General features: G+C 42.9%; 1 protein-coding gene and 1 pseudogene across 4 annotated transcripts in view; both read right to left on the bottom strand.

The window, feature by feature from the left end:
* Positions 1-17,102, bottom strand: part of sema3fb (sema domain, immunoglobulin domain (Ig), short basic domain, secreted, (semaphorin) 3Fb) — an 84,266-nt gene extending 67,164 nt beyond the window's left edge. For all 4 annotated transcript variants that reach the window (XM_072665385.1, XM_072665384.1, XM_072665383.1 and 1 more), the window contains exons 1-2: positions 16,784-17,102; positions 8,615-8,778 (exon numbers count right to left, since the gene is read on the bottom strand). In XM_072665385.1, coding sequence (XP_072521486.1) covers positions 8,615-8,726 — 112 coding nt within the window. In that variant the 5' untranslated portion in view covers positions 8,727-8,778; positions 16,784-17,102. The remainder of the gene's footprint in view (positions 1-8,614; positions 8,779-16,783) is intronic.
* Positions 17,103-24,462: 7,360 nt separating this feature from the next.
* LOC140543417 (uncharacterized) lies at positions 24,463-54,977 on the bottom strand (annotated as a pseudogene).
* Between the last annotated feature and the right edge of the window lie 17,112 nt (positions 54,978-72,089).

Raw genomic sequence — 72,089 nt, forward strand, 5'->3', positions numbered from 1 at the left:
AGGTCAGGTAGTGGAGTTATAACACTGGGGAAAAAAGGCCCATTCATGGCCTTTTCTGAAGGTCACAAAGTTCAGCTGGTCAATCAGTCCCTGTGGTCTCATCCAAAGGTGGCCAAACCGGCTCTTGGAGATCTGCTAGCCTTCATGGTGGAGATCTACTAGCCAACACAAGAGGATTAGCTCAGTTCTTAGGGAGCAACATTAGCGAGTTTGAAAGCTGACAGTTAAGAACTAGGACTGGGACACAGGATGTGTGAATACAACACGCTGTATGGAATTCTATGGAACTATAAATGTTGTACCTGACTAGCATGTTAACTTGTGACTAGTAAGTAAGTCTAGGGCCAGAAAATGTAGCTTCTATCTACAGCAAGCGAGCTGGGCTCCATAAAGCGCAGCTTGTGCTTGAAATATTGTACTTTTTATTAACTGAAATGAGAGATGTTAACACATTTGGACACATTTTTGCTTTCGTTGTATTAAAAATATGCATTAAATTGAGATACTACTGTTTCATTGTGAATAGAATGTAATAGAATTTTTTACAGTGGGTATATAATAATTGAATATTTTCTCAAAGTATTGTTATATTTTTGTGCTGTAAAACAATCTGAGAGGTTCCTTAAAGGCTCTACCAATTTATGGCTATGCTGAAAGTTTCAATGCTTGCTTTTAGTGCTTTTCAGGCTTTTCAGGCATTTCTAGTATATTATAGCAATGCAATAACAGCAAATACTCATAAAGTCCCATCCGTCACCTTAGATAGAGGTACCCAGGCATAAGAAGCAGGCTAGGACTAACAGGCCAAAATCAGTCATCGCTACTCCTGCACACACACAGATAAAACGTGTGGACAAGTGTTGACAGTGTTATTCCACTCCGACTGCTCCTGGAATTCCAGGATTTTTAAGATTTCAGCCAAACACCCATGGACACCACCACACATCTCATATCAAGAGTTCGCAATTGCGTGCTAACATGCAGCTCTGCACGTAAACCAGTCCACGTAAAACCGCGGCAGGATTACTGTGGCTATATTTGGGCTGGTAATCTCACACAGTTTTATCACTAATACAAAAAGTTAATGTGTCCCATGTGAGACAACCGGCCACAGGTGGGTTATTTAATGTCGTGATTCACAGACAAACGCAGGACTCGTTGGTATAAAAGCTGCCATCCCCTGCTGATCCCAAAGCGGTCTTAATGTTTTCTTCTTATGGTGGCTTATAGTGGGGTTTTGAGCAGATTAAACTGATCCGAGATCAGCGCGCGCAGAACGACTCGGCCCGATTAAAACATCACCGGCGAGGCGCTCCTGGGAAGCTGCGAGTGCAGCTTAACAATCCAATAAAACACTCCTTTTCTTTCATCCCTTTCTGTTTTAATCAGCGTTATGAAGTGCAATATGAAAAGCCATAATCTGCGAGCGGAGGGAGGAAATCCATTGTCATTTCTAAATGGGTTTTACACCCTTGGGCAGCTTGAAAGCCGGGTGTGTGGCAGGGGGTCACGTTGAATGGCTTAAGGGGCATTCTGGTGGACTGCCAGACTGTTTCATTCGGCCACCTCCAACATTTCGGGGTGAAAAAAAAAAAAAGTAGTGACTGCCCCCAGAAGCACAAACACATCCACGCTAGCCTGAAATCCTCTGAGAAAAAAATAAGGGTTGACATTATCCCTAATTATCCCGAAACTCGAGCACATAGTTTACGTTTTTATAGAGTGCATTTAGTCTTTTTTTTACCTCCTGCAGTTTTAAAGTGCCCAGAGGGGACTAAGGAAAGACTGCAGTTAACTTTAAAAAAAATAATAAAAAATAAAAACAACTGCAAAAATCAGCGGGATCACCACCCCACCTCATCCCCAACTCTGTAACTCCCAATCCCAAAAGCATTGAAGAGAGCACCAACCATCACTCCAGAGAACTCTGTTCTCCACTGCTCCACAGCTCAGTGCTGGACCTTTATACCCCATCTAACCCACGCCTGGCATTAAGCATGATGCCAATAGGCTAATGTTTGCCTGCTCCAGAGAGTCCTATTCTATTGGCAGTACTTCTCTACGGGGACTAGACCAGCTGTGTGCGCACGCGTGTGCATTTGCACATCTGTGTCAGCAATAGGTGCAACTTAAAGTAGCTGAATGCATTCATTAGAAGGGGTGTCCACAAACATTTGACCCATATATTACACATACATGTCTGGTAATATATGCCCAACATAAATATGCCTATATATCAGATCTCTATACGGGCAGACCAGAACCAGCCTGCCTTACTGAAGTTTAACGTTAAAGGAATACTCCAGTGTTTCTCAAGCTAATCTCTATCTGCTGTATCTGTCACATAAAGTCAACTTGTCACAAGTTATTGTAATTTCCACTCATTTCAAAACTGCAAAATCGTTGATTTCTGTCAGTAAACATTTGGGCAAGTCACACATCTGTGTAGAACACTTCAGCGTCTGTTTACGAAGCTGTAAATCTGTGTAATTTACAGCACATGGAAGCAGTTCACTCTAAAAAAAGACACTTTCAGAGCTTTTCTGATCACATATGCAATGCAGTATACTGGAATATTCTGTGAAATATATAGATATATATATATATATGTAAATTATATATATGTAAAGTGATGCATTTTCTATATTGTGTTTATACGGGACCATAAACACATCCAATCTGAACAGATAACAGCGTAGATTATTATCAGCAGCAGTGGCGTAACCGATACCCCATGTGTCTGATCTGGTAGTGGAGCGGCTGTGCTGGAGGAGACGTAAAGTGAGGCAGCGTGGAGAATTGGTTATGGCTTTTCAGAACGAGGAGCACATACACACTCACACACTCTCACAGTTACATACACACAGACACACACTCTCACTCACATGACTAGCCCCTAACTTGTCGCCAGCAACTCTCCAGGGGGGGGTTCTGACCCTCTTATTTAGGGGGAGGAGACTGAAGGTGGCAGCCTAAGTTGATCACGGGCCAACTTTTTCATTTTCTTCTTGTAGTAATTAAACCAAAACTCCTCAAAACTTCTAAACCCACTGTTTAGCTGATGCATCTGTAGCAAGTGATCATCCTCCACACTTATACTCTTGAATGATACATATTTTATACGCCGCTATCATGCAAAAAACTTGTAACTCCAGAACGGCAACTTTACAGAAGAAAGAGAAAGCTTTGAGCAACTTTCAATGGAAGTCAATGTAAAAGGGTTTCATTTCAAGTCCTTTTGGAGCATTTCTACTGATCCATTCATTAGGAAATTTGGACACAACATAAACAACATCGGCCAGATTCACATTATGTCAAAAAGTCAAAAAAAAAACTTTTATTCTTTAGAATTCTTTGATTAAGTATTTGAAATATGTGGCTACAAATGATCATTCAAATCTACAACCATTAAAATAATGATTAATCAGCAGATTAATCAGTAATAGATTTTGCTACAAATAAATATTTATCTAGACAATCAGCTTTAAATGATTTCATTTATTATTTAAATGATTTATATATTTTATTTATATTTAAAAGGGAGATATTTTTCATTTAATTTCATTAATAAAGTATTGTTGAATTATTTAAATATTTACATATAGTAAAGTGTTTGTTGAATAAAAAGAAACTTTATGGGCCAATGTAAAATAATAATAATAATAATAATAATAGGAACAAGAAGTAGAAATATTGTGAAACACTATGAACTGTGACATAACGTAAAACCATGATATTTTCTGAGACGGTTATCATACTGTACAAATCTCATGCCGTTGCACCCCTACTGGAATTCAAGTCCAATCCACTGTTTGGGTTTAACCGTAAGATTTTTTTTTCCATAAATACAAATTGCTCAATAACTACTATAAATAATTCAGTAACTGCTAGTGTGAACTTGTGTAATTTAAGAGGGAGAAATTGAAGTACGAGCCCACATACTGGACTTGGGACTTATGTCAAAAATATGTGAAGTTCCCCTTAATGACTTTAATAAAAGAGCAAGAAATTCAAGCTGTTTTCTCTGCACTGAATCGTTGGTCATCTAATCAAGAAACCCTGTCCTGGTCTTAGTTCTAGAGCTTATCAACTAACAAATAGAGATATAAGAACACAGTGTCTCAGGAGACCACAGCAAATCTCTCGAAAACACCATTTTTCTCTCTGGTCCGATTGGCAATTAAGGCTGATCGTTCCCAAATTATCCCAGCTTTGCAATCAGAATGGCTTCTGGATGGTCTGAAAGCTGGAATCTGGATACAATCAAACAGCTACAGTGGTGATCCTTATCAGCCCTGATTTTAGCAGAGATAAAATGTCAGATCATTCCGCCTCCAGACTAAATAATATTCCACTCTTCCTTAAGTCAGACACGCAGCACCAGCTCCACAGCTGCCTTTGATTTGGAGCCTCATTCAGGACCCTCACCCCTCAGCATCATGGGAGGCGATCCCGGGGGGAACGGTTTTGACGAAGCCCAACAGGAGGGGAAGGAAGTCGCAAAGCTCAAAGAACAATTAAGGTGTTCCTGATTAACTCTCATAGTGGGGCGGCTCTCTTTTGGCGGGGGACGCCAGGACTCCAGTGTGAGGGGTCGCGCCCCTGAACCTGAAGGTGGGGCGACAGAGCAAATCGATTTGTGCAGGCGTCTTGTCTGGTGTACCTTGTGGAAGCTATCAACTTAAGGTCTCTCAGGAGAATATGAAGTTTAGAATTACTGTCTAGAACCTTGTCTGGTTACAGATAATGTATTAAAATGGTTTGAAAATGACTCTAGAACTTAATGACTTTATAGATTTTAGGCAGTTTGGGCAATATAAGAAAATGTAAGTCATTTTGTCTAGAATGATGACCAGAGCTGCAGATCATCCTACAAAATGAGAATAACAATAAAATCCACATATTTTAAACCTGTAGAGTCAAAACACACCTATCGTCCCGCTCACACAACAACCTTACATCTCCAAAATGCCGTTTTGGAGCATTCTTGCGGTTCATCATAAAATTCTAACACAATGAAAAAAACAACTGCTGGAGTGAAAAGTCCAAAAATGAAGATACGGATTAGAATAGAAGCCAAAAGTGCTAATTTTAGGTAAAAGGTCAAATTAAGAAAGTTGTAAATCAAGAATTAAGAAGTTCTGATAACATTACCATCCACGATGATCCTAAAATGACTGAGAAAGCTGTAGCTCAATAAGTTCTAATTACATTAAAATCCACACCTTTCAAACCTGATGACTCAAAACCCACCTATCAACACCCTCACACAACAACCTTACATCTCTAAAATTTCAATTTTATAGGAGGAGGGAAAGAAATCATAACTTTCAATGGACCTCAATGTAAAAAGATTGTATTACAAGATTATAAGTATTATAAGAAGTAATTTTGGAGCATTTCTATTGGTCCATTCATTATGAAATTCTGACACAATGGAAAGAACAACTGCTGGACTCATCATGTCATCATGTCAAATGTAATCTCTGGATTATGTCAAAATATAAAAAATGGAGTATTCATTTTAGGTAATATAAAAAAATATAGGTCAGTTTACATGTGCTTCATATTTTAAAAGTAGTGAGATCATTTAAGAAGAAATGATGACAAATACATAGAGTACATTACAGCTAAAAAACAGATACAGGTAATCAATCAACCGTACGCAACATCTCTTGGGCAGAGAAGCTAAGGTTTCAGAGGGGAAACCTCCACAGCTGTGGCTGAATTCTGGGCGAATTGACAATAGTGAGAAATTATGTAAGAGGCCTCTGATTATAGCTCATCAAAATGTCAATAGACCTACGCTTCCTTGATTAATGATTCATTAATTAGCGCTGATGTGCTTTGAAGTGGGCTAGCGTGATGAGAAAAGGCCACGTGAGGCTCGCAGGTGGCGTCTGGGTGATGAGCTTTGCATTCACACTTGAAACGCAATTAAAACAGCTCGTTCTGAGGCCGAACTAAAATCACTAGAGCTGCAGAAAACCAAATGCCAAATGCTCCTGCGTCTACCCTAAGAGTGCCAGTGAACAAACAGGCTGCCAACACATCAGCTTTTTGTTGTTCCACCAGAATGAAATCACAACAGACCAAAAAGTGGAGTCCATATGACCACACTGTGATTCCCACAGTCCCGCCCATAAGCCTAACTAGCCATCGTTCTTTTGTGGCCCTCTGCAGTGAACTGCAGGGTAAAATTTCCTATATGCAAGACGAGTATAAACATCTTGCAATATGACGATATTGTATCGTATTGTGATACATTTTGTTATCATGATAACTATAAGCTTTTCTAAGCGATCGAGGATACTGTTAGTGCTTAGTAAACACTGATCAGCTGCAGGTTTCATTACTAACAGTGTAATTAGACTGGTTTAGATGAAGAGCAGCAAATGTTGAATAAAAATCACTATATTCAGTACGGGAGAGTATCTGAATAGTAGTTTTTTTTAAGAATCTGTCGCTACTAATGTTTATAGTCTGTAATTAGCTGTATTGTAATGCTAAAAATATCGTGATCTAGTATTTTTACCATATTGTCCGGCCCTATGTCTGATATTTGTGTGACATTTCTACCTGTTATATTGCACTGCTTGCCAGCTCTGGCTATATGCTGCCTAAAACGGCCTAACATCTGTGTGTAGCTAGCAACTGTAGCACTTTTAGCAATTTCATATCCCCTGTTACAAAGCGATGCATGAAATCATTCTCAGGCCTAATAGATTCATGCCCAGATGACTGTCTGAGTCCACATATTAGTAATGGAATATTGCTGTTCTAGAGTCAGCTGTTTAAAATTACACGGACATGGCCGAGGTCATTTGAGATCATTTATCCCCCCTGAGATATAAAAAGGTCCCAATTTCAGATATCTGCTTGAAAGAGCAAAATTTCAGGTATGTATTGATTGGGAGAGAAGAACAATGCCTGTCCAGCACAGAGCTAATCCAGAGCAGAGAAAATGAGCTCAAAAAAATTTAGCATCTGAAATCACTGGATGGGAAACAAGCAGCATACACACTCAGTGGTGTGTTAAATCCAAGTTGATTAAAGAAAAAAAAAAAAAAGGAAAAGCTTTAATAACGAACCATGCCGGCCCAAGTAATTAAGTCAACTGGCGCTCCCCGGGCTGCTTTGGGAAAGGGCTAGCGAAAACTGGGGAATAGCCGCTTGCTCCAGCTAATCACAGGCTTGATCTGCTCCAGCGCTGCGATCTGCTTGGCTGCTCTAGACAATTTGAGTCTACAAAATACCTTTAATTCCCCAGGCACGGCCATGCCTAATCAAGGGGAAAGGCTTGTGGTAAGGGGCTTTAAGATCCGTATGGATCTCTGTATAGTGTTGAGCTGGCATAATAGCAATAATCACCGCAATGCAAAGGGATGTCACTGATACGCGCTCGGCATTGATTATTCCGGAAAAGGTGATCTTAAACAGAAGAAAACAACTGAAACCAGAGCCGAGTAAACTCGTCTCAGAGTGGGTGTTGACTCGGGTTTTCGATTTGGTGGTAGTTTTTCCTTCCTCGGCCTTTGTTTGTGTTTTTAATTACGCTAACACGGTGCGCAAGTAGAAGCAGCTGTTTGGTAAAGTGCAAGCATGATGCTGGATGAAGGAGCAAACCCATTAGAAATGCCTGATTTTTTATTTCTTCCACTGTATCCTGAAGCACTTCTCACAAAGCTTGGATCTGCCAATTAGCCAATCATCAGCCTAGTCACAATATCAGGTGTGGCATGGATGGTGAACACTACACAGGTATTACAGGTGTGTGGTGGTGCTGAGGTCAACCACTGACGTCAGTATTCACCGTAGTGGTCTGCAGGGATGCATGTGAGCATTGGGTCAGATTTTTGTTTACGACATGCTCCCTTTACAAAGTCCATGAGAGACCCAAGGCTAAAGCCTTAGCTGGAAAACAAGTCAATACGTTAGCCTAGTTAGGGGTCCAAGCACTTTTTGTTATTTTCACAATTATTTTTCTCCACTGAAACGATCTGTGCAGACCAAACCGTGAGTAGTACAGACATGAAACTTGGTCAGTAGATAGTAGTCCCTTCCACAACTCAGACGAATTAGCTAAGCCCAACCGGCCTGATGGTGGCGCTCCAGCAAATCGGGTAAAAGTTATGGGGCATCTTGTATTCAAATTTCCCCAGACTACATATGTTATACTTCACAGAAAAATCTATTAATGAAAAAAAAACACGAAAAGCCTGTCATATTATGGAAGTAATCAAGTAATTCTAATGTAGAATTGTAAATTAACAGCCACCCTCACCCTGCCCAATACTTCAATCTTAAGTTTGATTGCCACTTGTTGATATACTAAGCTAAAGTAAATGAAACCAGTAGATCATACAACAAGCCAACAGTCCAGCTACAACAGGCATGTCTTACATAAAAAACTATCATTAGGTGAGTACTCAGGTAAGAGTCTGCCCTCAAAATAACAATGCATTTTAAACCAAAATGGCAACAACAGCACATGGCCCCCACAGCAAAACATCACAGAGGTCACAGATTGCACATATAGTCAGAACCATTGGAAACCCCAAAAAATGAAAGCTAGAAGCAGGTGAGGGAGGGAACAGCGGACGTGCTTTCTTACCCTTAAAGGAGAGAAAGACGCGAGGGGCAGAAAGTGGCTCGCTGGCCGCATTCGGGACCAGCACACACAGCAGCAGAAGAGTCCGGACCGCCCAGAGACCGTCCGAAAACATGGTGAATGAGCTTCAGCTTCACGAAGGTCCGGAAAACGGGCTCCTGGGAATGCTGTGAAAATATTGGGAAGAGTCAATATGAGACAATGAGAATATTTTTTATTTTAATTCACAAAATTCTTTATGTCGCCGGTCCTGGAGGACATATGCTGCTGCGCACATTTTAGTGTTCACCCAGCTCCCAACAAACTTGATCCAGCTATTAACAAGACTATTCTGAGTTAGAGTTTGTGTATTGAGGCTCATTTATGCTCAACTTTAAATCCAGATACAGATGGAGCTCTGTCTGTACTCTGCATTCATTCTCTCCGTATTTGTGCACAATCTCTGAAAGCCTATGGATATGAACATGGCCATGTACCGTATTTTTTACATTGTTTTGTAGCCATTTCACCAAGTTTGTATTGAATTTCATATAATTTTATAATTTATAAATTTTTTTAGGATGTAATAAATGGCACATGTGGCATAAGTAATCTTTCTTTTAAAAACAACTTGGTCAAAATTCATATTGTTTTTAAATATATTTTAGTTGGAACAAAGCCTTCTATCTCCATTTTCTAATTTTTTTCTTGAAATTTTTGGTCTTCACATTGGGTCCAAATGTCAGGATGAATATATCAAATGACGTATGATAATATTTTACCCTGACTTTCATTTGATGTTAAGAAGGATTTTTTCATCTGCCATGTAAAGCTTTTGTTCCAGTTGATTTAATCATCATTTTTCTATTAGAATATATAATCAATATAGTTGAATGTAGTGAATGTATTGTATTGTCGCCACCTTCAGTTCACTTTTACACCCCTACTGCACACACACACACACACACACACACACACTTTCCCACACTACTGGAGATAAGCATCAATAAAAAAGAAGTCAGTTTTTGAAAAAGTTGCTTCTTGCGTCAAAATCAGATACGGCTCCGTGGCGCAACATCTCAGACCAAAACAACAAATTAAAAGCGGAGCTGTCATAACGCCCAGCTGAAGCCGTCCAACTGCACGAGCAGCTGCTGGAAGGAGGAACCTCATCTGACCCCTTCACCTCAAAAACCTTCCTTATCCCTTCAAATCTCCAAAATCGCCATTTCACCCACCGCTTGGCTGCTGCAGCCGAGCCTTTGCAGAAACACCTCCTCCAAACCTGAATCACTATCGCTGTCCTAAGAAAAGCACATCACATCATTTCATACCATTCAGACTGCAGGAGAAGAGCTGATCCCGCCCTTACGTGCCATCCGAATGTGTAGGCCAAAAACCCCCAGCTGTAAATACCTGAACCATTCCACCATAGCTGTGTGGAATCTCTGCTTTTTTTATTCCCTCATAAAAACAAGGTGCTTTCACTGAAGCATGAGCTTTCCTACTGGCTTCAGTAGAGTTACAGTTAACTGCAGTAACTGGCATACATCGCGCCAAAAAAACATTTATAGTTCTAGACTCAGATTACTCAGATTTATCTCTAGAATTTCGTGTTCGACAGCTGATCTCAGATCATATTAGTCTTACTGTTTTTTTTTTTCATTTAAATGAGAACACATGTATGGACTCAAGGGACTGTAGGAAGTAGTTCGACATTTACAAGGTAAATTATAGAAATTTACTGTACTGGTTCCGCATGACATTACATAAACTTATGCTGTGTTACATTTGAACTGTCTAAATTTTCTGAGTAGGAAATATCAAGTGGAACACCCACACAAGTTAGATTTCCTACTCGGAAAGTCAGGAGGGCCTCACCAATCCAACCAAGTTCAAAATCCAAGATGGCTACACTGCACGTCAACAGTAATAAAAGCAGTAGTATTATTTGGTTTATTAGCACTTCTATCCATTAGTGTCTCATTAAATCAATCGTACAATCAGTCGCAAAATGGTACAACGTCTATCTGTGGACATGTTTCCATGATGTTTGGATGAGCAAAATACAGTTGAATGGACTGTTAACTGGTATCGCCAACAGTTCTAACCTGGGATAATGCTAACAATGCTAACCTGGGACATAAGAAGTGGGACATATTTTGGTTAGATTCACCAAAAAACACCAGTAAAGGAATGACAAACCAGTTGTGGGAAACTCAGCGAACAGTTTTTTCTTTGAGGAGTGGTAGCGGTGGTACAGATGCTAAACCAACAGGGTACAGATCCATCAGGACTGCACTTAAGTGTATAGAAGGGACTAAATGGGACCCTTCAGTGGAAACTGGCTTTGCTCCGGGTTGGTTTAAGAACTGGGGCTGTAAAATGGCTTAATAAACAATACACTGTGCGGTTTATTTCCTTGTTTATTGGACTACACTCTTAAACACTGGGCTCTGTTTATGTACAGGGGTTTTGGCATGTAGACGTTGAGCTCATTTGGGCTTGTTTTTGGTTTCGTATGGATGGACTGTCTCAACAAAAAAAAGACCTGGCAACCCCTGCAAGAGGCAACAACATTCGTACAGAAAAGGCTTCTATATAGGACCAGAAAACAAGTTCTAGAGGTTGCCTGAGACTTTTCACTGCTGTATAGAACTACTTTACATATGTTCTTTCAAGAACTGTATATAAGAGGTTCTCAACAGATCCTTTAGGTGTTAATGTTGTAGGTTGGACGACTATTATAAAAATACTACTAATAAAAAGCTAGTTATATTTATACATACACACGGTCATACCAGAATATTATGACCACCCCTGGGTTGGAATGAACTGGGTCGGCCCTGGACGTCGACAGGGTTTTCTGCAGGTACATAAGCGAGCACACCAGTCAGTTGTTGCAGAGTGCAAAACGGTCGGCATGGGTATGATTGATTATAAGGTCCCGGGTGAAGGCTGGTAGCATCCCGGAAACCTCAAACTTTGTGGGATGGTTTAGAGCCACAGTAGCGAGGGTGCAGCAATACATGCAGCAAACTCTGTTATGTGGCATCTGTGACGTCCCGTCCATTCCAAACCAGGTGGTCATAATATTATGATACGACTGAGTATATGTATATATGTATAGGTCCCCCTTCTGCCGCCACAACAGATCTGACTATTTGTGGCATGGACTCCACAAGGCCTCTGAAGGTGCCCTGTGGTACAAGATGTTAGCAGCAGATTCTTTAATAAGTCCTGTAAGTTGTGAGGTAGCTGGGGCTTCCATGGATCATACCAATGAGCCTCAGGTGCCCAAATCCTTGCCACCAGTTCACCGGTTATCACTTTTGGTAGGTACTGACCACTGCATACCGGGAACACCCCACAGGACCTGCCTGGTGTTTTGGAGATGGTCTGACCCAGTTGTCCAGCTATAGCCACAGTTGGGTTCTTGTCAAAGTGTCTCAGATTCTTACGCTCGCCCATTGCCTGTTCACTGACTGTGCCGAATATATCCGCCCCTTGCAGCTGCCACTGTAGATGAGGTGCTAATGTTCTTTGCTAGTGTTCCTCGAAAGCATAAAGCACAAATGAATAACCAAAGAACTCCCTATGGAAAAGGGGTCCCCTGAGGGAACGTCCTCCAGGAGCATCTTCAGGCGGACCTGGAAAGCCTGGGAGGGGACGGTTCGAAGCGCCTGGGGCGATGGCGTGCACAGCAGCGCTGCCTGGCAGGCTGAGGACGCTTCAGCAGAGTGGAAGCAGCTGTTCAAACCTCAGCTATTTGCAGGCAATTTGTTAAGTGTCCCACTGTTTATCCGCAGATACTGCCTCTCTGCTTCACACAAGCAGGAGAAAATTAAACAACAATTACACACCACAACACTGCACACACACTCTCATACAGAGAGAGAGAGAGAGAGAGCGAGAGAGAGAGGCAGATAGAAAGACAAAAATCTCTCAGTCCTCAAAACACTGATCTACAACGCTCTGTACAAGTGCAGCCTCATGTGAGAGCCCTGTCCGTCTAGCCCGCCTCTCTCGCTCTCACTCTCTCCGTCTGCTCGGTACTGCAGTTCATCAGCGGCGGACACTTTTTCATGTCGACATACGGAATCGACTGATCAGCCATAAAGGGATTAACCCTGGCTCTGATACCGTGTTTAATCTTAATGATGTATTAAGACTAAGATTAAGGACTGCTCAGAGTTCCCTGTTCCATGTGTAACCCAATATGTGAACACAGTCACAGCTACTGCAGTGTAAGGCAATAGCACTGCTAATGAAATGCAAGGTGAAGCTCAACCAATAGCATTGGTTGATTAAGCCCTCCTGTCATTCTCCTCCTCAGTTTACAGACTTATTATACAGCTATTAAAGGGAAAGTCCACCAATTTTTCAAAAATGTACTTTTTTAATGGATGAGGTAAACTAAGTCATTCAGAGTCATTCGGGGTTTGGTGTGACATCACTGAGAAACTCGGATTTCCCTTTAATAGCTTATCTGTTTCTTTACAGTGGTGCTAAATGGAGCGAGACGTTGGCATAGTATACTTTATATACTATCTAAACCCACGGGCGAACCCAACCAGTGAGTCCTCTGAGGTTTATATGTGATGCTGATGATGATAAAACACTGACAATAATGGCAAATCTGAAATTAATAATTAAAAAAAAAAAAAACATTATTTCTGGCGTTTTTTTCTACAACTATCAACACAAATATATTTAAAAACTGTGTCCTAATCATTGTGTTAATCAGGCAGTATGTTCATACTCATATTTGGTGTAGTAACCTTCTGTGAGAGAGCTTTTTTTGAGGCATTCAACGCTCTTCAGACGTCCGGTTCCATTCACCACCATTGTAAGCAGTTCTGACTAGGCACGTTTCTGAAGAAGCGGAGAGCGTTTCACACCAACCCCTCTGGCTTCTCACAGCTATGCAGTTGTAATCATCACTGTAAAAGGACTTTTATAGGCTTTGCATGGGGTCACACACTGATAGCAGATGTTGTGGTGTTAGGGACAGCACAGGCCAAGGCATCGCTTATTTACACGGCTGGAGGTTAGGGCCTGTAAAAGCCTGCAAATCAGCCTGACTAACTGTTTTCTGTCGGCTGGGAGCCTCTCGACCCAAACCATGTCAGACCGGTTCTGGTAAAGGGAAATGATCTAGAACAACCTAGAACAATGCATATATTAATATATATTACAATATATATTAATATATAAACACAATATGATATATTATCCATATTGTTCAGCTCTACGACCCATATGGTTGGTTTCCTACCCCCTAGTTAAGCCTGAGCCTGGGCCGAACAGGATTTTGAGGGTAAGCTGAAGGGAAATCCCACCAGTATTTTGAAATAGCTTTGGTTGATGGTTCAGAGTGAGTCATTCAGAGCGGTTTGGGGCATTAATAAGAGTTATGTAAAATTGAGCTTATTGAGATATGCAGAAATTTTGAAAATGTGGTGGAATTCTCCTTTAAGCTATGCACACACTTCTACAATTGAAGGCGCTACACTAAACATCTAGTATTTAAAAGTCCAGGATCTTATGTTAAAAGTATTCAATCTTTGAGGTTCTTCAGGGGCTTTGAGGAACCTTCAAGCAATCTTTTTCTTATTGAAGGTTCCTCGAAGCAGCTTAAGAGGTTCCTCCACAGGTTGAAATTGAAGAACCTCTAAACGCTCCTCAAGAACCGTATACTTTTAACAGTGTAGAAAGGGCTCATAGGACCAAAACTAGTTCTTCTACGGTTTTGCTCAAAGAACCCTTAAGTTTAAAGAAGAATCTCCGCATTTTTTCAAAATATCTTCATAACTATTTTATTGCTTTCAACCACTCAACCATCGACCGCTGGATGAAGCAGAACTTCTTCAAACCTTGGTGGAATTCCCCTTCAGCTCTACAGATGATCAACCTCTGCAGAAAACCTCCATCAGTTGTGTCAGATCCAGGCTGAAGCTGACCTCTACAGGACGGTAGATGTCCAAGACGAGGGCTGGCGGTCATTACGGCTGAAATGATCCCCCCCAAGCGCTTGCAGCTCAGTGCCAGAAGCTCTCGCAGCACTTGTGGACAGAGAGCGCAACTATTACACCAGTTACGAAAGCATCTACTGCTCTTGGCTACACCAAGCACACTTTCTTAGTCAGACCCTATTCCCGGCGGTCACTTTGGACGGCCTGCTGTTGACGCTAAGTTGTGCGCTCAGAGAAAAGAAGATTTATGGGAAAATAACAAAAGCACAGGGCAGAAAGCCGGGAGGAACGACTGTGAAGCAGCTGGAGATGAACTGTCCAACCTATTAAACACTAATGGTCAGACGGTCAGGGCCCAAAAGAACGGGAAGCTTCTCGCTGAGTTGGAAGCTAAAGTAAACAGCCATAGTTATAATATTTTCTTTTTTCCAAATGAGTCTTTGAGTCCTCATGATTCTATTTAGAACCAGTGCAATCGCATAAGAACCTTCGAAGAACCCATTTCTTAGGATAGAACCGGTTCTATAGAGAAGCAGCAACTCAACAAACCAGGAGAAATGCTTTCATGGTGCTTCACCTGGTTTTACATGCTTCTTCTCTATGATGGAGAACCGCCTGGAGATGGTTCTTCAAAGTATCTTTGGGAAAAGGAGGTTCTTTATACATTCCTCAAAAAGGGGTTCTTTAAGGATTCTGTCAGAACTATGATAACTCAAAGAACCATTTAAATGGTCCTTCACCTGCTTTAAATTCTTCTTCTCTATGATGGAGAACCACCTGGAGATGGTTCTTCAAAGTATCTTTGGGAAAAGGAGGTTCTATATACATTTCTCAAAAAAGTTTCTTTCAGGATTCTGTCAGAACTGTGATAACTCAAAGAAACATTTAAATGGTCCTTCACCTGCTTTAAATTCTTCTTCTCTATGATGGAGAACCCCTGTGTAGATGGTTTCTAATAGCATTTTTCTTTAAAAAAAAAGGTTCTATGTACGTTCCTAAATGTTCTTTAAGCTTTATTATGTTGAAGGCACATGTTCTCTATAGGGCCATGGCAACTCAAAGAACCATATAAATAGGTCTTCACCTTGTTTAAGTGCTTCCTGTCTATAATGGAGAACCTCCTGTAGATGGTTCTTTAAAAAAGGTTCTGAATACATTTTAAAACTGTGGTTCTAGAAAATTTTTATACAGAACCATGACATCTTAAAAAAACATTTGAGCCTTTCTTTATCTGGTTCTTACATGCTTCTTCTCTATAATTGAGAACCCCCTGTAGATGGTTCTTCACAGTCTGTCTAAAAAAAAGGTATATACCTAAATACTTTTCTTTAAGCATTCTTTAGTAAAGGCAGCAGTTCTATACAGAACCAATACAACAAGAGAACCATTTCAGTGGGTCTTCACCTGGTTTAGAGTTCATCTCTATGATGGAGAACCCCCAGTAGATGGTTCTTCAAAGCATGTTTGGAACAAAACATGGTTCAGAGGATCTTCAAATGGTTCTTCAATGATGCTAAATGCTTAAGAGTTCGGTGGACCTAAAGGAAAATTCCACTAATATTTCCACCAATTTTTTTTGCTTAATTCAAAGGTGGATGGCTGAGTCATTCAGAGTGGTCAGAGAGACACTAGGCTTATTGAGTTTTGCAGAAATTTTGAAAAAATGGTGGAATTCCCCTTTAAGCTTATGCAAGGTGCTACAAAGGGTTATTAGAGTGGTAGAACCTTTTTTATCTAAAGAAAAATGTGTGAAGAACCTTTTAAACATCTAAAGTGGATGCAAATGTTCTTGGCTCGTACCTTCAACTCTTTTTTTTTAAACTATAAAGAGCCTTTTTTTGCAATGAGTGAAGAACAATGCCCAATAGATGGTTCTTCAAAGTATGTTTGGGGGGGAAAGGGTTCTATACACATTCTTAAATGCAAGGGTTGTATAAAGAACCATGACAACCCAAACTAACATAAACAAACACAGCAATGCAGAATGGAGACTGGAGTTGTCCACTTTTAGAAGCACCAGTGTGGGACACTGCAGGATCTGAGGAGGCTTCAGAATGACCACAAGATCTCCACTGGTGCATCTCTAGTATCTGTTTATCTAGTTATTGGCTGGAGGTTGAGCATATAAGGGCAGTGACTGGAGAAGCAGAGTCAGTATACACCCTTCTTCCACTCAGAGAAGTGAGCAGGAGTTGGAGTGCGCAGCAGATATTCCTACCTGAAAGCTCTGCTGAAGCCTGGAGACTCCAAAAAGACGAGCGTTAAGTCAAATCCAGCAGCTCTCTCTCTCTCTCTCTCTCTCTCTCTCTCTCTCTCTCTCTCTCTTCCACACTTGGTTGTCCTTGTCCTCCTTTTTTTACGCGCGCCAGCAGCACCTGAGCTCCGCGCTTCTCCTGGTTCTTCTGCTGCGCTTCTCCGTCTTCGTTCTGTCCACCGTCGTCCGGCTCATGTGGCGGCGCGTGCTGACGGAGACAAATCCAGACGCTCGAGACGCGCACAACTTGGCACGAGAGCGGTAAAAGTTGCGCGCGCGCTGCTCGGGGCACGAGCTCCTGACTGCAGGGGGAAAGCGCTTGGCAGGTGGACGCCGTCGACTCATTTTCCTAGGACACGCCCACGGGGAGGGGCCTGGCGTACGGGGTGGGGGTGGGGGGGGGGTGCAAGGTCTTCTTCTTTGCATAGAGCACGCGAAGGAGGCGGAGTCTGCATTGGACGTCCTCACGTTTGTGTGAGACACGCCCCTACGCGATAAGAGGCCGTTGTTGCCGCCTTATTTGTGTATGGGACGCCCACTGTGGGCGTCATTTACTTTGGCCACGCCCATGTTGTTGTCCGCGTCTTTCTTGTCGCCTCGTGCAGGAGACCAGCTCTCGTTCTTCTTTGATTTTTTAAAATGAAATTAATTAATAACAAAAATAAAGCATATATATATATATTCACTGTTTCTTCTGAAATCAAAGGTATTAAGAAGACCCTGCTTTTGTTGGAGTAACTGTCTCTACCTCTAGGGAAGAAGGCTTTCCACTAGTAGTGCATTAGTGAGGTCAGGATGTTGGATGTTCACCACTTTGCCTCATCCCCAACTCTCCAACTCATCCTAAAAGTATCGGATGATGGAGCGCCAACCATCATTCCAGAGAACTCAGCTCTAGCACTGCTCCTCAGCTCAATGCTGGGGGCATTTATACCCCTCTAGCCCACACCTGGCATTAGTTGTGGTGTCAGTAGGTTCATGTTCATCTGCTCTAAAGAGTCCTATTCTATTGGCAATTTTCCTCAACACTAGACAAGACAAGCTGTGTGCACATCTAAATGCATTCTTAATATATATATATATATATATGGAAGTCAATGTAATAAAATAATTATGTTGAGCAATTTGGAGCATTTCTAACGGACCATTCATCCAGAATTACAGAATTATTTACAGTGTACAGAGCAGCTACAGGGTTCAAACGCTTGTGAAACACAGGGATAAAAACAGTCTATATATTTATATAGAGACTATATATAGACTGTATATATAGATATATAGACTGATGATATATATATATATATATATATATATATATATATATATATATATATATATAGACTGAATAAAGGCCCAAGTCATAACATTACACAGCACATGTTGTAAACCTTAAAAAGGAATTCCAGCAACTTTTCCAAAATGCAGAATAATTAAAGTGTCTCTCAGTGTTATATGTGTTGTTGATTGTGGTACAATAATGTCAAATCTGGAAAAAAAAAGATTTCCTATGGGACTAATTTGCCTTACAGCACCCTGCATGTATCCCTTAACCATGAATAAATTTTGAAAATATGTTTTAGGCCAAAATCCTCAAAACAATATGGTAAAAATAAGGTAACTGGTGTGTAATAATAACTTTCTGTCAGGGAGCATTTGGATATATACAACTCTTCTGCCATCTGGTTCCATTCACCACCACTGTGAAAGATTCCGATTGAATTCCACTGAAATGCTGTAAGAAAATGAGTAGTGAAACACTTAAAGAGATGTTCTCCACCAGAACAAAAATGCAACCACAGCTGTATCTGTGGGTAACATACCTGCTCGTCTCCTACTGGGGTGCCATGGTGTTTCTGGAGTCAGATTTCCCACTTTAAAGACTAGAACCCACCTTCTGATGATGTATCTTGAAGGTGGAAGGTGGAACCTACAAGCCCTTTGCGATGGGTTGTGCTGCAGAGGGAAGCCAGAAGCCAGCTAATGTTATTGCTTATGTTACTACTAGGAAACCCAAAAAGCACACCTGCTGGTGAATCCTAATGGAGGTCTGATGTACTTGTGTGGTGCATGTTGGGTATTGTAGTAAAAGAACACTGGTGGACGAAAGCGGTAGAAATTTGCACATTTTATCAAACAGAAGAGGCTGAGGAACGCAAAGCTGCGCTACATAATGTTACATGACACAACAGCTAGGATATTAAGGTTATGCAGGTTATGGGCCGGAATGCCCCTTTAAGTGGATCCCTATTTGCGTTCCTGAAAAGACCAAGATGCCGGCTGGAGACAGCAGCTCTAATGCTGTAAAAGCTGGGTTCCTTTGTATGTAATAGAGTTTCTCTCGTCTTCAAAGCTGGCTAAATGCGATCCAAGCAATTTAGCAGTGATTATAATTTGAGTAAGTGTGCCGCTGTTGCATTGCCAAACCAACAAATAATAGCAAGGGTGTAAGTGCTCTCATTTAAACCCCTGTAAAACACGTTCAACGTGGCACACGCTACAATTAAACAGACAAACTCTGAGATAGACAACTAAGTGTCCTGGATACGCAGACACTTCTATATCACAGCAGTACTGAGAGGACTGTCCAGTGTTACAGTCACTCAGCCGCCTCCGTGGGAAAGACTCCTGCTGAAGATGAAAGCAGACATCCTCCGCTGTGTGTCTACACGCTGCAGGACAGCAGAGGACTCATAAATACGTCAACACACTCGCTGTACAGGCAGAAAAAGAACAATCGAGTACTGAGAGAGATCTAATGCGCCATGTTTCTCTGTTTAGAAACACACTGGGCCACGTTTGCAGGATGTTGTGCATTAAAGGGCACAATCTACTGCCCTCACTTTTTTTAAATAGGAGCTGCAAAATCCCTCTCCAGTCCATATACAAGAACTAGGCTGCAAATCAGCCCATTTTGAAATGATTGTTTTTGGGATGTCAGCCTATTCAGCCTCCAACGACCCAACCCACCCGTTAGTCTTCTCCACTATCACATGTCATGCTCCCGACACTGGGATGGTGAGGACTGACACATACCTCCTCCAATACATGCGCAACCAGACAGTTATCACCACCTTTCAAAACTGCTGCTGATGCAACGTCACCGGGCAACCAACACGCTCTGAGGAAAGCGCCGGGTACCCAACTGTAGTGATGTGGGGAAAGAGAGGAAGACATCTACCCACCCAGAGAGAGCGAGGCTAACTGATGGCAGGCAGCGTGACCCGAGATTCGGACCAGACTGGACCACTCGCTGCTGGACCTCTCAAAACCCTTGTTGTGGATTCTGAGGTGTGTTTACAATCATTTTCCTATTATCTTCTTTTCATCTTCAGCTTTTATTATTATTTTTAGACAGTATGATGTTTTCCTCCCTGAATTCGCCCATACTTTTGCACGCCACTCCATATGTTGAGTTTAATTAAATCTATTCTTCCCTCTACCAGTAAAACATCCATCGCTGTGCCACTGGCTGCAGTACAAGCCCAAAGCCTGACTGTTCCACTCCCGTGCTTAAAAGTTGGAAAGGTGTTCTTTTCATGAATTCCTGCATCCTCTTTTTTCTGCAATTTTTTTTTCGCTTTTCAACATATTGTTGTAAATCTGCTTATTGTTCTTTACATTGTATCAGAATTTCATAATGAACAGACTAATAGATATGCTTGGAATAAATGATTTTTACATTGACTTTCATTGAAAGTTGAGGCGGTTTTCCCTTCTCCTGTAAAGTGTGACATTTTGGAGATGCGAGGTATCACAGGTGCTTGTGCAGGTGCTGCACTTCACCACCACGCCTTCATCTTTCTGAAAAACAATGATAATGATGGACTGAAGTCGCTCCTCTCCGCTTCAAGAGTTTCCAAAAGTTCATTGGACTGCGGCCGGCCGTGCCTTCTGTCATTCAGCCTGCATGCCCCACATTCCCCATCAGCTCTCCATTTAACTCTCCTTTCTGTGAGCTGACGGAACGAGGCAGCACTAAAGAGAGAGAGAGAGAGGGGTGGGAGAGAGAGAGCGAGGGCAAGAGAGAGTCTTTTTCAGGTCCAGCTCCGCTCTCCTCGCTCTGTTCAGGCCTGCAGTGAAAAGTGTGTGTTGTGAAAAGGGGCTGACTCGGCGGGGGTCAAATGAAAGAGCGGACTGGTGAAAGCAGGCGGACTCTCTTCCTCCTCCGGGCCGAACTCTGACACTTTCGACAAGTTCTCCATTCAGCTCGGGGCAGAGAGACGGAGCGGGACAGCGTGGCCTTCAGCCGTAGCTTTATACACACATATATACACACTCACACACACATACGCCCTTATACACACTCAGGAAAGACACGTCAGACCGTGTCACTGCCGGCGATGGCATCCGTCTCCACTGTTAGATTTGGCAGAATACGAACAACCACCTCTCTCTCTCTCTCTCTCCTCTCTCTCTCTCTCTCTCTCTCCTCTCTCTCTCTCTCTCTCTCTCATGCTCTCTTTCTCTTTCTCTCGCTCTCGCATTTTCTTTCCCATCTTTTTTATTTTCTCTCTCTTTCTCTCTCATGCTCTCTCTCTCTCTTTCTCTGTCACTTTCTCTCTATTCTATTGTATTTCTCTCTCTCTCTTTCTCTCTCACTTTCTCTCTATTCTATTGTATTTCTCTCTCTCTCTTTCTCTCTCACTCTCTCTCTATTCTATTGTATTTCTCTCTCTCTCTCTTTCTCTCTCACGCTCTCTCTCTCTCTTTCTCTCACTCTCTCTATTCTATTGTATTTCTCTCTCTCTCTTTCTCACTCTCTCTCTATTCTATTGTATTTCTCTCTCTCTCTTTCTCTCACTCTCTCTCTATTCTATTGTATTTCTCTCTCTCTCTTTCTTTCTCACTCTCTCTCTCTCTCTCTTTCTCTCTCACTCTCTCTCTATTCTATTGTATTTCTCTCTCTCTCACACACTCTCTCTCTCTTTCTCTCTCACTCTCTATTCTATTGTATTTCTCTCTCTCTCTCACGCTCTCTCTCTCTTTCTCTCTCACTCTCTATTCTATTGTATTTCTCTCTCTCTCTTTCTCTCTCACTCTCTCTCTATTCTATTGTATTTCTCTCTCTCTCTTTCTCTCTCACTCTCTCTCTCTCTCTCTTTCTCTCTCACTCTCTCTCTATTCTATTGTATTTCTCTCTCTCTCTTTCTCTCTCACACTCTCTCTCACCCTTCTATCTCTCTCACACACTCTCTCCCTTCTCCTTCTTGCTCTTTCTGTTAATACACCCACAGACAGACATGTGGACAAAAGTATTGGGACACACCTCTCTATCACTTAATTCAGGTGTTTCATTCAGTCCCAGTCTATAGAAGTCTCCAACGCTCTGGTGACTCAATAACTGCAGAGCTTCGAACTGTTAGAGCTGCAAAAGAGGACCAACTCCATATTAATGCCTATGCATTTAGAATGGGATGTCATAAAACCCCTTGTAGGTGTCCCAATACTTTCATCCATATAGTGTATATATGGAGAGAGAGAGAGAGACCTGTAAACTAATAATGAGTCTGATCATACATAACACTTAACACACCCAGTTAGCATCTTCACACCTTCCGAAGAGTGTGTGTGTGTGTGTATGTGTGTGTGTGCTGTAATCTGCAATATAATTTCAGTATATAATGTATCTGTATGGTGTGTGTGTGTGTGTGTGTGTGTGTGTGTGTGTGTGAGTGTGGTTGTGTGACACCTTTAGCCAATTCACTTTCCATTATTGATCCAGGAAAGCTAGTTCTCACTCCCTCTACTTCTACTTTCTCTCTTTCTCTCTCTCTCTCTCTCTCTCTCTCTCTCTCTGGAGTCTTATATGTTCAGAGACATGACAGAGACACAATTGGAACCTGCCAATTGTCCCTCTGTCTCCTTATTCCAGGTATTGCTGGTCTGTCTCTCAGTTGAGTGTTTGGGGAATTGGGGGTCTATACCCTGCACTCTTTCTTTCTTTCTCTCTGTGGTTCTGGTTCTCTTTTCTCCAGTTCCTGGAGGTCTCAGTGTCTCCGCTGTCCCATCGCCTGCGTGCCTTTAGTGGCTAAGGGCTGAATAGAGCTCTGTTTGTTCCGTGCTAAAAACGCAGCGTATCACTTCGGCTACCCAAGCCGCTCGGGAGGTATTGCTGCTTGTAAATAAACGCTGCCGCCTTCAGTGGCACTTCCGTAGGGAATACCTGTTTTCCGAGCCTTTCGCTCGCTGCAAATGCAACCCAGTCAGCCGGAGAGCCATTGTGAGCTGAATGTGTTCCGAAACCTCCCTGAAAGCTTCGGATTTAAAGAAAGCCAAAGCCTCCGGGTCAACACCGGCCCGGCTCGATTGTCATAACAATGGGAACCGAGCACAAAACGGCCTTTGTCTCAGTGAAAGCAGCCAGCCTGGTCCAGACTCAGGTGTTAATGGTGCAATAAGAATATCGGATATATAACCGTCCAAATGTTTGCGGACACCCCTTCTAATGAATGCATTCAGATGTGCAAATGCACACACACACATCTTGTTTAGACCCTGTAGAGAAGTAATGACAATTGTAAAGGAATCTCTGGTGCAAATTGACATTAACCTATCGGGGTCATGTCTAATGCCAGGCGTGGGCTAGAGGGGTAAGTCTCCCAGCATTGAGCTGTGGAGCAGTGGGACTATGTTCTCTGAAATGATGGTTGGTGCTCCATCCAATACTTTTGGGATGAGTTGGGGAGTTGGGGATGAGGTGGGGTGGTGTCAACAGAGACGATCTGAAAGTCAATTGAAGGCGTGGAAGCCTTGAAAACAGTCTGCAATGTTTTTCATTGGTTTCTGCTGCGTTACAAACTCCAGAGCAATTCCCAAAAGACTTCCAAACATTTATTGTCAGATATTCTTCAGAATGGGAGCTGAAAACCCACACTCCCATCTCCCACCTTGCTTTTGAATATGAATAAGGAGGCCGAAGACAATTCACAAACTCAGAAATCAGGAATGTGTCTCAGTAGATATAGATAGTTAAGCAATTAATTATTTATGATTATTTGTGATAACACCTACCCTCTGTGTCCTATTGCTTTTATACCACAGTTTTTTACAAAATAAAGAAGCATAATTTATCAAAGAAGCCCTGAAGTTCATACTGAATATGCTCACATGCTGTCAGATCCTTCCGCCAAAAAGTAGTTCCCCAAAAATTAATTATTGCCATTTAACTGTAACAATACCAAAACACCAGGGCAGACTAAGTGGAGGTTCGTTAAGGTACCTGTTGAGCCCTGTATGCAGGCCAAGATACCTGCTGAAACTAAAAGCCCCCTTTTGTGGTGGGCCCCAGAGCTGTCAGAGTATCAAGTTTAGCCAGAGAGCTTATAAACGAGGAGACCAGCCACTGGTTAAAATATGAATGAAAGCTCTCACAACACTCAACACGGCGTCTGTTTATGATCCAATATGGAGAATTTTTGCCCATTCTTCTTGGCATATGCTTGCAAGTTCTGTCAGGTTGGATGAGAAGCGTCGGTACACAGCCTTTTTTTTAGCTCCTTCCACAGATGTTCAATTGGATCCAGGTCTGTGCTCTTACTGGGCCACTCAAGGACATTCACAGACTTTCTGTGTGCCTTGGGTCGTTGTCATGCTGGTAGGTAAACCTTTCCCAGTCTGAGGTCCAGAGCACTCAGGAGCAGGGCTTAGCTGCATTCATCTCTCTGTCTTTCAGGACTACCGGCCCCGGTCCCACTGCTGAAAAACATCCCCACATCATGAGTCTGCCACTGGCATGCTTCACTGTAGAGATGGCATTAGCCAGGTGAAGAGCAGTGTCTGGTTTCCTCCAGACAGGATGTTTGATATTTAGGCCAAAAAGTTCAATTCAGGTTTCATCAGACCAGAGAATCTTGTTTCTCATGGTTTAAGAGTCCTCTATGTGTCTTTTTGGCAGCACGCTGTCATGTCTTTTATTAAGAGGTGGCTTCTGCCTGACCACTCTACCATAAAGACGTGATTTGTGGAGTGTTGCCTGGATGGTTGATCTTCTGGATGGTTTTCCCATCTCCACAAGGACACGCTGGAGCTCTGTCAGAGTGACCCTCGGGTTGCTGCTCACCTCCCTGGCCAAGGCCCATCCTCCCTGATCACAGTTTGGCCAGGTGATCAGGTCTAGGAAGATTCTTAGCAGTTCCAAATTCCTTCCATTTCCGAATAAGGGTGGCCACTGTGCTCTTTGGGACCTGTACAGCTGCAGCTGTTGTACCCCTCTCCAGATCTCCAGCCTTGACACAATCCTGTTTCTGAGGTCTGCAGATAATTCCTTTGGCCCCATTATCTTGGAGTCTGCTCTGACATGCACTGTCAACTGTGGGACCTTATACAGGCAGGTGTTGGCAATTCCCAATCATGTCCAATCAAATGAATTTACCACAGGTGGACTCTAATTGAGTTATAGAAACATCTCAAGCAGTATCAGTGGAAACCAAATGCACCCCAGCTCACTTTTGGGTGTCCTGTCAAAGGGTGTGCACACTTGTGAACATATGATTTATGATATTTTACATTTAAATTTACCTGGTTGACTTTCCATGCTTTTGAAACACCAATCTGACCCTTAGTTTACAATATTTTGGTCTCTCCTTATTCATAAAGATTGGTTTCTATGGTCTGGAAATGAGCTGAAAAGACAAGAAGTGAACAGACCTGCCTTTAAATGGTTATCAAAAGCCACAGGGCCCTATCTTACACCCTGCGCAAGGTGTGTTGTGATGCTCATTGCTATCTCACTCCCCGCCAACAGTCTATTTTCACACTATCCGCCTGCGTTGTTTAAATAGCAACAGTCCTTGCGAATATATCTACGCTGACTGGTCTCGAAATGAGGTGTGTTCAGGTAAAGTTCTGGTGTGTTGCTAGCTTGGCAATGGAAAACACAGGTGCTCCACTGACTGAAAACAACCTAGGCAGACGTCAACACTCAGACATTCATTGCTACCATGGCAGTGAATTGTCAACACAGGCACGTGCCCAACGTGCGTACACCCCTGCTTTAGACCATTGAAATAGCAATCCGCCAAAGTCAGACCGCACCTGGCTCTTAAAGGGAATAGCGAGTGACATGTAGATTTGGTTTATTGCACATTACGCCCGTCGTTACAATAGCAAAGACACACTGACACGGCCCAAATCAAGCTCAGCAGTGCGCGGTTGATGGCTTGCCAAAAGACCGCTATAATAATGCCCATGCTGTTATCTCAAATATCAGCACGGTTTGAACGCTTCTTAACCAATCAGATTGTGAGGTCGGAAGTAACTGAGAAAGATGCTCACAGAGCTGTAAACACAGACAACAGAGACTTCTGTGACTTTTAGAGTATTGTAGTTCTGTATTTTTTGGTTTTCTGGTTTCTTAGGCCTATAGGAGTCCCTAAGTACACATCCTGCTCAGGACCCTCAAAAGGGTTTTCTTCATGCGGTGATGAAGCAAGTACCATCACTTCGTGATGTTTAAAAAGGTCAAACAGATCCTAGATCAGCCTATTAAGCAATCTTAAGCCCTACTCGGACGAGATTAGTGAGTCGACATGTGGGTAAACACTCCGTCATATCCAGTGGTAAAGGTGTTTTTGCAGCTTTTCTCAAGTATGGAGGCCAAACCACAGCTGTAGACTTCAGCTGTAGACAAAGATTACAACTTCATTTCTGGTGGTTATTTAAGAAATGGTCATTATTAAAGGTACGTATTGATAATGTGCGCGCATTTAAGTGCACATCCCCACCCCCCTCCCCACACAATAATGTTGCCCCTCCTCCCAATGTTCCATACAGATAGCCTTGTTGAGTTTAATGGGAGAACATGTAGTAATCTCAGAGCCTCAATAGGAAGCACACACTACAACAAGATATGAAAACCCTTCCCAACTCCACGGCGAGGCTGACGGAGCTCCACTCATTAGCATATATATGAGAAAAGTTCATTTTTTACCTTCAGAACTCGAAGCCAGGCAGCTATCCACGCTTACACACTCTGCTCCCAAGAGCGAAAAAAATAAAGCGTTAGCTTTTTGGAAAGTTACGTCCTTCTACTTCAAACACAAGAGGCAGAACTGCGGCCTGGTTGAGTGGACACTGCTGTCCGGGCAAATGTGGGGCTCTGGAAGCGAAGCAAAGGGCTTTGGATCATTCATTGATCTTGTCTACAATAGATTTGAATTTATCAGTTTTATTGAAACTCACAGGTTCAATAGTGTTTTACAGCTCTACTGTTTTACATGAGCCGGCATTTCTCACTAAGTGCTATCAAATTCAGTTAAACAGGCTGTTTTTGTTACTGTGCCTTTAAGATAGATATATGCAAATGATCATTAAAATGAAATTTACACAATGTTTTATATTAGATAATAATGCTGAATTATATTGACTGAATAATTCATAGTGGATACGGAATTATTTATTGTAAACACTGACTCATTCATACTAGATCCTGAAGAACGCATGGTAATTGAATAATTCAGTAGAGTAGATACTGAGGAGTTAATGATTACTGACTAATTAACTGTAAATTCATTAATTCATTGTAGATTATGAATAATAAAGAGTGAATACTGAATAAAGTTAGTAGATACTGAATTATTCATAATAGATACTGACTAATTCATAGTGGATGTTGAAACATTTACAGTAGATATTGATTTATTTATAGTAGATACTGAATAATACATAGTAGTTTTTAAAGAATTCACCATAGATACGGAATTATACATAGTAGATACTGAATCATTTACAGAAGATTAAAAAAAAAAATCATAATAAATACAAAATTCTTACAGTAAATACTAAATTATTTTATATTTAAGATATAGTGGATACTGAATCATTTGTAGTTGATGCTGAAAATATGTTATAGTAGATTCTGAATAAGATAGTGTACACACAGCTTGTATAACCTCCATAGAAAAACACTAACAAACAGGATTTTATAGCAGCCACGCATGGCCCTAAGGTCACCATGCCCAATGCCAAGCAGGGGCTAGAGGGATATAAAGTCCCCAGCACTGAGCCGTGGAGCAGTGGAACTGTGTTCTGTGGAATGATGGATGGTGCTCCATTCAATACCTTAAAGATGAGTCAGAGTGGCGGAACTGATTATATATATTTGTATCAGTGCCAGACCTCACCGGTGCCCCTGTGATTTCTCAATACAATCAAATCCTCACAGCATGGTTCCAACTTCTTTCCAGAAGACTAGAGGCTGTCAGTGCATAAAAGGTGGGCATATTAAGTTCATATTAATTTTCTTGATTTCCGAAGAAACGCTTGACGAGAAGGTGTCCGCAAACCTTTGGTCATGCCGTGTAACCCAGACTCTGTCGAAAAGCCTTCACGTCAACATCAGTTCTGAAAAATGTCTTGAGTAAATAAACCTTCAGTCGGATAAAACCACAAACGTACAACACATGCTCCGAGCACTCTGCGGAGCTCTGCTAATTTAATATTCCACAGCCACGTCCAGTCCTAATGCGAACCGCATTGGGGGGCTAGCTGGGACTGCACATACACACAGAGGGACAGGGAATAGGGGGGCACTGAATAAATAAATCCACAATGCAAAGCAGCAGCACTGATTTCATTCATTGGAATGACTCTACAGTCCCTGTAGAGAAGCACCGCCAATAGAATAGGACTCTCTGGAGCAGATAAACTAGATCAACCTATTGGCACCATGCCTAATACCAGGCGTGGGCTAGAGGGATATAAAGCCCCCCCAGCATTGACCTGTGGAGCAGTGGAACTGTGTTCTCTGGAATGATGAGATGGTGCTTCATCCAATACTTTTGGGATGAGTTGGGGAGTTGGGGATGAGGAGGGGTGGTGATCATCCAACAGCCTGACCTCACTAAGGCTTTTGTCACTGGACACAATCAATCAAATCCTCAAAGCAATGCTCCAAAATCTAGTAGACAGTCTTCTTCCCTGGACAGTAGAGACAGTCACTCCAACAAAGGCAGGATACCCTCTTTTTCAATTCCCTTGATTTCAGAAGAAACAATTAATGAGCAGGTGTCCCAATACTTTTGACAAAGCTCAATGCTGCAGGGCTTTATGCCTGGCATTAGGCCTGGTGCCAATAGGTTTACGTTAATCTGCTCCAGAGTCCCATTCTATTGGCAGTGCTTCTCTACAAGGACTAGACAAGCTGATTGTGTGCATTTGCACATCTGTGTACAGTACACAGTGTATATAATACATAGATGCATAATACATCATAAGTAATGGGTGCAGCTTAAAGTGCTGGATGCATTTCTTAGAAGGAGTGTCCACAAACATTTGGACACATAAATACTATTATATAATATTAAAATCGAAGAATCTGATGAATAAAAGTGTGAGAATTAATTTTCTTGCTGACAGAAACAGCCAGCCTAGCTCAAGCAGGTCAAACTGGTTGACCAGCTTAGCTCTTGACCAGCATAGGGTGTCTTTTCATTTGAGTTTGATGATTGTAAGCTGGTCTACCAGTGTGACCAACCTGATCAAATTAGTCAACCAGTATGACCAAGCTGGTCAACCAGTATGAGCAGCTTGGTGACCAGCTTGGTCACACTGGTCATGCTGATAGACCAGCTGGTCCATTAAGCTCAAATGAAAACATACTTTATGCTGGTCAAGAGCTAAGCTGGTTAACACACACACCCACAAACACACATATTATACTACCCATCTTTTTAGTTACTGGAGTTGTGTGTATGTGTGTGTGTCCATCTCCTGTCTGATGATGTCATGACTGGTGTGACTTCTCTGACCTTCACAGTGGTCATCTCTCCCGGTCTTCTCTGCTTTACCTCCACCCGCTTATGTCACAACCCACAGGAAAGGAAATAATGTTCTTTTGTGTGTGTGTGTGTTGTTGTGTGTGTGTTAGTGTTGGCACAACATACTGTGCCTCGGGGACATTATGAGAGGGCTAGGGCTGTATGTGTGTGTGTGTATGGCAAAGTGAGTCTCAACCTATAGGCTGTAAAAAAAAAAAAAGCCTTATGGCACTCAAAGATTAGCGTTGTGTGTGTGTGTGTGTGTATAGCTGTGCCATATCAGCCAGTGGCCTTCGTCCCATCATGCTGAATATGAAAGTCCAACACCCAGTTCATCCGGCCCTAGCTGGGATCTGTGTATGTGTGTGTGTGTGTGTCGGTGCCAGTGACAGAAATCGTGCCAGCTTCAATCAAGCATAATGACTGGCATTTTGAGCCCAGAGCCACTGTGAGGGCAACACACACACATACACCCATGCACACACAGCAATCAATCCTGTTTACAGGACCCAACACTCATTTGTATAGAAACACAACAAAGGCATTCAATCGTCGAAAAGAATGAGCTTCTTGTTAACTGGCATAATTAAGAGTGAATAATTAAGAGAGTTTAATGAACAGAAGCGTAAACAGTGAGTTCAGTGTCTAAGGCCTGCTGAGTCTGCTCCAGCACTATTACAGCTAAATTTCATCTATTACAGCTGTATTACAGCTATATTGCATCTATCACCGCTATATTACATCTATTACCACTATATTACAGCTACATTGCATCTATTACAACCATACTACAGCTATATTACATTTATTACAGCTATTGCTGTTATATTACAGCTATATTACAGCTATAATACCTCTATTACAGATAGATTACATATCTGAAAGCTGTATTACAGCTATATTAAAGTTATTACAGCTATATTGCCGCTATTACAGCTATATTACAGCCATTACAGCTATCATAACTATATTACAGACAAGTTTAGTGTCTAAGGCCTGCTCAGTCTACCCAAGCACTATTAAAGCTATATCACATCTATTATAGCTATGTGACAGCTGCACTGCATCTATTGCGGCTATATTACAGCTATAACAGCTATATTACAGCTATATTGCATCTATTACAGCTATATTACAGTTATATTGCATCTATTACAGCCATATTACAGCTAGATTACATATATTATAGCCATTACAACTATATTACAGCCATTACAGCTATGTTACAGTCATTACAGTTATAATACATATATTACCGCTATAAAAGCTTTATTACAGCTATAACTGCTACATTACAAGTATATTACAGCTATTCTGCAGCAACATTGCAGTTATATTACAGCTATATTAAAGCTCTACTACAGCCACATTACAGCTACTACAGAAATAAAACCTATATCACAGCTACATTATATAATTATAATATAGTTATATAGTTATATTATAGCTACATTACAACTATATAACATCTATTACATACATATTAGGTACATTGCAATTATATTACAGCTACTTTACAGCTATATTATAGCTGCTTTTGAAGATGATCACTCCTACTTATATACTCTTATTAAGTGACCGTGTGCAAAAGTAGTGATTGCCCCCTTAGTTCTCACAGCACTCAGTGGCTGTCGGTGTTGTTGATAATGTGCACCTTCCTTATGTTTGTACTTTTGAATTTAAATCATGACTACAAAACTCTCTCTCTCTCTCTCTCTCTCTCCCTCTCTCTCTCTTTCTCTCTATGTCTCTCCCTCCACAGGATGCCACATAAGTACAGGGGTCCATGCTCACCAGGGCGTGCTCACATGATGTATGTTCTCACACCCGATCATTACTCACACTCACACAGTCACACACTCTACTGCATCCTGGAAACACAAACTGCACATTTCTCCAGGAAAGACAAACTATTACACTACCGTTTCCTGAATCCACCTTTTTCCTCCAAACTCTGACTCACTCTCTCCTGCAGCTCCGTCATGCTTTTGTTTTGATTGACGCCTCTGATTTAATGATCGTTTTATACTTTATTAAGTCATTACGCCTTATCTTTCTTTGTAACACTGCGGTAAGGGCTGTAGATTATATATATTCTACATACAGGCAGTGGCTCAGCTCCTCCCCCCTAATGACTGTATGGATCATATATATTGTACTCTTTTACAAGGGCCAGATTTTGAAGGCTAGACAACTGGGTCAGAACATCTCCAAAACATCAGAGAGATCTCGTGGGGTGTTTCTCATATGCAGTGGTCAGTACCTGCCAAAAGTGCTCCAAAGAAGGGCAACCAGTGAACCAGCAACAGGGTCATGGGCCACCAAGACTCACAGATGTGATCCTCGGACACCCCACCTCACAACGTGTCGGACTTCATGGTGTCAGATACCTCAGGACACCTTTTAGCTGTCTCGTGGAGTCCATGTCTTAACAGTCAGAGCTGTTATAGCGGCATGAGGAGGACTTACACATTACTGTCATAATTAACATCTTTTTCGTAGGCCTCAAAATAGAGCCCTGTGGAACTCCATTAAATATAAGTTACCAAATCATTCACCATAGTTTCTGCATTAGGATTAATAATTGAATGATAAATCTAGGCTGTAAGGGGTTAATGTTAGGGCGGAAGGGTGCATATCTACCCAGTCAGTGTATGGTAGATTAGCTCATGTTCACTCTGAAGTGAATGTGCTGAAGCTGTGGGTTATCTCTGCCCTCAATTCAGCAGAGGAAACGCAGCATTACAAAACAACTTCTCACCTTCTTCTGCAGTCTGTGGCGTTGCCGTGAGCTCTGTGACAGATGTCTGAAGGTGGGATGGCGAGTGAAAACGGTGTGATTTAATCACCCCGGCCTGCCCCTGGGCACACAACACAACACACAGCACTTAAACGCTTAAACACTGGAACACTGGAACACTCAAATTGGAACACAGTGCAGGCCAGAGCGAGTCACTCTGAGTTTAGAGTGGAGAGGCGAAGCTAAGCAGCAGCTCAGCATGTCTGACAGAATGCTGGAGGGGCAGAGAGGAGAGCATGTCTGGGCCCAACATTCACACACACACACACACACACACACACATACCCTTGCATTTGAAGAAGTAAGGAGACATTAATGCATGTTCATGTTTACATCTTTAAAATTGATATGAAAGGAGCATTGGTATTGGTGCAGTTTATCCCCGCCCACTCAAGTTTAAAGAAGTGTTTCAGCCCAGACTGCTTTATAAATTAGACAAAATATAGGGTAGCCAATCAAAATGCAGTTAATTTACATACAGGACTGTGTATGTACTCCCCTATTATGGTTACGGCAAGTTACGGTTACCTCCTGGATCTCTAAGGATTGCCTAGTCCAGGACTACACTGCATGCTGAATAGAAATTTCCCATTGAAAGGGCAAGGTAGTCCAGGACTAGGCTTAATGCACCTTAGTGTCTTATTGTTAGTGTTATTAATCCTAATGCAGAAACTATTGTGACTTACTTGGCAATCGTTTGGTTTAGCTTAGTGGAGTCCCACAGGGCTCTATTTTAGGGCCTATGAAATTGATGGTAATTATGACAGTATTGTAGTTTTGAGAGTGATTTATTGAAGTGTGGGATTACACACAGGGCCTAAGGGGTCAATGGCTTCTTATGTGGGCAGTAAGTGTTTATTTACTGATATTAGACTAAACACAAACAACATTTATACAAAAACATTTCAGCCCAGTAATGATGCATAATGATGTTGAACCAGGTGAGCTGGTGATAGAATTGAACTCATCCAGACGGGTACTTTCAAAGAGCTTTCAACAACATGAGCAGCCTGTGAGACTTGACTGCTAATTGGACGTTTGGTGGAATGTGTGATCTGCTGAACGTCCAACACCTCCAGCATTTTTTTAAATGATCCTCCCATTGCTTGCGTGTGCGTTTGTCGTTTGTCCATGCTTGTAGTGCATTAACTGTGCATTTTTGTGCTCATGCAATGGTTGCGGTAAAAGCAGAACACGTGGGCAGAACATGTTCAATCTGCGCCTGAAACTGCCACTAAAGCCTCAGTCCATCAGACCCTCAGTCTACAGCACTGTGCTGTGTAATGCTTTCAGGAAATGCCCCCTAATTCTGCTCTGCTAATCTTCAGCTTAACCACTCCTGAACAAAGACTGGAGCTTCAGTCTCTGCACTGGAACACGAGCTCAGCACTGCTCCCCCAAAAACACCACAACACACACACACACACACACACACACACACAGGGAGAGAGAGAGAGAGAGAGAGAGAGAGAGAGAGAGAGAGAGAGAGAGAGAGAGATGAAAGAGGGAGGAAATTGAGAGAGAGGAAGAGAGAGACAGAAATGAAAGAGAGGAAAATAGAGAGAGGGAGGGTGAGAGTGAGTAAAGAAAGAGAGGGAGGAGTGACAGAGAGACAGAGGGAGTAAGACAGAGAGGAAAGAGAAAGAGAGATAGAAAGTGAATAGATAAACAAGACAGAGAGAGAGGAGACTGTGAGATAGAAAGAGGATAAATAAATGAGAGAGGATGAAAGAGAGAATGGAAGAGGGAGGAAAGAGAGAGAGAGAGAGAGAGAGAGAGAGAGAGAGAGAGAGAGAGAGAGACAGAAATGAAACAGAGTGAGAAGATGAGAGGGAGTGAAGAATGAGACGGAGGAGGGCGAGAAAGATAGAGAGGGTAACACAGAAAGGAAAAAGAAAGAGAGAGAGACAGAGAGAGACATAAAGAGAGGAAGAAGAAAAGAGAGAGAGACAGAGAGAGATATGTATGAGTGAGGGAAAAGAAAGCGAGAGAGAGTGGGGGAGATAGACAGAGAGAAAGAGAAAGAGAGAGAGAGAGAGAGAGAGAGAGAGAGAGAGAGAGAGAGAGAAAGAGAGAGAGAGAGAGAAATGATGGGGATGAAAACAGAAAGAGAAGGTGAGAGGCAAGAAAAATAGGGTAGCACATAGTGAGGAAAGTGAACGAGAGAGAGAGAGAGAAACATAGAGAGGGAAACAGAGAGAGATAGAGAGAGAGAGAGAGAGAGAGAGAGAGAGAGAGAGAGAGAGAGAGAGAGAGACAGAGAGGGAAACAGAGAGAGAGGGAGAGATAGAGAGAGAGAAATGAAATAGGAAGGAAGAGAGCGAGGGTGAGAGAAAGCGAGAGGAGATACAAGAGGGACGTCAGTGGTAAGAAAAAGAGGTCAAGAGAGAAGAGAATGAGAGAGAGAAAAAAGAGGCATTGAAACAAACTTTCTGAGAAAAAAGAGAAACGAGGAGAGGGAAACGAGTGAGATACAGGAGAGACAGAGAGAAAAAGAGAGAGAGACGGAAAGGGAGAAAGAGACACATGTGGAGCAAGAGCAGGAGAGAGAGCAAGAGAGAGAGAGAGAGTGAGACAGACAGACAGACAGAGTAACATTCACTTTTTGAAACACCTGACAGTCCACAGTGCTCTGGTTTATGAAAACCTGCGGCGCTGATCTCAGATCAGTTTTTGGGTTCGGCCTTCTCATGAACAAATGAGCTCATAAAGACAGCTGGAGCTGTTCCAAGATCAGCACCTTCACGCTCGGAGAGGCCTCGTGAGTGTCAGGCCGAGTTGAGGCCTGCGTTCAGGAGTGAATAAATCAGCTGGCGCTTGTCAGGGGCAGTTTTTATGTGTCAGCTCACATCACTGGCACCTCATCACCTCACCTTTGAGGAGCTGCATTAACGCTTCCAGCAGATGATGTATCGGATAAAAATAACGCTCAAATTAGCGCTTCTCTGAGCTCCACTGGCAGAGATTTTATAGCTTTAGGATGTTCCTGACCCTGCCCGCCCTAAACGCCTCACATATCTGACAGGAAGGACACACTTTTCCCTCCATCTTTCACCCAACCTTGATCCTAACCTGAAGGGCCTGTTTCAATGGGATGGGATCAGATCTCATTCAGATTTCACGTGTCCTCATAAGAAGCCAGGTGTAAACACTCCCAAAACACACCCAGTCACCCCCAGTTGCTGACACAGACGTGCAAATGCACACACATCCAGCTTGTCAAGTCCCTGTAGAGAAGTACAACTAATAAAATAGGACTCTCTGGAGCAGATACAAAACATGAACCTATTGGCACCATGCCCAATGCCAGGCGTGGGCTAGAGGGGTATAAAGCCCCCCAGCATTGAGCTGTGGAGCAGTGGAACTGGGTTCTCTGGAATGATGGTTGGTGCTCCAGCCTATACTTTTGGGATGAGTTGGGGAGTTGGGGATGAGGTAGGGTGGTGATCTTTCAACATCCTGCGCTGGTACAAGTGGATCACAGACAGCAGTGCTGCTGGAGTTTTTAAACACTGTGTCTGTCCACTCACTGTCCACTCTAATAGACACTCCTTCCTAGTTGTTCCACCTTGTATAAATAAAGTCAGAAACAGAAGCTCATCTGTGGGTCTGTGATGGTCATTCTCTAGTCCTTCATTAGTGCTCACAGGACGCTGTTGGCTGGATATTTCTGGTTGGTGGACCATTCTTAGTCCAGCAGTAATGCTGAGGTGTTTAAACACTCCAGCAGCACCGCTGTGTCTGATCCACTCGTACCAGCCCAACACACCCTCACACACCACCACCATATCAGTGTCACTGCAGTGCTGAGAATGACCCACCACCCAAATACAACCTGCTCTGAGGTGGTCCTGTGGGGTCCTGACCGTTGAAGAGCAGGGTGAATGGAGTCTAACAGTAAAAGTAAGTATGCAGAGAAACTGATGGACTACAGTCTGAAATTATAGAGCTACACAGTGCTCCTATATGGGCATCCTAAGTGGAGCTGATATAATGGACAATGATTGTAGAAACGAGGAGGTGGTTTTAATAAAGTGGCTGGACAGTCTTGTGCAGATTTCCAAGATGTGATGTTAAATATATGCCAAATCCAGTATGATATACAGTAGCTAACAAGCACTGTACAGTATACCTCATTATACCTTTGTTGAATGCTAATTCTAATGGGTGGGGTATAAGCTCATGTTCCTGTATAGCTACATTAGCCGCATAGGTCAAAATCAGACACCTGGCCACGTCTCAATCGGTTTGTGGTTAATTGACGAACAGTACATCTGAGTTTTTCCCGAACTAATGTTTTAACAATCAACTGAATGAGCTGCTAATAGCGCTCTGTGCTAATCACAGGCACTGCTGAAGGCCTTCATTGGCAGCCTATACCTCTGCTGATTTACAGGCTGAGGCTCAGAAACGGCATGGAGGCTTAAAGACCGACGCCCTTATAACCCCAAAAGCACACCCACTTCATTGCTTCATACCCGTAAAAATTCAAATAAAAACACCCCTCCGTAATAAAAAACACGCAACGCGCTGCTTCCTCTCTCCCACTTACTGGGTTAGACAAGGTTAACTGAATTTTTCACTCTCCTCTGTAAACACAACTGGACCCCAGCTTCCCCAAAGTGTGGAAATTCGAATTTGAAGGGCTTTAGATCCAGAGGAACAGTGGTGTCCTGTTTCTGCGTTCTAGCCCCATATACAGAAAGCATAGTACTCTATAATAGTATACTGTACATCACAGCATGTACAGTAATACCTAATCCACTATACCCTTTACTAGCACCATACCACATACCAATGGTCCACCACCCAAATAACATCTTATATGGTCCAATGGTGGTCTCTTTCCATGGACGGATTATGAGGTAAAGGGGGACAGATGGGTAGAGTCTCCATAACTGATTAAAAGGTAAAAATAAAATGAGACCTCTAACAACCATACCTTAAAGCTTTAATATTTAACCAGTTTAGATAAAAACATTATTAAATGTGTTCAGGATGACTTGGATGGTAAGAAGCAGAAAATGGCCAGATTTTCAAGACTGAACTTGAGAAAGGGAAAAATGTTGCTGTAGATTTCAGAACACTCCCACCACCATGTTTAACAGGTGAGGTGGTATGCCTTGGGTCTTGAGCAGGAGGTGTGGAAAAAAAAACCTGGCAGGTTTGATTCTTAGTCTATAGCTCCTCCCCCTTAATGTGTTTACTGTTTATTCCCATCTGCAAGTTAGAGCTCACTCCTATCACATGTGGGGGGGGGGGGGGTTCTATTCTCAGACTCCTGACCATTGAGGGCAGTGGTGTTGATAGGATTAAACTTAAACTTATTATTTTATAATCTATAATTCTCTTGACAAGCAAGCAGTTAGACAGTTGCTCCACTCTATAGCTGTGAAGTTGTGTACAATTCTGTGTCCATTAGAGAACAGAAAGGTAAATTTACCCCGAGCTGTGTTTTGATGTAGTGTAACTTCACAGCTCTAGACCAGCCCTACGATCTAACTGCTGCTAATCAGGTGTGAGGAGATTGTAAGTTCAAACACCAGCAAAAGCTCAGAGCTTCATTGTTAAAACCCTCCCAGTCTGGGGACGTCATGTGATCAAAAAAGTTTTAACCTGCAGATGGGATTAAACATTAAACAGATTGAGGGGGAGGAGCTACAGACTAAACGTCTTGTGCAATTTCTTCAATTTCAGCAGCAGCTCATTTACAGATGTTTTTGAAGCTCAATCTAATATGTGTTATTGATCGAACTGAGGTGCAGAGGTAAAAATATTGAGTCAGGAGAACATTTGACTACGCTAGTTGAATTAACTCTGTAACTGTAATCAGTTACTGCAGCATTATAAGCCTGATTTTACATTTTTTACAGTGTGTGGTAGGTGGTAAAATAAGTGTAGGTGCAAGATGTAAATACACAGTTTATTAGCTGTACCTAATATGATGCTTGTTCTACCATCTGCTGATGATCTTCTTGTGCTTCTGGATCTTTACAGTTTGGCAATCAAACACTGGAACTTTAAAGCAGCAGAATTAAAAGCTCTTACTGCAAATTAACTCGTCACGCTCCACTTCCAAAAGCACTGTAATTACAGAATAGTTTCCTTATACCACCAAAGCCCAGGCCTGCGTTACGGATATGGGTAACATTGTGCAGCTAATGACATAGATGTCATTACAGTATAAAGTACAGGGGCAGAGCACTGAAGCTCCTGAAGGTGTACCCTGTTTACTTCCAGCCCTAATCTAATACACCTGCCTCTAATCCTGAGAGGCTCCTAAACACCCTGATTACCTGGATCAGGTATGTTAGACTGGAACCCAACCCTGCATGATGGTACATCATCAAGAGCAATCATGGGCACCTCTGATTGGGGCATACGGGTCTGAGATATCTCAGCACAGGATTACAAGATTACAGAGTGTCAAATCATGAAGACGGCATGACCTCAGCCTCAAAGCATTCACAAACAGAGCTCTGTCTCACTGGCATTGCGCCCCTGTTGCTCTAAGAAGATGATCCATTACTAGAGGTTGGCAGGAAAATTACAATCAAGGCAGGTCTACACTCTGGTAGGCTGCGCCCATTTCCGTAATTATGCTATTTATTTTCTGTAGTTATGCTATTCCATTTCCGTCGTTATGCTATATAATTTCCATAGTTACGCTATTCCATTTCCATAGTTATGCTATTCCATTACTGTAGTTACGCTATTCCATTTCCATAGTTATGCTACTCCATTTCTGTAGTTATGCTATTCCATTTTCATAGTTACACTATTCCGTTTCCATAGTTATGCTATTCCATTTCTGTAGTTATGTTATTCCATTTCCGTAGTTTTGCTATTCCATTTCTGTAGTTACGTTATTCCGTTTCCATAGTTATGCTATTCCATTACTACTCTATGTGGACAAAAGTATCAGGACACCTACACATTACACCTACAGAAGTTGTTATGACATCCCATTCTAAATCTATAGGCATTAATAAGGAGTCAGCACGTCTGGAGCTCTGCGATTTTCGAATCAGCAGAGCGTTGGAGACTTTTATGCATTGTGCACCTCAGAACTCAGAACCTAAACGCCTTCACTTCTCAGTAACACCACTCACAGCTGATGGTGGAATACACCTGTATACTGAACATGTGAATTCAATGACTAAAGAAATATGTCCCAATACTTTTGTCCATGTAGTGTAGCTAACATTAGCTCATATCTACATTAACACTAGCTTGGCCTAATGGTAAACAAGCTAAACTAGCTACCCAACATACATTTTTGCTTTGAGTCTGTTTTAGGGAAAACCCTTCTGAAACCTAATGAATGCCCTCATGCTGGTCTGAGGCTGGTTTCACAGTCTATTAAACGAGTGAGGTGAGAACTCTGGGTTAGAAAAGCTGACTGTAAGCCATCGTTAAGTGGACACCCAGGAGTTATGCCTGACTTTTCTCGACAGTCCCAGCCATGATGTCTGATGTCTGGATTCGGTACAATCAGCCCTTGGAATGGAGAGCCAGGCTGATTGGCTGAGGTCTTACCATACAAGAAGGAAGGCAGTAAAACACCACCTTTTCACATCGCCGAGGTTGTTTGGATTGGCTGTGAAAAATGGCTCATTTTTATTTCAATTAAGGTCCCCTTGGGTCCATTCCGGTGTTCTGAATATGGTCGCCGAAACAATGCAGTCAATGGCAAATCAAAGCCAACACCTGATTGACATAACTCAACGCCAACACCTCAAACCCTTCGAACCTGCATGAACTCAAACACGTTATTCCCAGGAGCATTGTTCCCATGCAGCTGGCATTTAGGGCACCAAGCCAGTATGACTGCTAGCACCCTGGCAGTACTTAGTCGGCCAGACATCCTGGCCTGCCCTTGACACTGTTCGGCCTTGTAAGTTTTAAAAACGAGAGCTGAAGTATTTTGATGAGTGCAGGTAATCTGTGGTCTTCAGAATCCTGGGTAAGATGTAGTATGCACCTTGTTGAAACACTGAATGGGAGCTAATGCTGTCAGTTAGCATGACTTTCATCATCAGCCGCTGTTAGCCACATTGGAAGTACACTAAATGGACAAAAGTATTGGGACACCAGCTCATTCCTTGTTTTTTTCTGAAACTAAGAGTATTAAAAATATTTTAACCTGCTTTTATTGGAGTATCTGTCTCCACTGTCCAGGGACGAAGGCTTCCTACTAAATTCTGAAGCATTGCCGTGAGAATTTGATTGCATTCAGCGACAAGAGTGTTTATTAGTTCAGGTCTCCTCAACTCCTTCCAATAGTACTGGATGGAGCACCAACTATCATTCCAGAGAACACAGTTCCACTGTTCCACAGCTCAATGCTGGGGGGCTTTAGATCCCTCTAGCTCACACCTGGCATTTATCTGCTCCAGAGAGGCCCACTATTCCATTGGCAGTACTTTTTCTACAAGGACTAGACAAGCTGGGTGTGTGTATGCATCTGTCCATCTGTGTCAGCAATAGATTTAACTTAAAGTAGCAGAATGCATTCATTTAGAAGGGATGTCCACTAACATTTGGACATGTAGTGTTTTTGGTAAGTTTTTAATTAATACTAAGGTCTTAAAGGCTTGTAAGGGCCTGAGTGATCTGAAAATCCCTCCCCACAAATGAATTTGAGGATTTATAGCAGGGTACGATTATTGGACTGTGGTTTATTTATAGTTTTCCGAAAAAGTGACTCAATTTTTCAACATGTGGTGCCAATAAAAAACACACACTGCAGAGTTCAACAGCGTTCCATGTAGAAATATAAAACACAAGTAATGGACGACCAGGCCTCCAGTGGGAAACTAGGCTAGGTTGGCTGGAAATCATGGGGGACCTTAATGTTGTTTATTGAATCAGCCATGTAAAATCATACAGAGGCTTCCAAACAACACAGAAAGCTAATCTGAGTTATGAATGTTTTTATCTCCTATTTGGCAGACAATGACCATTCTATACATCTGCCGTTACCAAACTCAGAAACGGAAACATTGCAATTACTGGCTCTCATTTGGTCTTGTTTCCAAGAGAGGTGTAAGGTAATCCTGCTGGTTCACAACATAACCGCAATCCGATTGGCCGAGACACTGGCGGCTTGGGTTCCGTAACTCGAGCCCCAATAAAAGAAACAGTGTGACTTTTGTATAATTCATAATAAACAACAGTTACAGGTTTGTCACCTGGCCTCTTTAGCAGGGTGCACGAAATTCACCTGAGCTGGCTAAGCAGCTTGTCTAGGTGCGGCTGGAGGAAATTACCCTCCTCAGGTAGGCGTAAGGAAAAAGCCCCGGGGCCCAGGCATTTTCTTGAATGCGCTGCCTCGAATTCCAGAAGATGAAAGAGCCCCTTTGTCATCTCCGTTGAAGGCTGTGATAACAGTGGGCCACCATGGGACGGCATAAATCCGCTCCCCTGCAATTTAGCCCCGAGCCAGAGCAACCCCTAAAATACAAGCACATAATAATGGCTAGTAGGGGAGAAGACAGGGGTGCTAAATGTAGCCCAAGAACAATGAGGGGGGACAATCACAAATAGGTAGGAAAGGATCTATTATGATGAGCGAGAGAGTGAGATCTAGAGATAAGGAGAAGAGGGGGTTGACCCATTGAGGCTAAAGGAAAAGCCACAATTCACCCCAAATTAGAGCAGGTAGCTTCATAGTTTAGCATTACACAGCAATGATTGTTGCTTCTCTCTCACTGTCAGAAAAAACTTTGCTCAAGCCAAAGTTCTTGGCAACCTACCTGGTTAAACACAATGACAAAGGGGTTGTGAGCTAGTGCCGCTTTGCCATCAGCAGTCGGAGTCAAAGAGAGCACAATTGGACGTGCTCTCTCCAAGTGTGTTGGACTGGTTTGCACAGGTGTCTGTTAGCTGGTGCAGGGGAGCTGGGGATCCGGCGCATGCCAGGCAGCGTGTCGGCAATGCTGCATCAGCAGCAGCTCGAAAAGAGTTCAAGAAGAAGTCCTTACCCTCCTAGTGTCTGGAGCATTGCTAGTGCTAGGGAGAGCTACGAACGACTGGGTTAACACTTGGCTGTTTTGCTCAAACTTGCAAAGTACACCTGATAGTTGGGTTGGATCGAAGTCAGATCACGTTCCCACCACAAAAGAAACACTGCAGAGTTTATTTGGGACAAGACGAAGACCTCTTCTTCTCAAAAGGTCTCGTGTGGTTGTTTTAGTCCACATCTGAGTGAATGAATTGTACAAAGTGTGTTTTAACCAGACTAAAAGTGTGCAGGTGTGAAAATGCCCTAAGCCATGATAGCATATCTTGATAGCACAGAGTTATTCATAAAAATGACGAAGTGGAAATGACGCATGAATTTGACTCCTCTGTTCAACCATCTCAGCTCATGGTTCACAATAATCTGATAAGCAGTAAAGGCCTCGTTGGATGACTGTCTTCATATGGAGTGCAGAAAATACTATAATACTGTGTAACAATACAGATATTCAAATGATTAATGACTAAAGCTGAAATGACTCATGACTTTGAAATGATTCATCCATTTGACTCACGGCTCTCAATCAAGACCGACAAGCAGGAGACTTCTTCAGATGCCCCTATTGATGACTGTGTGGACTGCTGGGAACACTGTCAGCTGTGCTAATCACACAGAAATCCAGTAGATAGCTATAAACGTCAACATCTACACTGATTGCAAAGAAATGTGAAGCAACTGAGAGCGTACTCTTTGCTAAAAGCTATTAGCCATGCTAGGAGCTGTCGTTGAATCCTTTACTGTAGATGACAAACTCAAGCCAAATGCTCTCGGTTCTCAATCAAGAGTGATCTGATAAGCAACGAGGCCTCTCCAGACGCCCCTATCTGCGTGTGGAGTGGCGTCCGGGACGTTAGCGTGTCAGAGGATGGAGGCCTGGGTGGCATTAAAGAGCAGATGATTGGGCTGGAGATGGTAATGTGGGATGGGATCATGCAGGCACACAAAAGGCTGGGTGGGGCGAGACCCACTTTGGCATGAGAGGTATGTTCCCACTCCCTCCGGAGGGGCGAGAAGGATTCAGAACATGTGTGTTTTGGCAGGGAGAGAGAGAGAGACAGAGAGAGAGGGAGACAGAGAGAGAGAGACCTCCACCACTCCACAAACATAAACACACAAGTGCCAGTCAGAGACTTCACCCGCATCCACCATGCTGTCATCTTGTCCGACGAGGTGTTATCAGATGGTTCTTTGTGAAACGTCAGAAAAACAAACCTGTGCGTCTTTAATCATGATGGAGAGCGTCACTTACAGCCGGATAACATGAGGACCGTGCGCTTTGATGTCGTATCGGAATATCTTATCCATTCAAAACAGTGTCTAGTCTAAAAATTAATGGTATAGAAGAACAACTAGATGCAACAGTTAACACACACGGCAGCTGTCTTCAGCAGTGGGAAGGCTGCAGCTGGAAAGCTACACCCTGATCCTTTTGCAAGGTCTGTTTGCAAGTGTCTTTCAAGCTTAAAGAGGAATTCAATTGATCTTTTAAAATCTCTGCATAATTTAATACAAACAAAGCAATCCAGAGGGGGTTGGGTGAGACATGCTCTGCCCTACAGAAATGTATGGAGTCAGAATCGATCACAGTGGTGGTGAATAGAATCAGAGGTCTGAAGAGTATAATGCCTCTAAAAGTTCCCTCACAAAAAGTTATTAAGGTTATGGATACCGTGTCTGATGCCTGAGACATTGGCATATTTACCAAAGCAGGACCAATTGCATCTGAGCATGGAGGGGAACCATTCTGGTGGCTTTTCCACATGGACGTGGTTCAGCATGGAGTGCTCACAAACCGGGATGAGCCTGGTTTTCTCAGCACGGTTAGCTAACCATACTTGGGGCCATAGAACTTTCTGGTGAGAGGGCTTAATGATGTAAGTCGTGGCCTAATGGTCAAAGAAGTGGGCTTTTGACCCGAAGGTCACCGGTTCGAATCCTACAGGCAGGTAAGTATTGGGGTGGGGGAGTGCAGGCTGCCGCCTCCCTCAATCCATGACAAGGCACCTAACCCCCAACTGCTCCCCAGGTGCTGGAGTTGGCTGCCCACTGCTCTGGGTGTGTGTATGCTGATGGCCCGTAGTATGTGTGAGTGTTCACTACCATGGATGTTATAAATGCAGAGGACATATTTTACTGTACGTTGTACAGTGGCAAATACTTGCACCTTTATGTAGGGATCCACAGATTGGCTCCATATTTGCGCCACCTTTAGCATGTCAGCTATGTGCCTCGTTCAACATCGCTCCCACAGCATCAGCATGTCAGCTATGTGCCTCGTTCAACATCGCTCCCACAGCATCAGCATGCCAGCTACATACCTCGTCCAACATCTCTACAGCAGCATTAGCATGCCAGCTACATACCTCGTCCAACATCTCTACAGCAGCATTAGCATGCCAGCTCGTTCAACGTTCAATGTGCGTCATTCAACATCGCCACCACGACATCAGCATGCCAGCTACATACCTCGTTCAACATCAGCATCAGCATGCCATACTGTGGCGTTATCAGCAGCAATCCAGCATTACCTTCAGCGGCTAAACCCTTAAAAGTGAACTGCAGGGTTTCTGTATTCTGACTATGTTCGTGACATCATGACTGTATGTCGTCTTTTATTCCAGGAACATGGCTATAGCTATGCGTTTGCATAGTGCTAACTGCATACCAGAGTCATCACACACTCGCGTCAAACCCTGGTTAAAAACCAACATTAGGTTGACAGCATGCCCCAATGTTAGACAGGCATTTTATTAATTTTAGTGACCTAAAAGAAACAATATATAAACATCTAACAATGACTGACTTCTACGCTGTGTGTCCGTTAACATAATGAAGTTTATGAGTTTACGAAATGTTGGTATTTTATGTCAATATGACGTTGGCATGCGACCCTCAGACAACACATCCCAACATTGAATTTTGGTCGCGCAACAGCATGACCTACATACTACCAGATAACGTCTATCGATTCTGGTGGCCTGCTGAGACCAGTGAACCTACACGTGTCTTCTGAGTTTTATATGGAATATTGATGATGGTAAAATAGTGGCAAATCTGACAAATGTGTTTCTTTGGGAACTATTATGCCACACAACATCCTGCATGTAACCAAGTTGCCAAGATTATATCTATGTTTTAGACTCACAATCTTCTTAAACATGTGGTAGACAGTGTCTCGGGTACATCAGGCAGGGTATGCATCACCATTGGGTGTTCTAACTTTCTATAACGGAGCTTTTGGAGGCATTAAACCCTCTTCAGACATCTGATTCCATTCACGACTGTGAACAATTTTTTCACACTGACTTTCATATCATAATAAATAATGCCCCTGTTTTCAAGCTGGTGTCAAAAACTGGGGGGGATGGACATTTCTTCAGCATTGTCTTCAAGCCCACCAAAGCCCAATGCCGTCAGATATCCAGAGGTCGCCTCTGGAAACATCACTGCATATCAAACAGTTCCCAAACTTGGACCATGGTCCACAGTAATATGGCCACGCATTTGCACAACAACAGCCATTCTTATATCCTCGCAAGAGGAGGAACAGGGAGCACAGGAGAGCGCATGCCTTTGGGTGAACCTTGACCCCCACTGGCTAAGAAGAGTGACCTGCCCTCCCATTGATTTACATACTAACAGGGACACACACACACAGTGAAGTACAAAGAACAGCCCATATGGAAGCTGAAGGCCCTGGCTGAGGAACGCCGAGTGTGTGTGTGTTCCCCTGCTGCTGCTTACGCTCTGTATTTACATGAAAAATGCCCGGAGGAGTCGGGACTATTAGGAGGCAGAACAGTCTGTAAGATCAAGGGTTTTCAGTTAATCCTGTTTATTCCAGGGACCAGGTAAAGTTCCTACTCCCATACGATTCACAACCACAGGCTTTGTTACCTGAAAACCTCCAAAAAACATCTTCCAGCTTTAATATCAGGGTTGAAAAGACTAAACACCTACTTAAGAGGGCCTATATCATCATCGTTCCTAGCTCCGATGTCTGGACAATGGGTCGCAAAGCAGATGTTGATGGTTGGCAAACAGGCCACAGTGTGAAGGAAGTAAATCTGCAGGTGTATGGAAGCGTACGGTCATACAGGTCTACCAGCAGTGGCAGAAATTCCGGTCTACATGAAGTTCTTTATGAGCAGAAGTGAGCAAAGGCCTCTTGCATGCCACTCTTCTCCATGTGTTCATGGTATGCAGTTCCCTGAGGAATGCTCATTCAGAAATTGATTAGTTTCGTCTTGCTGACACAGATGTGCAAATGCACACACAGACACACACAGCTTGTTTAGTCCTTATAGAGAAGTACTGTCAGTAGAACAGACTAGACTATTTGGACTAAATAAGCATCAACCTATTGGCACCTCTGGAGTGATGGTTGGTGCCTCATCCAGTACTTTTGGGATGAGTTGGGGAGTTGGGGAGAAATTGGAGTGGTAATCATCCAACATCTTGACCTCACCGAAGTTCTTGTTGCTGAATGCAATCAGATCCTCACAGCAATGCTCCAGAATCCCATAGAAAGCCTTCTTCTTTCCTGGAAAGTAGATACAGTTACTTCAACAAAAGCAGCATAAGCTCTTTTTAACACCCCTGATTTCAGAATAAGCAATAAATAAGCAGGTGTCCCAAAACGTTTGTCCACATAGTTTTTCACAATCTCTGCCCAGTAAAAACCCACTGACCCACTGAACTCCCTTTGCCTGCATTAGCTATTCAGTATTTCTCTTATTATTGCTTTCCAGGATCTCCCAGTGCGTCCATGCAGTCAAGCTGTTTGGGCACTTTTTATATCTGCATATTTTTTTTTTTATCAGTTTAAGAATTTGATTATCAAAACTATGCGTACTTAGCAAACTCTCGCTGAAACGAGAACCGCACAATTAATCACAAGCCTTAAATCATCTTTAGGGTTGAGGTGTGTCAGCCGCTTTAGAGCTGGTTGTGATTAAATGTATACAGTGGGAGTCTACGAGCCAAATATAAACATCAGGCCGGGATGCTGAGATATGTCCTTTGGCTTGCCTCTACACTCACAAATACGCCCCCCCCCCCCCCCCCCCTCCAGTCCCTGTTTGACCTTCCACCCAGTGGTAGCCTCTGTCACACACTTACACACACACACACACACACACTCATTAAAGTAGGCCTATCTCTCTCACTCTCTCTATCTCTTTCTGTGAGTAGCACCTACTCTTTGAAAAACTTTGGCCCAGGCTGGTTCTAAGGGTGTTCTCGGGGAGATGGCTGTGGTTTGATCGATCCACGCCCGTCAGGGGGCTCGGTACAATGCTAGGGCAAAACACAGAGGCACGCACTCTCTTTCTCTCTCTCTTTCTCTTGTGCTCTTGCTCTCGTTCTCGTTCTCCTGAGGAACCCAGCAAAGGGAATAACTGATAAAATGGGAAGGAAGAGAAACAGGTCCCTCCTGCTGCCTGAGTCGCCTGCTGTGTGGTGAATTATTAAAGGGAAAGTCTTGTTTTTGTTCTTATGTCTGTGTGTGTGTGTGTGTGTGTGTGTGTGTGTACTTCCACCTCTCCGGCTCCCCTTCAAGATTTCCTCCAAGATGTTCCTCAAGGAAGCATCTTTCACCCTGAAAAAATACAGTAACATGGACTTCGTTATACTGCTGGGTTGCACAACATACTGTATTATTCTGTATATTTACAGTACAGACCTTCGCAATACTGATATGTTGTATGGACAAAAGTATTGGGACACCTGCTCAATTATTGTTTCTTCAGAAATCAAGGGTATTAAAGTTGAAAATGCTTTTTCTACTGTCCAGGGAAAAGAAATTTCTACTAGATTTTGGAGCATTGATTGAATTTGATTTCAGCATTCAGCAGCAAGAGCTTTAATGAGGCCAGGATGTTGGATGATCACCACCCCCAACCCATCCCCAACTCACTGCAGAAAAGGACTGTATGGAGCACCATCAGACATAACCACTCTCGGCTCAACATCAACGGCTCCTCTGTGGAGATTGTTAAGAGCACCAATTTCCTTGGTGTCCACCTAGCGGAGAACCTCACCTGGTCCCTGAACACCATTGAGGACAGCTGAGAGGATCATCGGAGTCTCTCTCCCCTCCGTCATGGACATTTACACTGCCCGCTGCATCCGCAAAGCAACCAGCATTGATGACTCCACCCACCCTTCACACAGACTGTTCTCCCTCCTGCCATCAGGAAGAAGGTACCGCAGCATCCGGTCCAACACGACCAGACTCTGCAATAGCTTCTTCCCCCAAGCCATCAGACTTCTCAACTCAACTCAACTCAACTTCTTTTCTGTTACATGCACACTCTCTCTCTCTCTCTCTCTCTCTCTAACCATTTACCCCAGATAACATGGGTAGCATTATTTGCACAAGCATTTACACTAATGGCTTTACTACCTCACTGGACTCAATATTTATTACCACTGCATAATTTGCACACTACCGGCAATTATTTATTACTCTTTTTTCTGTCTGTACTGTGTTGTGTTGTCTGTCCGCACTTGTTTATGTTGAACTTGTGTTCTGTATGCACTGTGTCTATGTTGGAGGAACGTTGTTTCGTTTCACTGTGTACTCTGTATGTAGTTGAAATGACAATAAAACCCACTTGACTTGACATGACTTGACTTGACCATCAGCGTTCCAGAGAACACAGTTCTACTGCTCCAAAGCTCAGTGCATTAGGCATGGTGCCAAAAGTTCCTGTTAATCTGCTCCAGAGAGTCCTATTATATTGGCAATACTTCTCTACGGGGACTAGACAAGCTGTGTGTGTGCATTTGCACATCTGTGTCAGCAAACCATTTAAAGTAGCTAAATGCATTCTTAAAAAATGGGTGTCCACAAACATTTGGACGTACTACTGTCTTAGAAATCTGTAATTTCCAGAAATTGTTTCTGCTTCTGTCTGGAACTGTACTGGTTGTAGCGCTGATCGGCTTTACAAGGATTCCAACTCTGCTGGGGGTACGAGGTTTTGTCCGATTAGCTATGCTTCCTTGCCTTTTTAAACTGTGCTAGCTAACACAACTCATTGAACCCGTGGGTCGTGACCCGTCGCCCCATTTTTAGATTCTGTGGAGATAAGAGACGGGGTGATGACGTGGGAAGTGTGCTAGGCAGACTTAGCAGCTGAGCGTCCTCCTTATCTGAGGAACAGCATCCCAGAAATGGGGGAAGGCCAGCGGGGACACAGCCAGCTGCCCATTTCAAGTGCCTTGCTACTTACCGACCTGGTGTCATTTCTGAGTATTAGCACCCTGGCTTAGTGCGGCGATAAGTCTCATCCATAGCAACCAGCCCCTCTACACAGCACCGGATAGCGTTTCACCTGCCAAGGCCATTCGAAAGAGCCAAGAGCAAATAACTGCAAGCACATAATGATAGTCAGCAGAAGAGAAGCTAAACGTGCCATCAGTAGCCCAAAATCAACGAGCAGAGACACTACATATGTCTACAGCGAGGTATTTTAGGAAAGAAGGAGAGATAGTCAGATCCACAGACAAGAGATAGAGAGGGAGGAGAGCAATCCCAAGCCATAGAACATTGACCTAAACATGCTAGCTTAGCTAAACCTGATGGACTTTCTTCCCTGGTAGCGACATTCAAAACCCTGACGAAGGTGGCGATCTGCAAAATAAGGAGCTATAGGAAATGCAATGAATGAGAATGAAACCAGATGTCTGAAAAGTTTAATACTGGCTGGTCAAGCTGGTTAAGCTGGCTGACCAGCATAGGGTATGTTTTTGTTTGATGGTTTTGCTGGTCTACATGCATGACCAACCTAAACAAGCTAGACAACCAGTATGACCAAGCTGGTCGACCAGCATGACCAAAAATATATACAACATACATTAAGCAGGTCAAGAGCTGGTTAACCAGCTAGCATACAAACACAGGCTGTTATTTTTGTATAGATGGCAAGTGTTTTGACCACCTTGACCATAAAGACCAGCTTAGACCATCTGAAACCATCTACCAACAAAAGCTGGAGTTTTTTAGCAGGGTATGGATACATTCCAATGAAAACCTATTTGTATAGTAAATAAAATATGCTGAAGTCATGGCGACCCCTAGTTCTAATCAGCACCACTGCAAAAAAATTAATGTTGATACGTTCTCTAAAATGAACCAGTTCACACCAAACCCCGCTCTGAATGACTTTCTGAATGACTCGATCACTGGATTATGCAGAAATTTGGGAAAAGTGAAATGCCTCTCCATTGGGGAACAGACTGAAGATCACCATCACCACAAATGGACCAAGCCCTTTCAAGTGCCTGATTACTGACCTGACACCATTTCTGACATGAGTATTAGCACCCGCCCTGGCTTAGTACTGCACTAATTCTCATCCATAGCAACCAACCACTCTACACAGCACTGGATAGTGTTTCATCTGTCAAGGCCATTCAAAAGAGTCTGGCCCGAAGAGCAGCCCATTCCCAAAATGTGCTGACAAGGGGAGTTCTGGGTCTATACAGTCTCTGAGGTAAATAGGGCTTGACCTTGTCACACAGGAAAGGTGAAAGCATAGCTAATGCAGGGTAGATTACAGCAGTCATTACATCTATGGAAACGATTTGCGAGGCGGCCCTCTGAGGGCCTTGTATCTCTGGACGATTAGCATGTCTGTATTTAGGTCAGGGTTTGTAACTGGAGTCCTGAATGCTCTTTAAGATGACAACAGAATTAATGTCATGCCTGATGTTGTTCATAGCCCAAAGGACACGCTGTCAGGTGCTAGCTAACAACCCACAAAGACACCCATTAGCATAGATAGTGTTCCAAAGGTTAGACATAAATAATACTAGCTCAGTTAGCAGATCCTAGTAGATCTTCATCACAGATGTTCATAGATGGAATTCGGTGGACAATAAGGCTAGAAGACTACTTCATACCACCTTATTTTAAAGTCCAGTTGAGGAACTTCACTATATGTCCAAAGGTATGTCTTTTAACGAATGCATTCAGCTACTTACTGAAGTACTGCCAATAGAATAGGACTCTCTGGAACAGATAAACAGATAAAACCTATTGGCACCATGCCTAAAGCCACTTGTGCGCTGGAGGGTTATAAAGTCCCCCAGCATTGAACTGTGCAGTAGTGGAACTGTGTTGTCTGGAATGATGGTGCTCTGGTGCCAATACTGAGGAGTTGGGGATGGGGTGGGGTGGTGATCATCCAACATCCTGACTTCACTAATGCTCAACTGCATCTTTTTGAAAACGTCATTGGACAGTTTAACATGCTTGGAGGTGAACACCAACTGCCAATGCCTATCCTGACAAGCAGTCATGACGTTCTTGCGATCTGCTGGTAATGCTTAGACAGCTACACCACCATCAAGAGCCAGAATAGACTGGATACGCTGAGTGAAAATACCAATCTATTGTCTTTTTGGATATTTGACCCCAGAAATTCTCCAATGAGGCCTCCAAAGGTGCCTCATGGACACAGACTATAAGGTTAGGCCTTTATACTCTCTCCAGTGCTCTTCTTTGCATTGTTGTTCATGAAGGAACTTGTGAAAAGCTCTTCTGTAGATGCACAACACAATGAGGGTGAAAAACTGTCAACGTATCTACTAAGCAACCATGAAAGAGCTCCATACGTCATCACAACTGACCAACTGCTGTACATCCCAGGACCTGCTGGACTTAAAAACGATCTTGCCTTTCTCCTGTACAACATCCGGAGAATTCGACCCTTCCTCTCTAGAGAGTCGCCCAGGTGCTCGTTCAGTCTCTCGTCACTTCAAGACTTGACTACTGCAACTCTCTTCTGGCTGGTCTCCCTCTGCGCACCATCAGGCCCCTGCAGTTTATCCAGAATGCAGCGGCACGGGTTGTCTTCAACATTCCTAAATTCAGCCATGTCACTCCACTGCTGCATTCTCTCTTTACTGGCTTCCCATAGCTGCCCACATCACATTCAAAACCCTGACTCTTGCTACAAAGCCAAGAACGGACCAGCCCCTCCATACTTCATGGCAATGGTCAAAAGTCGATCCGCACCAAGAGCTTCCCCTGGGTGTCCGAACGGCAGAGTTGCTCGCTGTCTTCAAACGCAGACTGAAGACCGAGAGTACTTCCGAGAGTACTTGGGCGAATAGCAGAGTGGTCTCCTTACTGACCTTTGTTTAGTAGAGTCTAAACTTAGAGGGATCTTAGAATTTTTAGTCTATTCAAACTAGCTGAGGGTTTTCTTGGGTAAATAGTAAATCACCTTTGTAAGTCGCTCTGGATAAGAGCGTCTGCTAAATGTAAATGTAACCAAAGACCGAACTTGCTCCGTATTCACTCTGCTAACATGTAGAAGAAGAAGCCAGTATTGGTTGTTTTGGAAAACCCAGAGCTGTACAACACTCTACACAAGTTTTTCCACAAACTGAAGGTGAAAGAGTTTACTAAATCTCTTTCACGTGTTCTCAAAGCACAGTCTCTTGTTTATGCCTGAAACCCACTCCATACCCATCCAGCAAAGCCTGAATGCACCTCATCACTGTATTTAGTTAAAAATGGACACAAATGGAATTATTTAGACTGCCAGTTAAAATAAAGATTAGAAGACCTTTGAGGTTGTACTGGATGGGCTTTTGTTTTTTCCTCTACTGTCTTCAGAGTTTGCGGGCAGAGAGTTAACCCTGGGGCTGTGTCGGGGGCAGGCTTAAGATCTGATCCAGGGGTTTAAAGAGGCAGAGCAGTTCTCTCCTGTTTAAAAAGGGTTGCTTCATCCTCTTGTACTTTGATTGGCGTGTTTTTAGTGAAAGCATCTTCATGGGCCCTCACTCCAAGGCCTGCTAGCTTCTTCTCGACACTCCCCACGCTGTAATATCATCACATTGTCCATTCCCGTCGTGATTTTGTCAAGAAAGCGGGTGTTTCTCCTGCAGGTTTAATGAAGTTTGCAGTTGAGTTGACTTATGACTCAGAGTTAAAATATGATTCATTGTTTGAATGGAGGTCTTTAATGGCCTCCAAAGTCCTACCAATCCAGCTGCAGTGTTGGGGTAATGAGTTTGTGGTTTATCCCATTTGGCTTGTGACTTTGAGAAAGCGCTGATGGGTTTAGTCTTGTGTGGGCAGGTTTCTCTAACCTTCTGCGAAGAACCAGCCTTCCTCTTTGTCTGTCGTCCGCTTACGGAAGACACGATGGGCCCAAAACTGTCCTATCCGTCCCAGAAAGAATGAACTAAGAGACATCAGAACATCAGAGGCGTCAACAGCGAGCCTAGAGGAAGGACTCTCCCTAACACCTTGTTGATGCTGGTGGAGCACAGCGTTGCTTTTCCTCACTTCAAAGTGAGTGGTAATGGCTCATAATTTACAACCTCTTAAGCTAAAGAGCTGAGTTTTTTTCTTCTCTTGTAAATGGTCATTATTCATGACCCTGTCATCTCCCCCCTCTCTCAGGACCACGGGGCTGACACATCCCAGTGCTGCTGGAGGGCGTGTATGTGTGGTTATATATGTATGTGTGTGTGTGTGTGTGTGTGTGTGTGTGTTAATCGCTGACGTGGACTCCCAAAAACAGCGGGAACACAAACACAAGGAGGTGGAGGACTGGATGATGTCACTCCATTCATATCCTTACCCAAACACCACACACTTACATGCATTTCAGAACTTCTCACCAAGCCTCAGGATCATCTCAGGCTCAGGACTGGGCTGACTGGCAAAGAGGAATGTTCCCGCTGGGTTAGAACCAATTTGTCTAGCCAGAAACTCGTGGCCTCATAGCTGAACACACCATCGTAGTTCTGCTGTAGCTCTGTATAGAAATGGAAAAGTCTGAGGCCACCTCTTATTTATTTCATTTCCATTAAAAGTGACTATTAAAGCCCCTGAGAACACTATCTGATATACTGAAATTTGTGGTTAATACTAAAATCCGGTGTTAAGTGAAGCGTTCAGCAATTTTTTAATAGAAAGCACAAAGCAGAAATATAAATATGATAAAGCACCCCTCAAAAATCCCCTCTCTGAGAACAATCTGGGCGTGGCCTTAATATTCTAGGGAATGCACATGACTGACAGCCCTCTATCACACTGGCAAACACAATTAGCTGATGTTACCATGGCAACTTACATAACCTTGAGACATGGAAGGCTTCGAATTCACAGATCTTTGGGATTTACTGAGGTTCTGATATCTGTTGGGCCCTTGAGCAAGGCCCTTTACCCTCTCTGCTCCCCGGGCGCTGGAGTTGGCTGCCCACCGCTCTGGGTGTGTGTCTGTACTCACTGCCCCTAACACATGTGTGTGTGTGAGTGTGTGTTCACTACCAGATGGGTTAAATGCGGAGGACACATTTCGCTGTACACTGTACAGTGACAAATACGTGCACCTTTACATGCTTTACATGCCCCGCAAGCCCTGCCATCCCTCCCGTCCGGCGCCTGTCGTCTCTATGCTTCTCTGCTTTGGCAGCCGGGTACGCGCTGTGCTGATAGCGCAGGGTACGGGTGGGTGGTGGATAGTGGATCTCCCGTCCATCCCGGCAGCCAATCACTAAATTCTGCTGTAAAGCGGAGAGGTCATAGGCACCAGAAATGAGGTCCAACATGGCTCAAGCTTTAGCTTGCCAGGTTTAGTTTTAGCTCTTTTTTGTTTTTTAGGCTTTTAGTTTTATTAGACTTCATAGGAAACACTATGCACATTTACATTGAGGTGCCCTGAGGAGCCAGATTCACTTCATTAGAAAGAAAACATCTCAGGGGCTTTAAGTTAAAAAAAAACCTTATATTGACCCAGAAGCCATAACAGCTTCATCTACTATCAGATGTTTACTGCATCTACCTTTCAGTGGTTCTACAGACGGCCGAAGGGAGATTTGCACACCCTTCCTGCCTAAGATCCAAAGCTCTCTTCTGTTAAACATGGTGGTGGTGGTGTTCTTTTCCACCCCTCCAAAGTTCAGCCTTCTCTGCTGGAACCTTTCCTGCTGCTTACCATCCAAACGATCCAAAACACATACAATGATGTTGAGGTATGGACTCTGGGGTGGTCGCTCCATTGTTCAGAGAGCAGTAGCGGCTTCTTTGTTTGTCCGTTTGCTTTCTCAGTAAGAGCTTCTTGTTCAGCTCCACATCCTTTCAGACCCACACAGTTGAGCCATCTTCTCACAGTGGAAGGATGAAGCATGAGCACCTTTGGACCTTTGGTTTTCTGGTCTTGCGCAACCCAAAAGATATTTGTGGCAAACTCTTTAAAGTCATGCTAAGAACCACATATGGTTCCACCATTTTTACTGAGAACCAGTTATGGTGGAACCAAAAACAGTTCTCTGTGGAAACAATCAGCAGTGAAGTAGACTGACGAATGACGTAACTATAATTTTGGGAGATGGCTCACACCCCAACTCCTCCTCCTCAGCCCTTTATATACCTTCCATTCTCCCACCACCCTGTTTCCTTCATTCTACTCTAATGCTTACCTTAGCCATGGGGGGCTCAGCTTCATGCACCTGCCACCAAGCCTCCCAGGACTCCTGACTGAACGTCCTCTGAGTTCACCTCCCCATTCCAGTTCTTCACAGTGTAGAAAAACAAGCCATAAAGATCTTTTACAGACACCATTGAAAACCCACTTGTGTACTCCAAGTAATCATGACTAAAAAGTGATATGTGACTGAGAAGAACATTAACATGTTGACAAGACTCTTAACATCCATGAAAGGTTTTCCACACATACACAGGCCAAACACCAGAGAGGAACATTCTTTTGAAAGTCCTTCACCTGCGCACCAGCAGCCTCGCCCATTTGGGCTCAATCATCAGCTGCATAGTGTTCAGCGCTCTAAAAGAAACCCAACACAATCTCATTATCAACCATGCATGAGCTGTCTGACCACCTTACTGCTGACCCCTGGCCAGCGCTTTTGTACCCAACCCTCCCCTCCATACTCCTTAATCTACACAGGTATCTGATCAGTGTGGATCTGAGCAGGCCGCTGGAGACAGAGCAGGTGGATGGTCCAGACAGGGGCGGTGAGTGACGGCTCCTTTCATCCATGTCCAGAGGTTGCTCTGACTCCGGCTCTTTCATGTGATCCTGGTCCAGACGGACTCCGAGCCAGAGACTCCACTGACAGGGTTTGTGATGACATACAGCATCTGCCACCCGGGAACTCTAAGAAGGCTGTGTTTAAACCAGCAGCACAAAATAACTAAACAGGTTCCTCCATGGTCCTGGACTTAAACTGTGGACTTGACATAAAAGAGTTCTTCATTGTCATAAAACTATGAATACAGTCATTTCACCACTACTACGGTCATTTCTGCACCCGTACAGTCATTTTACCACTACTACAGTAATTTCACCACCAGTACAGTCATTTTACCACCAGTACAGTCATTTTACCACTACTACAGTAATTTCACCACCAGTACAGTCATTTTACCACTACTACAGTAATTTTACCACTACTACAGTCATTTCACCACTACTACAGTCATTTCTGCACCCGTACAGTCATTTTACCACTACTACAGTAATTTCACCACCAGTACAGTCATTTTACCACTACTACAGTAATTGCACCACTAATACAGTCATTTAACCACCAGTACAGTTGTCACAACCAGTACAGTCATTTAACCACCAGTAAACCACCACTGGTAATTTCACCACAAGTAAGGTCATTTCACCACCAATAGTCATTCACCATCAATACACAACCAGTACAGTCATTTCACCACCAATACAGTCATTTCACCACCAATAAACCACCACTAGTAATTTCACCACCAGTAAAGTCATTCACCATCAATACACAACCAGTATAGTAATTTAACCACCAGTACAGTCATTTCACCACCAATACAGTCATTTAACCACCAGTACAGTTATTTCACAACCATTACAGTCATTTAACCACCAGTACAGTCATTTCACCACCAATAAACCACCACTAGTAATTTCACCACCAGTAGTCATTCACCATTAATACACAACCAGTACAGTAATTTAACCACCAGTACAGTCATTTCACCACTAATAAACCACCACTAGTAATTTCACCACCAGTAAAGTCATTCACCATCAATACACAACCAGTACAGTCATTTAACCACCAGTACAGTCATTTCACCACCAATAAACCACCACTAGTAATTTCACCACCAATAGTCATTCACCATCAATACACAACCAGTACAGTCATTTCACCACTAATACAGTCATTTAACCACCAGTACAGTCATTTCACAACCAGTACAGTCATTTCACAACCAGTACAGTCATTTAACCACCAGTACAGTTATTTCACCACCAACAAAGGCATTTCACAACCAGTACAGTCATTTCACCACCAATAAACCACCACTAGTAATTTCACCACCAGTAAAGTCATTCACTATTAATACACAACCAGTACAGTCATTTCACCACTAATACATTCATTTAACCACCAGTACAGTCATTTCACAACCAGTACAGTAATTTAACCACCAGTACAGTTATTTTACAACCAGTACAGTTATTTTACAACCAGTACAGTCATTTAACCACCAGTACAGTCATTTCACCACCAACACAGGCATTTCACCACCAGTACAGTCATTTCACCATCAATACACCCCCAGTACAGTCACTTCACCGCCAATACAGTCATTTTGCAACCAGTAATTTCATTTCACCACCAATACACCACCAGTACAGTCACTTCACCACCAATACAGTCATGTTGCAACCAGTACAGTCACTTTACCAACAATAGTCATTTCACCACTACTACAATCATTTCACCACCAGTACATTCATTTCACCACCAATATAGTTACTTCACCACCAATACACCACCACTAGTAATTTCACCACCAATAGTCATTCCCCATCAATATACCACAAGTGCAATTCTTTCACCACCAGTACAGTCATTTCACTGCCAAAGTAGAGTCTTCTCACTACAGTAGGCTAGGACTAGTACAGTCATTACCCCACCAATACAGTCTTACATTCCAAATAGTGATTGTACAGCCAGTGTCAGGTCATTTCACCCCCAATACAGTCATGTCATGCCAGTACAGTAGTTTCAGCACCAGTACAATCATTAACAGCCTTAAACTACCATCTCTAAAAACAGTCTGCTACACACTCCGCTAGAAAAGATAGAGAGTGTGAACATGTGAACATGACCTGACGAGAAGATCCACTTCAAACAGTGTTCTTTTTCTGAAATTCTACACTGTGAAAGTACAAAGGTCTAGACCACATTCAACCACACTGCCTTTGAAATCTGATGACATGGGTTTTATGCATTACTTTGATGTTAAGTATTATTATTATTATTATTATTATTAACAATACAAGAACAAGAGTGAATAATTAAAACCAATTAGACTGCTAATATATGAATTAAATAATTCTAAGATGCCAATTATGTGGAGCACAGGTTTCAGCCAGATTTCTAATAATAAAAGCTATAAATGAATGACGTGTCAGATGTGAAAGTAGTGTAAGATGTGTCCAGAATGATACATGGATCTGAAGATGATTAGAAAAGGATATAATAACAATATTTAACAACATAGGGTATTATTATTACTTTATCATTACCACCATCATCATAATGGTGAAAGAGAGATGGTAAAGTCAGGCAGGCCTCAGGCCCTGTGGACTGAACTGCCGCTGAGGCCTTTAGTCTTCATGATTTAAGAGCGACTCCTGAACACGTGTGAACACGCTGCTAACAACACATTACTAGCCATGCTAGCGGCTGTTGTGAAACACACACACACACACACACACACACACACACACACACACACACCCTTCATGCTTTCCCACGCCCCTGGCCAAACACCAGCACGCTACGCACACTGATCTGTGGGATCCCCTTTTAAATCCGCAGGACAGCTGTGGACGCCACCGCAGGCTTTCACTGCCACTGACAGAGACACAGACACACACACATACACACACGATAGAACAGAGCGACAACTGCTAACATGGCAGCGTGCAAAATGCAAATGAATTTAGACGCCTGTCAAATCAGTGAGTCCTCACTAACTCTGTCTTGCAAAAGTGGCAGAACTGGCTTCTGGGTGGAGCAACTGTGTAAGCATTGTCTACGCTCTCACTGGGCTTCTGGTAGTTGTACATGAGGAGGTGGGGTAATGTAATTATGTTTCTCAGTGATTTTATTCCCGCCTGAAAGCAGCATGTTTGTAAAACGAGTCGTAAAATGAACCTCAGGTTATATTACTCCTAGGTGATTCAACATGTGGGTAAAAATTCTGTAATCTGTGTATTATTCTCGTGTTTCTTGTGTATGGAGGCTCTTGAGTTGAGGCGTTGAGTTTCGCCGGGCATGGCACAGATATCAGGATCAGGGACAATCCATGTTTATTTAAATGGATTGGGTATTGGCTATTTTAATCCCAGTCCAGTTCCGAGACTTTGTTTTAACCACAGTGTTCAGAGCGACTTCTGGTGTCCTCATGGCAACATTGACAGACATTATTCCCAGCCGTCTTCTAGCAGTGTGAACGTCCTCAGAAGGTTAAAACAAAAAGAGTTGAGACATGAAAACAGACCATAATATCTGAAAACTATATAGGGTATGCATGTGGTGTCACCGGCAGCAGGAGACACTGAAGCCACGCCTACTGAGTAGCGAAAAGACTGACTGGAAATAAATACTAAATATATTTTAGCAGCAGTGGTTTCAACCCTGGTCCTGGAGGCCCACTGCCCACCTCTGTGCTTTGCCACGCCCACTTCAACCCCGCAAGTGCTTGCTAATGAGTTGATTACATGGCACAGGTGTGCTGGGAGGGAGGGAAAGCCCTAAAATCTGCTGGATAGATCTCCAGGCGTCCACAAACTTCTGAAAGACTGGTATCAAAAGTGTTATAAAATGACACTATATGGACAAAAGTATTGGGACACCTGCTTATTTGCCGATGTTTATCCTGCTTTTGTTGGGGTCCCAGCTCTCTACTGTCCAGGGACGAAGGATTTGCGACAAGAGCGTTAGTGAGGTCAGGATGTTGGATGATCACCACCCCACCTCATCCCTAACTCCCCAACTCATCCCAAAAAAAAGTATTGGACAGAGCACCAACCATCATTCTAGAGAACACAGTTCCAGTGCTCCACAGCTCAATGCTGGGGGGCTTTATACCCCTCTAGCCCACGCCTGGCATTAGGAATGGTGCTAATAGGTGCTTTATCTGCTTCAGTGAGTCCTACTCTACTGGCAATACGTCTCTACAGGGATTAGACGATCTGTGTGTATGCGCAGTGTCCACAAACTTTTGGATTTATAGTGTATGAGGCTGATGAGAAACAAGAGGAATGTCTTCAAGTCCAACTTAGTTGTAAGCACGTTGCGACCTGCTGATTAGGAGGATGAGATGTTCCTCTATACCGTGGCACTCTGAATTTAAAAGGGCTTCTTTAGTGTAAGTCCTAAATTGGTTCAGCTGGAGTCTCTATTGTTGATCCAGAGCTGTGGAACAGGCCTTAATGTGTTTGGATTCTACAGCAGAGCTTAAGTTTAATTCCCCCCCTCTCACACTCCCTCTCTCTCTCTCTCTCTCTCTCTCTCTCGCTCACGCTCTCTTAACCTTGTCCGAAAACCTGCTCAGACCAAACACGAGGACGAGACGTTATTAGCAGAGCGTCAGACTGACTGTGTCCGTGGCGTTGAACCATCTGGGAGGACGTGACCTTTGGCCCCAGGCTTGTGCTTTTAATTAATGAAGGGGTCTTAACAGTGGCCTTAGGCCGTCTACAGCAGAGCCAGGTAGTAATTAGTTCCATTTACTTTGTTACGTGTGTTTAAGTAACGTTAGGATGGATTGGATCTTCTCTGAGTGTTTCTGATGATTATACTTTTACTGCCACAAACTTAAAGATAAATGTGCATTCAAAGGGTTTCTTGAGCGATGCCATAAAAGAACCACCTTGGTTCCAAGGAGAGCCATGTTTGTGAAAGAATTGTGTGAGATTGAAGAACCTATTAAAGATCTGAAGAACTATCATGTGATGAAAAGCTGCTGTACACATCTAGTTCTTTGGCAGGAACCCTTTGAAGCACCAACTTTTTTGTGTGAAGTGTTAAGAATCTGTTTCAAGAACCATCACCTGATGAAAAGGTTCTTTACCAATTTAAAAGTTCTTCACACTCATACATCTATATTACAAACATGGTTCTTTATGGATCCCAAAGTGGTTCTATGGCATGGCTCGAAGAACCCTTTGAAGCACCTTTATTTTTAAGAGTGTGAAGAACCTGTTTAAGGTTTCAAGAACCATCCCTTGATGAAAATGTTCATTATGGATTAAAAGTGGTCCTTCAAGTGCAAGGTTTAAAGAGCTTTTTGAAGCACCTTTATTTCATCACTTGATAAAAAGGTTCTTTACCAATTTAAAGGTTCTTCACATTCACACATGTCTATTATAAGCATGGTTCTTTATTAAACCAAAACTGCAATGGTTCTTTTATGGCATGTTTTGAAGAACCCTTTGAAACACCTTTATTTTTAAGAATATGAAGAACCTTTTAAATGTTTAAAGACATTTCTTAACACTCACACATAACATTCACAACTTATTACTTATTACCACAGAACAAAAAGTGGTTCTGTGGCATAGTGCCATATACTATGGTAATATTTTGAGACAATATGAAAAAAGTGCATACTGCCCAATCCTATTCCTCACAAAAGGTTATTAGACCAAATGGTTATAAATACACTGCCTGGTGCCTGAGATTACCACAAAGCTTGTGGCTTAAAACATATATGTGGAGGGTTACGTGCAGGGTGTTGTGTGGCAAAATAGTGCCCAAATAAAACTTGGTGGGTTTGGATTATAAATATAATGCCAATATTTGTGTTGTAGTCATGGCGACCAATGCCTGGTTCGTTTCACCACCACTGTGAAGAAATCTGAAGAGGTAAATTTCTCTACAGTGAACCAGATTTCACACCAAACCCAGTTTGAATGACTGTTTACATCTCAACCACTGAAATGTAGCAAAATGAAATGTAACAAATCAGTGGAATTCCCCGACTGTGACTCCTAAATGCTGCTCTACTGACCGCTGTAGGGATCATAAGCAGAGGGCAGGGGTCAAGCTCAATGACTCTGCTGTCTTTTCCAGCTATGGTCGGAATGTATCATTCTGTGTCAGCATGCCAATCTTTCTCTCACACTAACCCACCCTTAGCCTTTCTCACACCACCACCCTGTAATTATTAAGCCTCGAAGCAGTTCAAAGCAGAGCATCATTCACACATCCCTACAACGGCGTCCACTCATCAGACGGACAGCTGTTTGGATGGCCCTCGTGATGGCGCATGCACAGAAAATGGGTTGGAGACTTCACACAGCCTTCATTTGAGGGCCGTAATGAGTCGGGGCTGGTTTTCCACTTAGTGATTACTTGCGAACTGAGCCCTCCAGCTGTTAAGCAGCCCCTTCAGGTAAATATCCTAACCCTTAGAAGTGTCGGGGCATAACATCGCTATGCATAAGCAGCAGTATTTGAATGTAATTACATGCATTGTGTAATCAGTTATGTAGTTATTTACATAATTAATTACTGTAATTTTGTATTTATGTTTTAAATAGACAGATTATTATACAATTGTCCAGATCTGTACAGTACAGTGAGTGTCTTGTTGGATGTGTGGAAAATGGGTCACAAGGCAGATGTTAATGATTGGCAAAAAGGAGTGATTGCATTTGGGCATGCCAAAGACAATAGTGTAAAGGAAGTAGATGAATCTGCAGTTGTATGGAAGCATACGGTCATACAGGTCTACCAGCAGTGGCAAAAATTCAGACTTCTAGAAGCAATTCTTGCCTGGAAGTGAATCCATTTTCATTCACAAGCTGTGAAACCCACCGGCAGTCCCTGTCCATCAGTTTTGCCTTTCGGGCACAATGCTGATGTAAATTTTCTGTAGGCTGGGATTTCTGCTACTGCTGGTAGACCTGTATGACCGTATGCTACCACACACCTGCAGATTCAGCAACTTCCTTCACACTATAGCCTTTGGCACGCCCAAATGCAATTACTCCATTTAGCCAATTATTAACATTTCCTTTGTGACCCATTTTCCACACATCCAACAAGACACTCACTGCACTGTATCAACTCTTCTCAATACACTGCCTTTGAATCCCAAGACACTGTTTTACGAGTTTTGAGAAGCTTTTGGCCTAAAACATATTTGTGGAGTGAGACGTACAGGGCAAGTTTTTGCAACAAAGCAGAACACTTTTCTTAGACTTTTTAGACTGACAAAATAAAGAAATATACAAAACATTTAGATCATTATCTACTTTTTGTATTCCGCTTTGTCAGATACAGCAACTGTAGTGTGTGGAAAGTTGCCTTTCGTTGAGGCCGGCTTGTATAAGTCTAAATAACTAAAGCATAAATAAAGTATCACTTATAGTGACCAAACCTCTCTGTAAGCAAAGGAAGATAAGTTAACACTGCTTAGACACCTAAACGTGCAGCCCTGCTTCTAAATGTGGCCTAGTTGGCACCGCTAGTTTGCTGGCGGCATTGTGCTAAACCAGATTAAGCAACATGGCAGGTTTCCTACAGCACAGAGAGTACTGTCGTTAAGCAGAACGCTGACCACAGGGACTGTGTAACAGCCAGAAATCCTCTTGTGGAAGAAATTTTAAAGATGTTTTTGGTTAAAACTAGCATTGTGTGAATTTAGCAGCACAGAGACATATTAGCTGATGTGTTCACATTGCAGAAATCCTTGTGTCCGTATTAGGCAACAAACATAAACTTCCATCTTAGCATAACTGTGGGCAATCAGCCAAGACACATTTTGCTTCTTTAGTTTCGCACTGAAGCTACGAGGCTAATGAACTAAACGAGTAATGCAAGATTTCACCTCAGTAATTAGCACAGTGCTAACTACATGGTGCTTTCTGTGATCACACACTTGCCTCAGAGGGTGCCATATGGTAAAATATTAGAAAATGTTTGGTTATGTGTTTTTTTTAAGGTTTATAACATATCATATATATATACATGCATCTGTTAAAATGGACAAAAGTATGTTTGCACATTACTAAAACATTAGCATCAGTCTGAATGGTAAGATTAGCTGATGTGTTGACGCTTTTATTATCTATTTTGTCCATTTTAGATACAAAAAAGTCAATCTTATACAATTTTCCAGTTACCACCGCTATACTTCATTAGCTAAGACACATTTTGCTACTTCAGTTTCGCACTGAAGCTACGAGGCTAATGAACTTAACAGGTAATGCAAACTTTACCTCAGTAATTAGCACAGTGCTAACAACTTGGTGCTCAAAGGGTGGCAAGTGGTTAAATAATCACGAAAAGGTTTATATATATATATATATATATATATATATAATACCTTACTAATTAGCATGTTGCTAACAGCATGGGGTTTTCTGTTTCCAGCTAACAACATTTGGTTAGCAGGATATATTCTGAATGTTTGGACATTTTTTAAACATTCAATGGGTCAAGTTTTCTGGGCATTCCTAGAACATAAAAAAAAATGAATTCTAAGAATGTTTATTCTCACAATTAAATATGTGCTTTAGGTAGGTACATATATTTAAATAAACATTTTTACCGTTTTAAAATTTGGAAAACATTTCATGACACATTCTTAAAATATGTGATTATGTATTGTATCAATGTTTTAAATGTTTTGTTTATTTCATTTTTGGAACAATGCTTTAAATGTTTCCACAATGTTAGTGTTCTAATAACGTTGTGATGAAAACAATTATTATGTGAATGTTATTTCTTGAAATATTATTTCTGTTACAGGCTAACCTTCCTGGACCCGCTGTCTGCTGGGTTCTGACCATTCATAAGATGGACAAATGATGTTAGCTAGTAAAGAAGTTATCTCTCTTGTTTTTTACTCTATTTTTTTGTAGTTAACAGCATCACAAACCACAAGCAACTACTTGACATTGTTAACGGAATGCCAGCTTCGCTAACACTGACTGAAAGCTAGCGACAACCACTTAGCATGGATAGCTAGCTGTACCCCACTGGCTTTCATTCATGATTAGCTGTGTTAGCATTCTGAGGTGAATTATTCCTTTCTTGCCCATAAGCAGCAGAATGACGTCCAAAACGGATTCCCGCTGAGCGGAGGAATGCGAGCGCGAGAAGGAGAGCCTTCCTGCTGTACAGACGGTGGGTAAAGAGTGCTAACGTCTTACAGATGTGCTCTGGCTAGGTTTCCTCCAGCCCTGTGTGTTTGTTTGACCATGAGCCTGGCGGAGAGGGCCCCAGAGCCTCAGGCAAACCCCGCAATCCTAATAAATTTTCATTTATTAAAGCCGTACTGCTATTGGCCAAACAGACACACTGGTATGTGCTTCCATCAGGCTATTCAGAAATACTCAACCTGCAGGCACTTAGCCATACGCACACACACTCTCTCACACACACACATTACGCACACAAAAATTCTATAAAATCACGCAGCACACCATACAGGAGGCTATAAAACCTGCACTGTGATAACAAGGCGGGAAGCATGTGAGAGGGGTCAGGCCCTCGGAGCAATTGCCAAAATGTAAAATCTAACCCCCCAGTCTGTTATAATAAAACGACATTTATCGCCTGAGAGAGAGAGAGAAAGAGAGAGAGAGAGAGAGAGAGATCCTCTGCTAATAGGCCACCACATGTGTAAGGAAGGTAAAGGCTTGCATTAAAATGACAGAAGGGAGAGTAAAGCACACAGAGTTTGTCCTTCTCATGACTTATCAATATGATCAAATGCACCCCATCAGTGTTGATCAGCTATAGGCAGCATTTCATGCATGCATGCTGTGTACAGTAGCAGATAGTTCTGATCTTGCAGTGAAAGTTACAGCCGCCTGAAAGTGGAAAACTCAATTAATCACCAAAATAACCAGCAAATTAATTACTGGCTCTGCAGTTCTAGTGCTTCTCTGTGTGTGAAAAGGAGAGTGAGAAACAAAGAAAAAAGAGGAGAGAGGAAAAGGAGAGAGAAAAAGAGAGAGAGAAAAAGAGAAAGCGAGGGGGCAGGGGAAAGAGGGTAAAGGAGAGAGAATGTGAGAGAAAAGGAGAGTATAAACACATATAGACAGATATATATATATATATATATACACATATATATGTATATATATATATATATATATATATATATATATATATATATATATACCAATAAATAGATAGATAGACAGACAGACAGACAGCTAGATAGATAGACAGACAGACAGATAGAGAGATGGACAGATAGATAGATAGATAGATAGATAGATGGTCAGGCTGACAGACAGACATATAGATAGATAGACAGATAGATAGATTGACATATTGACAAATATATAGATAGAGTGATACATAAATAGACAGCAAGCAGATAGACAGACAGATAGACATAAAGAACGATATATAGACAGACAGACAGATAGAGAGAGACTAATAGAAATTGAAAAGTCAAAACCTAGGGAGATTAAAAAAAGAAAGGGGGTGGGAGGTAGATGGAGGTAGAGGGAGAAAGTGATGAATGGACAGAATGGGGAGAGAAAGAAAAAGGGAGAATATAAGAAAGATGGATACAGACAGAGTGAACGAGACAGAGAAAGTGTAGCACAGAGTGAGAAAACAAGAGAAAAACTAAACAGAGAGAAAGAGAGAGTGAGAACGGTGATTGAGAAAAGAGAGAGAAATAAATAGGGGAGAGAGAGAGAGATTAGTTGCACTATTATGTAAACAAAACAAAACACCACCAAAGGAGGCTGATCTGGCATCGGTTTTCTGTCATTCATTCATTAACAAGCACAATTTCACAGCCATAAAGCAGTTGATTCTGTCTGTCTGTGCTGCTGATAGACTTTACACATGTGGTCGTTGTTCATAACCACTAACACCTCCAGAACACCCTGATGGGTCACACTTCAACTGCAGGCTGTTATTAAACCGCCAACTACAGTTCACCGAATCACACAGAGGAAAGACTCTGTTATTGCAGGAGCCCTTGATAGATATTAGAAAATATCAAAAGCCAGAGAGAACGAGCTTTCTGAGTTTTCTCAGAAGAGCATGAACCCTTTCTGCAGAACTTCAGCCCAGCTTTTAACTCAGATACGACGTTAGGAAGACAATGAAGGCATTATATGGCTGTGTACCACTGCTCTGAGAATTGGACAGGGCGCAATAATGCAGTCTTGGTGGAGCAGATATTGCAGTTTCTGGCACTCAGACGTGCTTTATTGTGACAGTAAATTTAGCGAGGCCTTGAGAAGTGAAGGGCACAAGAAGAACCATGTGGAAGCAAAAGTTCACTTTTTGAGTCCTGGCTCCTCTGTGTGCAGTGACTGGTTATTTCCCCAGTAAGACACCTGTGAAATGAATGCTGGCAGCAAGGGTACAGAGCAGAGGGCACCTGAGACCACTTGCTGTGAGAGCTCGGTATGTTTGGTTAAGTGTGAAATCCGTTTTCGTGCCTGAGAAGAACCCAGAGATCCTCTAATCTGGGGTCTGGGGTCTGGTGTGGAAGCGTGTGGGGTTGCGTGATTGGTTAATTTTGTCACGTGACTCCTATGACTTATTTGTCTCCAAGGAAAATAAGGAAAAACAACGGATGGACCTAACTGTTGTGTGGACCGAAGCGTGGCTTCTGTGGACCGACGCCAGTGAGGATCAGGGGTTGCGAGCCATGCCACGTTGCCATCAGCAGCCGGTGTCCGAGGGAGCACAATTGGCCGTGCTCCCTCTGGGTGGGTAGATGACGCTCTCTCTTCCCTCATCACTCTGAAGCGATGTTGGCTGGCACAGGCATCTGTTAGCTGATGTGGTGAAGCTGGGGACCTGGCGCATGTCAGCTTCCCCAGCGATGCTGCATTGGCTCTTCCAAAAGAGGCAGAGTCTGCCATGTAAAGTCTTAGCCCTCCTAGTGTCGGAAGCAATGCTAGTGCTAGGCAGAGCTATGAACAGGTAGGTAATTGGCAGCACCAAATTGGGAGAAAAAGGGAAAAGCAGTATTGTATGAACAGCTTTACACGTGCATTTCTGGACAAGCCAACAAATACAGAACTGGAGGTAAAGGAACATGTGGGCTGAGGCGGTAGAGTCACATTACGGGACTTTACACTGCATTACGCAGTTCAGTGCCGCAGACCTGTTACAGTGAGTGGAGCATCAACATGATTACTACATAATGTTGCTTTAAAAGGAGCCATACATTCAGTATAAGTAATGGGGTGGAGAACGGTGTCTACATATGAGTGAAAGACTGGTGCACAGAGAAAGAGATAAGCCTGAGATAAAAATGAATGAAGGAAAAAAAGATGAATAACTGGGAAGGCCTGATAAGCACTCGCTTCCTCAACACCAGATCCTGTCATTTCCCTCTCTCGGCTCAGAGTGAATTGCCTTACGTAGGTAATTTGATCCAGCTAGTCTGAATTACTATCTCTCTTCACTCCTAAATCCTGCTGATAGCGGCAGCGTCCGTGATCCTCCTCCGCAAGTGCAACAAGGAACAGCTGGAGTAGAGCGGCTCTGCTCACTGAGCATGAATCTGATTAGGACGGATGATGGCATTAGGCCTTGGGCCCGTTTAAGGAAAGCCGAGCGAATGCACCAGGGCAGGAGGACGTAGAAGTGGAGAACACATTGTATGATTTAAGGAAGCATATGTCCATGGCAAGCGGAGCCGGATAAGCGCCGGTTCTGAGAGCAGTCTTGAAACGCAGCCAGGCCCGGGATCAAGACCTCTGGAAGAGACAGAAAATCAGGCCAAAGGTTGCATGAGTGACATGGGTTTGGATTTGAATGCAGCAAAATTGAAAGAGTAGTCAAATTTGACACAATTCGCTCAGAGTGGTGGCTATGTTGGCACTGGCTAGCACTAAAATCTGATTGGCTACCCCCGGTTGACACCCAAAACTCACCTTCCTGTAAGTGGACTGGTTAGACTGCTTTCAGTCAATCATCTGTAGAAAAGGTCACACCTAAACTGCCACTCATTTGCTAATGCTTTTGAGGCTCAATGTGTATTGTTGACCAAACTGAGATGCAGAAGTGTGAAAATGTAAGTTAGGAGAACTTTGGACTAAAGTAAGTTGGGTTAACTCTAAAAATGCTCTGGAATCAGTTACTGTATCATTTCAAGTTGCACTGAATTTTCTATATTTCAGTTAACAAAGCTTCAACGAGAAGCTTAGCTGCAGCCCACCTAGTTAGCTGCCGCCTGACTAGTTAGCTCTACAGTAGGTTAGCCGTGTAACAGTTATGTCGATCCGAATTGTTTAATATACAGAAGATACAGATGCTGGAGATTTATGTAATGGTTAAAGGACTGTTTAAAGAGGTCCCAGTCAAAGTAATGCCCTCTCATATGTGGATAAGTATGCTTCAGCTGAGCTGAAATAGTGCAGCACAAGTTTCCAGTGCTTGTTAACTACATTAGCCTTGTCTCGTCAGTGTAAAAAGGCACCAGTATGTAAATAATATTTATTTTGGCCAAACTTGTTTTGCACAGTCCGTCCATATGTAACGTATTGAGTGTCCCACTGAATAAGAGAGTTGATCCAGGACCAGATGCAGTGAGTCAACTGTATTCATTGGGCCGGGATGTGAAAAGTGTCATGTCAGCCACAGCCTCAGGAAAATATCTATTGGCGAAAGGTTTCAGGTTGAGGGGCAACTCCCTTTTTATTCCTTCCCAGCTGTAACAAGAAACATAACGCTATAACGAGAGCATTCAAACCCTCCGGAATATGAATTTGCCGCTGCCAGGATATAATAAAAGGATCTGGCCAATTTCTTTGCGGTCCGTTCCACTCAAAACTGACCTCGAAACACGTTCGGAGCTTGAAGGCAAGTCGAGCGTGAGATTTCTCCATCTTCTCCCAGAAGACATAGAGAAAGTGAGATTTTTACACAAGTGTTGATTGAGGTCCCTTCTCGGATTTGATTGCTGCATTTGCTTGATTTCACCCAATCTAAATATTGTGCTAATGTTTACGCGTGCTGAGAAAATTAAAACAGACCAGTCACTTAATAATGCATGTTTCCATCAGAGACGGTGAGCAGGAGGCATCGAGGCAGTGAAGCGATGAGCGTTGCGTGTGCAATCAGTACATTTTTTGTTCCGGCTCAGCTGCTTTGTGAACCCCTGCGTGAAGCTCTAGCCCGGAATTGGGAGCTTTGGCCCCTCCATGGTGGTGGCTGTTGTGGGAGATATCAATGAGAAAACAGCAGTATAATCTCTGGAGAGTTCACACACAAAGTGACCCGCAAACTGGGCTGATGCTGGATAATTACCTTCTTTGATATGCATATGGAGCTTCATCTGCATGTGTCGAGCTAGCACCGGAGCTCTGGGTTCACGGGAAGGTTGTACCTGCCTGCCTGCTCCTCCTTCCATACCTGAACCTCCTTCTGCTGCCATCTAATGAGCACACCTGGTCAGACTGCCAACACCTGTCCAACTGACCTGGGGGTCAGGCTGGAGGACTGAGACTGAAAAATGATACCATGTCAATTCTTAGATCTAATAAAGGCTGAATATTGTATGTAATATAAGGTTAACCAAAATGCTCCCATTACAAACAGCGAAGTTCTCTCCACCCCCTCACCATGTACAGAGCTCCGGTTTGGACGGACAACCTGTTTCTATGTTTTAAGCATGGCTCTGATGTCCCATCTCAACTTAAACACTGCTGTAAAGGGAGCTGGTTCATCCGAACATGGTTCAACTTCCTAAAAAATGAATGAGGAGAAACTGATTCATGGGGTGGAGAACAGAGACCCTGTATGACCCTTCCTCAGTGTTTAAATGCAGTAGGGCACGGTTATCAGTATCTATTGTTGCTGTCATGCAAAAACCTTATATCTCTGTATAGCAACCCTACAGGAGAAACAAAAACCTTCTTGACTTACAATGGAAGTCATTTTAAAGCATTTCTATTGGTTCAGCATGGTGTAGATCCGTAAATCCGTTTCACTAAGATGATCTTTCTGGCCCGTCTGGCCTTGTGTTTGTCTTCTTAACTCAACTTCGAACTCCTGATTCCACAATAAACACACACACACACACACACATATCATGGCACAACTCCCGCCCCTGTTGGGGGTGGGTGGGGTGGGGTGGCTGTACACATTGCATGTGGAGCGTTTAAAAATATTCGTGCGTGAGTCCCCTGAGCAGCGCTGTTGTTTTGCCTGGCGTTCAGAGCCGTGGCGATAAGGGGTGAGATGGATAGGCAGATAATGGGATGGGGGGGGTAGAGATGGGGATGCTCCAGCTCTGGAGGAACCTCAGCCAAAAATAAGTGACACATCATACACATCACAGTTCACTTCACTGGAACCTGCTAATCTCTACCATGGAGGTAATGGAGGTAGAACAAGATCTCAGCAGAGGTGTTAGCATTAGCCTATTGCAAAAAAAAAAAACTGAAAAGCAGCTTTTTTGTTCATAAAATATTCAATATAATAAAGACAAATAAATAAAAACTGAAATTATTTAACAAACATACACTATGTGTATATGTCCAAATGTCCAATGTCTTAATCCATTCAGTCACTTTAAGTAAATGCATAAAAACAGCTTGTCTAGTTCAGTAGTAGTAGCAGTACAGTAGCAGTACAGTTGCCAATAGAAAAGGACTCTCTGGAGCAGATAAATATGGACCTATTGGTACCATG

The sequence above is a fragment of the Salminus brasiliensis genome, chromosome 21, assembly GCF_030463535.1.
Source record: "Salminus brasiliensis chromosome 21, fSalBra1.hap2, whole genome shotgun sequence".
In the NCBI taxonomy this organism is placed as follows: Eukaryota; Metazoa; Chordata; class Actinopteri; order Characiformes; family Bryconidae; genus Salminus; species Salminus brasiliensis.